This window comes from Zea mays, chromosome 2 (genome assembly GCF_902167145.1).
Source record: "Zea mays cultivar B73 chromosome 2, Zm-B73-REFERENCE-NAM-5.0, whole genome shotgun sequence".
NCBI classification, from domain to species: Eukaryota; Viridiplantae; Streptophyta; class Magnoliopsida; order Poales; family Poaceae; genus Zea; species Zea mays.
Genome location: NC_050097.1, coordinates 105,192,172 through 105,264,260, shown reverse-complemented (window position 1 = coordinate 105,264,260; position 72,089 = coordinate 105,192,172). Strand labels below are relative to the sequence as shown.

The 72,089-nt window shown below is 48.5% G+C and overlaps 1 protein-coding gene across 1 annotated transcript; it reads left to right on the top strand.

The window, feature by feature from the left end:
• Positions 1 to 32,003: 32,003 nt before the first annotated feature.
• LOC100275466 (uncharacterized) lies at positions 32,004 to 34,607 on the top strand. The gene is given in 2 exon segments (NM_001149532.1): positions 32,004 to 32,178; positions 33,375 to 34,607. Coding segments are annotated over 2 exon segments (1,119 nt in total). The 5' UTR covers positions 32,004 to 32,081; the 3' UTR covers positions 34,397 to 34,607.
• The last annotated feature ends 37,482 nt before the right edge of the window (positions 34,608 to 72,089 follow it).

Genomic DNA, 72,089 nt, shown 5'->3' with positions numbered 1-72,089 from the left:
AGTTGTAGGTTGTGAGAATGGTTGTTGGTTACCCACATATTGTGGAATGTATGGGGAGTAACAAGAAGCAGTATGTAGAACTTGCTTCGGTTGGTTCTTACGTACTCCGACCTCAGCTATCTCCTTCTGTTTTTGTATTGTAACTTGGCAGGTTCTTGTTGTATGCCCCTTGTCCTCTCCACAGAATAAGCAAAATAGTCTTCTTGGTTGAGAGTTATATCTCCCACCAAAGCTACGTCCTCCTCTACCTCTTGGGGGCGGCGGTCTAAAGGAGCTCTGTTGCGCCCCTGTTGACTAAGAACTGTGCTTGTGCCCTTGGTTATGATTGTTCCTATCCTCATGACTCGGATTGTGAATTGTCCTGAAATGCCTTGGATGAAGCCTTCCTCTGAAGCCCCTGGTCATCTAAGAATATATGTAGGCTTCCTCCCTTCTTTGTTGGAAATCATTATCAGCTCTAATATATTCATCCATCTTTTGGAGAAGCTTCTCCAGGGTTTGGGTAACATTCTAGCAAAATATAGTGTCATTGGGCCTAGGCGAAGTCCCTTGATCATGGCCTTAATGACGATCTCATTTGGCACTATTGGTGCCTGGGCTCTGAGGCGCAAGAATCTTCAAACATATGCATGCAGATATTCTTCGTGATCCTATGTGCACTAGAATAAAGATTGAGCGGTCACTGGCTTGGTCTGAAACCCTTTATATCTAGTGACCAACATATCCTTCAGTTCCTGTGATGATGTGATTGTTCCTGGCCTGATAGAAGAATACCAAGTTTGAGCAACACTTCTGACTGCTATGACGAAGGATTTATCCATGACAGCCATGTTGGCACCATATGATGATATGGTCGCTTCGTAGCTCATCAAAAACTGCTTCGGGTCTGAGTGAGCATCGTACATGGGTAGCTGAGGTGGCTTATACAATGGTGGCCATGGGATAGCCTGCAACTCTATAGCTAGAGGGGAAGCGTCATCAAAAGCAATGTTATTATGATGAAAATCATCATACCACATGTCATCATGGCTGGGGCCTTTTTGACGAATGTCTCTTTGTTGTGGCTTGTGCCCTTGCTCAGTATCCTTCGCAATATGTTGCATTTTCTTGGCTGCTTTGTCAATATTATTTTGGAGCTCGGCCAGCTGAAGCATCTTTTCCGTTCTATTTTCCACCTATTGATGAATAGCTTCCAGGTTGCTGATTTCTTAGTCTAGTTCCTCGTCTTGTGGTGTTGTGCTAGTAGCTTTCCTCTTCTGGCTTTGGGCCTCCCTTAGAAGGACCCCATCTTGATTGGTGTCCAAGGGAGCAAGGACAGCCCCTAGCGCCATTGGCTTCTTCGGCGGCATGACGAAGGTGCTTGCAGAATTCTCCTAACGAAGGTGGTCGTCGAGTTCACCGGAGGTGGGCGCCAATGTTGGTCACTTCTTTTCGATCACTATACACAATCAAAAATAAGACAACACAGTGTTAAAGAGATAGATAACCTTTGTCATGAAGGAATTAACCCTTCAGGGTAACTCCTTCACTAACAAAGGTAAGTGTCAAGTAAATGAATGAACGTACAAAGAATATAAAGGTTTTTAGATATGATAATTCAATCAAGATATCTTCCTGATATATTCTTTCTTTCATAAATTAACTTTATAATTGTACCTTCGGCAGTTGCAAAAAGAAACACAACAAAGATTCCGTAGGGAGAGAATTACACAGCAATTGCACCGACCACCAAAAAGGTACTTTATGAAGGGCACTGTTCATATATTTATAAGGAGTCGTACAGCTTCATATGATATTACATTCATGCCCTCATGGATTACACACAAAGTTTACAAATATCACAGGGACAACATTGTATTTTTCCCTTAGCAACTTGGATAACACCTTCTCCTTGTATCGTCTCCCCATGTTGTTGTGACGAAGCTAACTTCGTTGCGCTTCCACCGTTCTGCGTTGAAGCTATTCTAATTCCGAAGCTCCTGTAATATTTAGTAATATGCTGATAACAAATGGTTAGCCGTGTTTTTGAGGACCTTCAGAAGACGAAGGCCCCCAACACCTAGGAGGGATGGGTACTCGGATCGGACTCAAGTAGGGAGTCAAGATCGGTGGGTGGGGAGGAGCCAGCAAGGGGAAACACGTCTTTGTCGAAGACGACGTGACGAGAGATGATGATGCGATGGGAGGTGAGGTCAAGACAGCGATACCCCTTGTGGTCAGGAGAGTAGCCAAGGAAGAGGTAGTGAGTGGAGTGTGGAGACAACTTATGAGGAGCAATAGCAGAAGTGTTGGGATAGCAGGCACAACCGAACACACGGATGTGGTCATAGGAGGAGGTTGTGCTATACAGGGTGATGTATGGGGTGGGGTGGCTCACCACCTTCGATGGGAGGCGGTTGAGGAGGTGGGTTGCGGTGTGCAGGGCCTCTTCCTAGTAGCTGGTAGGGAGAGACACCTGGAACAGAAGGTAGCAGATCATGTTAGTGGTGGTGCGAATCATGCGTTTGGCCCGGTCGTTCTAGGTAGAGGTGTAGGGGCATAAGAGACATAACTGAACGCCACTGGCTAGGAAGAATGACTGAGAGGTGTGGTTGTCGAACTCGCGGCCATTGTCACACTATAGTGCACGAACCAGGCGACGGAATTGGGTGGAGACCTAAGCAAAGAAGTGAGTGAGGGTGGTAAAAGTGTCAGACTTCAAACGAAGAGGGAAAGTCCAAAGAAAATGGAAAAAAATCATCCAAAATTACAAAATAGTATTTATAGCCAGAAAGACTGAGTACAGGATAGGTCCAGAGATCACAATGAACCAGGTCAAAAGCCTGCTCAGCCCGAGAAGAAGAGGTAGTAAAAGGGAGACGAGTATGTCGACCAAGCTAATAAGCATGACAGAGGCCCTCAAAATGTCCCCTACTATAAGAAGAATCTAGACTGCTGGAGATCTTGGTCATAACGCTAGGTCCTGGGTGGCCGATACGACGATGCCAATACGTGGAAGTGGTGGTGGAGACCAGGACGGAAGGTGGAGATGTGCCGTTGAAGAGGGTCGGAGCGTGTAGAGGGGCTTGACGCTTTCACATCGAGCGAGTGGGGTCCAGGTGGCCAGGTCCTGCACAGAAAAACCAGAGTGGTCAAACTCAATGGAATAAGAATTGTCGGTGGTGAACCGATGGACGGAAAGAATATTGTGTGTGATATGTGGGGCTACGACAACATCTTTGAGATAGAATGGCCTAGGGAGCATCGAGGCACATACTGAGATGACTGGAAGAGTGGAACCGTTTCCAACGATGATCGAGGTAGGGTGTGTGGAAGGAGGTGGGCATGAGAAAGATAGCATGCGTGTGGTGGGAGTGGTGTGATAGGATGCGCTAGAGTCGATGACCCAGTCAGAGGATGGTGGAGCCAATGCCATGGTGTTGTATGCGGCTGCGAGGGCAGCTGGGTCCCATCCTCCAGCGAATGGGGACCATGGTGTCGTGGTAGATGTCCTTGTAGGCGGAACCGAAGGTGGGGTCATTGGGGGCATGTCGTATGGAGGCATGCCGTAGGTAGGCGACGGAGGTGCGTTGTAGTGTGGCGTAGTCAAGAGAGCCGGCGCTGGCGCCGGAAGACGAGAGGCACTGGGGCACTAACCCGACCACATGGAGAAGGTGCCGGTCCAGGGGATGTAGAACGACAGCCAGCCCTGGCCACCACCCCTGCCCAGTGGAACCTCCACGGGTGGAGCTGCGGCCCCCCACATCCGCCCTAGCGGGGGCGACGACCACCATAGACAGTGGAAGCCTGAAGAGGGGCCGCAGGAGCCACGACAGGGGGTCGAGTAGGGGACCTGGTCGACAAAGTGCGGGGGTTGTCCCGTGGAGGGAGCCTGAGCACCAAGGTACGGTCTGCCACCGGCTCATCGAGATCGCGGAGGGAGTCCGCTAGGCCCTTCATCTGGTGGTTGTACTCCCCCACGGAGATGTCCCCCTAGGAGAACTAGTGGAAGTGGCCGTCGAGGTGAAGAGCCCGAGCATCCCGGTTCCCGAGAAATTGTTCCTCGAGAGCGAGCCATGCCTGGCGGCCCGTGTGCGCCTTATCACGGATGATGTCCTAGAGCTCGACGGTGATGGTGTCGTGGAGCCACGAGAGCACCACAGTGTCCATCAAGGACCATGTTGTCACACCCAGATTTCAGGGGCAAACCTGGGCACGAATCAAATGTGTGCTAGGATCAAGTCTCACACATATGATGACTCATGGTATAGAAACGAATGTCACATCTTTAATATATAATGGAGATTTGTACAAAATAGTTAAATAATTACATCATATGAAGACAACGATCCAACAACCATAGTTGACTACGAGACGATGGCCTAGACCTCTTACGAACTCATCGCGGCATCCTTCATGCTCCTTAACTTGTGGTACTTGTTCTTGACCTGAGGGGAATGCGAGTACAGCAAGGGTGAGCTCACATACATTCATCGCTCAACAAGTTGTGGGGAATAATGTGCATGAGCTCAGTTATGGTGGGGCTCATGTGAAGTGTAAGGCTTACCAAAGAATATGGTTAAAGCTGAGCATTTCTTTTAAGGTTGGCCAAAGTTTTATTAGCAGTTACTAAGTATAAGTAGATACCAACCCAATTAAATAAGAGATCACAATTAATAATAACACCCACAATGCAATGCAAATGACAGAATAAATTTAATTCCATAAATTAATAATGCGAGAGTCTTGAGTCGCTCTTGACCGTGAGCACGACTGATATACCAGTTTTACACTCTGCAGAGGTTGCACATCCTTACCACATGACGTGTTTCTCGATTAGCCAGGATTAGCTAGACCCTTAGACACTTCCAAGGTGAATGGCTAGGGATCCACTGCGAGGCCTTTCCAAAGTTCCACTAGTTCGAGAAAACCCGCAACGGATTCAGGAAGAAGGAAGCATAGGAATCTCTTGTCCAAAAAGCTTTACAGACAATCCGACCCGACGACCTCCCTATACTCTGCAGCGATGCCTCACCGCTTGCCCCTTTCAGGTAAGGTAATCTCTCCCTAGCTTTCCTAATTACTTGGCCAAGGCGTCCCTTTCCACCCTTGTGGTAGCACTGTTATCTCAAGTTAAGCTCCATGTTCCAATTAACACAATAATCTTATCATGAACAATAATTAAATCAATAGCAAAATTGGAGCATGATCATAATTCAGATGTAACATTAATACCAAAACTAGGTAGAGCAATAGCAAGTCTACCCAATAGTTCATTTGTTTGCAAGGTGTGGGGTAAACAAAACTAGGGAAACCTATTAGGTCCCATCAAATTAATTTGAGCATGTCACAGTGATTAACCGGAACATTATTAGGTAAAGAAGGGTGATCAAGGGCACAACTTGCCTGTAACTTGAGAATGCAGGTACTTCACCAAGTTGGTCTTCAGATTTCTCGTGACCTCACTTCTATTTGTAGCAATACATACAAATAGACAAGGAGTACATAAAGATAACATTACACTAAACAGGGAAAACAACTGCATAATAATATTCTATGTGCCGCTTCGAGACCCCAGGTTAGAGAATGACTAAATTCTGAGTTATGGTTCAAGAGAGATGGTTTTCGGAAGATCTATGTGATTAACCAATTAGATCTAGGTCTTGATGTTGATTTTATAAATCATGTGATAAAGATATTAAAGAAATAACTTTAATCTACATTATACTATAGTAGATATCATATTATGGTCACATACTAACTTTGATTAGAATGATTAATCAACTAACATAAGTTAAATAAATATACAATTATAAAAGTATGTGGAATGATAAAAAAATAATGTTTTTAATGTGTATAGAATTTTATTCTGAAGCTAACGCAATTGGAAGGACTAAAACATAGTTAAAATGAGCAAGACATGGATTTTCCTAAGTTTTTGTGCATTTTTGTATTAATTTTGTGCCTAAAATAAACTCCAAGGGCTAATATGCAAAGTCTCCATTTAATTTTATTTTCGTTACACTGAAAAATGGATGGCAGGTTAATTAGCCATGAACACAAGGGCTCATATGCAATAAGTCCTCGACGAATGGGTTAGACACACTCAGGTTGTCCGATAGCGAACCAATGGTCCACATTAGAAGCTCCTTCTTCCGAACCAGTATCCAACCTCCGCCATCAGATGACATCTCAACGACAAGGATCTAATTCAGGGAAAGGGTATGCTTATATCTAATCTCAGTCGTCTGTGGGGTGATCTAATGGCTACGGGGCATCTTCCTCCACCTGACAACCAACTACGGCGGCGCCCCGCCCCACGGCAAAGCCACACCGGTGAGCCATCCAACATGGCCCTCCAGAACATAACCCAACACACTGAGAAGGGCTACACCATGAGGGAATTAAAGTGAATTTCTCAATGGAGTTCTTACTCGGGATGAAGACATAGGGACCTGTGCCCACGGCCACGTGCGGACCAACAACAGACCCCCAAGTCGGCGAGCAATTCTAGTTTCCGTAGTCGATCCATTCGCCCGGGAAGTTAAAACCCACACGCAGCGTGCCCCGGTGATGCTACCATACCTAGGGCCAGGCCGTGAGCTTGTTCGGCTTCTATAGCAACGATGACGAGCTCTTCTCTCTATCTTGATCTTGCGGGTGGTGGCGTAGCACTCGACGGCGGCTCCTACAGCACGGACCCAGGGGTGCAGTGTAACGCCCTAAATTTGGGGGTAGAATTTTTTCTTCTTTTCTCTCACCAAATTCGGGCGTTACTCTCTTTTCTCTTCTAGATTCGCTCTTTCTTCCCAATTTCAAACCAGTATAGTGACAAGTGTCCGTGTCGTGTATGAACCAAAACCTAAGTGCCATGGGTGTTGCATCATGCCAACGCACATTTATTTGTCTGATATTGCGTGTTCGTCTCGTTCTATCTCGGTTTTCGGTTCGCGATTGGAGCCTGTGTCGTGCGTCTCGGATTGGGTCGTGCGTGTCGTGGGTTTCGATTCGCGAAGTGGCCCGGCCCAACCCAGCCTGGCCCGGCCCGGTACGGCCCGCCCCGGCCCCTGGCGCCCCCACCCTCCCATGCGCCCCTCCTCCTCTCCCTCTCTCATTTGGATCTCCCGCGCAACAACCTCCCTCTCCCTCTTCCACCTCTCTCTCCCCGTGGTGCCCTAGGGATTGGAGACGGCGATCACCGGAATTTGGACCCCGAGGTGAGCTCCCCTCCCCTTCCCTCCTCCTCTCTCTCCCTCTCCCTCCCCTTCCCTTCCCTGCGCGCCCCCTCTCTCTCCCCTTCGCGCGGCGCTCGCCCGCCCCCCGCCCTGGCCCCTCGCGGCGGCGGCGCTCGCCCGCCCCCTGCCCTCCCGGCGCGGCTCGGCGCCCGGCGCGGCGCGGCCCCCGGCACGGCCCCTGCCCCCGGCGCGCAGCTCCCTGCGCGCGGCCTCGGCCCCCTACGCGCGGCGTCCCGGCCCTCGGCGTGGCCCGCGTGGCCTCGCGCTTCCCCGTTTACCCCTAGCGTGTTCCCACGTGCGCAACCCCACGCGCGCGGTGATTATTCTTGTTTTTTTGTTAGTTTCAAACTCCGTTAGTTAGCGTGCTGCGTCGCGCGCTTCATCGCGCGACGATTCCTTTAGTTTATATTTCTTAAAGTGTTGTGTCGCGCGCTTCGTCGCGCGACGATCTATTTTAATTTCAGGTTGTTTAAGGTGTGATGTCGCGCGACCAGACGCGCGACGTTCCACTTAAATCCCAGCTCTGTTGGAGTATGTCGACGTGCGCTTCGTCGCACGATGCTTACCGTCTATTTATAATTAGTGCAAGCGTCTCGTTGGGCGCTTTGTCGCGCAGCGAGTCGTTTACTTGTTAATGCAATCTAAATGCCGTGTTGTACGTCTCGACGTGCGACCCCTCCCTTTCATTCATCTTCAATTGTTTATAATGATTAAATGTGGAACTTGACTTTACTTTATGCCAAACGTAACATCCAAATTAATTCCTTTCCATTAAGCGAGTAGTTTGATTTACAATCTTGTAACGTGATCGTTTCTCGACTGTCTTTTTCTCTTTCTCTCTTAGCCTTAATTGCGAACCCACGTGGAACGTCTGTTTACTTACTACATTCTATTGCATGGTGTACTGCTCTTTTGTATTAAATATGTGGATGTATGTATGTTTGCGCTCGCATAGAGAACGATTCGGTCGAGGAGCCCGAAGAACTCGTAGGAGAAGCCCCTGAGCAGCAGTCGGTTGGTGGAGGCAAGTGTCCCTTGACCTATCTCTGTCCTATACATTCTTTAATTCACCTCCCGCATTACACATTTATGCCTAACGATTGACTAGCTTTGATGTCCATGTCCTTGTTTACCTATTTGGGTTGGATTATTATTGTTTAGCTTTATGCTATTGCTCAACTCTAATCAATGAACATGATGAGATTATCTATGATACGCTGTTTCCCCCCTGCTTATTATGATATTATACTTGTGGCCTTTAAGGGGGCTCGAGCGGTTTCTCGAGTGCCTCTCCGTAAGGACCTGTTCTTTGGATGACCGCCTGGGAAAACAGTGCAACCATGAGGGTGGAATGGGGTGCCCTTAGCTGAATAATTAGAGGATCCGGGGTGTAGTTCGCTTAGCCGTTGTGCCGTCAATGGGGCTCGGTGTATGCGGCTCGCTCTGTCAAGTTTGGGTTCGCCCCTTGGGGAGGAGTGCGGTGCATTTAGGAAACCTAACGGGCGGCTACAGTCCTGGGGAATCTTTGTAAAGGCTACATAGTGATGCCCTGCTGGGTCACCTTGGTAGTGATCAATGGAGAGTCATGATCTCTGGGCAGAAAGGGAATCACGGCTTGTGGGTAAAGTGCACAACCTCTGCAGAGTGTTTGAAAACTGATATATCAGCCGTGCTCGCGGTTATGAGCGGCCAAGGGAGCTCTAGTGATTAGTGGTACTTGATCAGAGACCTTTTGGTTTACAGGTGGCAATGAGATTGATGGTTCTGGTTATGACTATGGTGCTGGTAAGTGGTATTCTTTCCGTTTGGAAAGGGTACATCGGGCTAATAACTTGGGTTAATGTTAAAACCTTGCTTTCTACTAGTAAATAATAATCTGACCAACTAAAAGCAGCTGCTTGACTTACCCCCACATAAAGCTAGTCCACTACAGCCAAACAGGATAATTGCTGAGTATGTTGATGTGTACTCACCCTTGCTCTACACACCAAACCCCCCCATCCCCAGGTTGTCAACATTGCAACCACTGCTCAGGAGAAGATGAAGCCGTGGAAGGAGACTTCCAGGAGTTCCAAGACTATGACGAGTTCTAGGTGTGGGTTAGCGGCAACCCCCAGTCGGCTCCCTGTGAAGGCCGCGTTTATCTACGTTTCGTTTTCAAACTTTGATTTATTGTAAAGACTATGTGGATGTCTCAGACATATGATGTAATCAACTATTATTTCCCCTTTTAATACTATTGGAGCACTATGTGATGATGTCCATGTTATGTAACTGCTGTGTACGTGAATTGCTGATCCTGGCACGTACATGGTTCGCATTCGGTTTGCCTTCTAAAACCGGGTGTGACATGCAGCAATGGATGGAAGGAAGGGGTGGTGTGCTCGAATACATATAGCCTGGTTAGTTAGGATCTCAACTGAATCGTGAGTTCCCACCCTACCGGATTTCACGGTGGCCGGCAAGCACGGACTCAAGAGGGAGAAGGGAAAATCTTGTGAATGGGCCCCATACGTCATAGAGTCAGGCTGACATCACTAATGTCGTCATGGTGACATTAGCACATTAAAATATATTTTTCTCCACGGCGCTAGCGCACGTGAGGCCGATGATGGCCCCCACCAGTTAGCGCCTAGGAGACACGCAATCTAGGGACGAGGTTGGCGTGCGGTGAGATAAGCCGGCTAACAACCGGGTCCCACCCGTCGGCGCCAAGATGAGCAGTTGGGCCAGCACGGGATGAAGAGTGGATCAGTGGATGTGCTGGCAATCTGGCCTAGTTAGTCGGTTCTCCTATTTTCTTTTTTTTTGTTTTGAATTCCTTTTTTTGTTTGAATTTTGAAAGGGAAATAGGCTCACACCTTTTCTTAAATGATTTTGGTGGTTGAATTGCCCAACACAAATAATTGGACTAAATAGTTTGCTCTAGATCATAAGTTCTACAGGTGCCAAAGGTTCACAATAAACCAATACAAAGTTCAAAGAAAGGGTTCAAAAAGAAAGGAGCAAAGAAACCGAAGGCTGCCCTGGTCTGGCGCACCGGACTGTCCAGTGTGCCACCGGATAGTGTCCGGTGCACCAGGGAGAATCACTCTGAACTGCTCAGCTTCGGGAATTCGGGGAGCCCCTCCGCTATAATTCATCGGACTGTCTGGTATGGCATCGGACTGTCCGGTGTGCCAAGCGGAGTAACGGCTAACAGTGCTAACGGTCGTCTGCAAAAGGTGAACAGTGCGCGACTGCGCGCGCAGAAGTCAGAGCAGGTGCAGAAGGCGCACCGGACAGTGAATAGTGACTATCCGGTGCACCACCGGACTGTCCGGGGGCCCCACATGTCAGAGCTCCAACGGTCGGAACCCAACGGCTGGGTGACGTGGCTGGCACACCGGACAGTGTCCGGTGGCGCACCGGACTGTCCGGTGTGCCATACGACAGAAGTCCTCACCAACGGGCATTTTGGTGGTTGGGGCTATAAATACCCCCCAACCACCACACTTCATTGCATCCAAGTTTTCAGCCATCAAACCTCATACAAGAGCTCTAGACTTCATTCCAAGACACAAACAAAGAGATCAAATCCTCTCCCAAGTCCGGAATCACTCCAAACAAATTAGTGACTAGAGAGAGAGACTTTTGTGTTCTTTTGAGCTCTTGCGCTTGGATCGCTTTTCTTCTTCCTCTATTCTTGTATCCAACTCACTTGTAATCAAAGCAAGAGACACCAAGTTGTGGTGGTACTTGTAGTGGACTAAGTGTCCCATTTGATTGAAGAGAAAGGCTCACTCGGTCTAAGTGACCGTTTGAGAGAGGGAAAGGGTTGAAAGAGACCCGGTCTTTGTGACCACCTCAACGGGGAGTAGGTTCGCAAGAATCGAACCTCGGTAAAACAAATCACCGTGTTCATATGCTTTATTTCTTTGTTGATTTGTTTTCCCTCTCTTTCGGACTCGACTTTAATTCTAACACTAACCCCGGCTTGTAGTTGTGCTTAAGTTTGTAAATTTCAGATTTGCCTATTCACCCCCCCTCTAGGCGACTTTCAGATGGTATCAGAGCCGGTTACTTCTTTAGAGCCTAACCGCTCAAAGTGATGTCGGGAGCTCACGCCAAGAAGGAGATGGGGACCGGCGAGAAGCCCGCCACAAGCCACGAGAAGGTTCCATCAGGGGAGTCCGCCAACAAGAAGAGAGAGGAATCACCTCCTCGCGTCAAGTCACACCGGAGTGGCGACAAGAAGAAGAAAATGAAGAAAGTGGTCTACTACGAGACCGATTCTTCATCGCCCTCCACCTCTGGCTCCGACGCGCCGTCCGTCACTTCTAAGCGCCATGAGCGCAAGAAGTTTAGTAAGATTCCCCTACGATATCCTCACATTTCTAAACGCACACCTTTACTTTCCGTCCCACTAGGCAGACCACTGGTTTTTTACGGTGAAGATTATTGTATGTGGAATGATAAAATGAGGCACCATCTAACCTCACTCCACGCTAGTATTTGGGACACTGTTGAGTTTGGTGCGTAGGAACCATCCATGGGGGATGAAGGCTATGACTCGGATGAGGTAGCCCAAATCCGGCACTTCAACTCCCAAGCCACTACTATACTCCTCGCCTCTCTAAGTCAAGAGGAGTATAATAAGGTGCAAGGGTTGAAGAGTGCCAAAGAGATTTGGGACATACTCAAGACCGCGCACGAAGGAGATGAGGTGACCAAGATCACCAAGCGGGAAACGATCGAGGGGGAGCTCGGTCGATTCATGCTTCACCAAGGGGAGGAGCCACAAGTGATGTACAACCAGCTCAAGACCTTGGTGAACCAAGTGCGCAACCTCGGGAGCACAAAATGGGATGACCATGAAATGGTCAAGGTTATCCTAAGATCACTCGTTTTTCTTAATCCTACTCAAGTTCAATTAATTCGTGGTGATCCAAGATATAAACTAATGTCTCCCGAGGAAGTGATAGGAAAGTTTGTGAGCTTTGAACTCATGATCAAAGGCTCTAAACAAATAATCGAGCGAGGTGCAACCCGTCGCATTCAAAGCGACGGAGGAGAAGAAATAAGAGTCTACATCAAGTAGGCTCCCCATCGACACCTCCAAGCTCAACAATTAGGAGATGACTTTAATCATCAAAATCTTTCGCCAAGTCCTCAAGCAAAGGAGGGGAAGGACTACAAGCCCCCTCCAAGAAAGTATGCTACAAGTGTGGTAAGCCCGGTCATTTTATTGCAAAATGTCCATTATCAAGTGATAGTGATAGGGGCGACGACAAGAAGGGAAGAAGGAAGGAGAAGAAGAAGTATTACAAGAAGAAGGGCGGCGATGCCCATGTTTGCCGGGAGTGGGACTCCGATGAGAGCTCCACCGACTCTTCCTCCGACGAGAACGCCGCAAACATCGCCGCCAACAAGGGTCTCCTCTTCCCCAACGTCGGCCACAAGTGTCTCATGGCAAGGGACGGCAAAAAGAAGGTAAAATCTAGAGCCTCCACTAAATATGCAACATCTAGTGATGAGAACTCTAGTGATGATGAGGATAATTTACTTGCCCTTTTTGCCAACCTAAACATGCAACAAAAGGAAAAATTAAATGAATTGGTAGGTGCTATTCATGAGAAGGATGAACTCTTGGATAGCCAAGAGGACTTCCTAATTAAGGAAAATAAGAAGCATGTTAAGGTTAAGAATGCTTATGTTCAGGAGATAGAAAAATGTGAAAAATTGACTAATGAGCTTAGCACTTGCCATGATATCATATCCAACCTTAGAAATGATAAATGCCAAATTAATTGCTAAGGTTGAGAAGTTAAATGTTTGTGATGATTCTTTTTCCAATCTTAAAAATGATAATGCTAGTTTACTTGCTAAGATTGACAAACTAAATGAATCAATTTCTAGACTTAAAACTGAGAATGACAAATTAATTGCTAAGGCTAAGAATTTAAATGTTTGCAATGATATTGTTTCCAATCTTAGAAATGAAAATGTCATGTTACATGCTAAGATTGATGAGTTAAATGTTTGCAAACCCTCTACATCTACCATTGAGCATGTATCTATTTGCACTAGATGTAGAGATGTTAATGTCGATGCTATCCATGATCACATTGCTATGATTAAACAACAAAATGATCATATAGCGAAATTAGATGCTAAAATTGCTGAGCATGAATTAGAGAATGAAAATTTTAAATTTGCCCGTAGTATGCTTTATAGTGGGAGATGCCCTGGCATTAAGGATGGCATTGGCTTCCAACAGGGAGGCAATATCAAGCTCAATGCCCCTAAGAAATTGTCTAATTTTGTTAAGGGCAAAGCTCCCATGGCTCAGGATAACGAGGGTTACATTTTATACCCTGCCGGTTACCCGAGCACAAGATTAGGAGAATTCATTCTAGGAAGTCTCACTCTGGCCCTCATCATGCTTTTATGTATAAGAGTGAGGCATCTCACTCTAGGCAATCAACCCATGTTAAATTGCCTAAAAAGAAATCTCCTATTGCATCAAATGATCATAACATTTCATTTAAGACTTTTGATGCTTCTTATGTGCTCACTAACAAATCAGGCAAAGTAGTTGCCAAATATGTTGGGGGCAAACACAAGGGGTCAAAGACTTATGTTTGGGTACCCAAGGTGCTTGTTTCTAATGTCAAAGGACCCAAGACCGTTTGGGTACCTAAGAACAAGGCCTAAACTTGTTTTATAGGTTTATGCATCCGGGGGCTCAAGTTGGATCATTGATAGCGGATGCACAAACCACATGACTGGGAAGAAAAGGATGTTCTCCTCCTATGAGAAAAACTATGATCCCCAAAGAGCTATCACATTTGGGGATGGAAATCAAGGTTTGGTCAAAGGACTTGGTAAAATTGTTATATCACCTGACCATTCCATTTCCAATGTTTTTCTTGTAGATTCTTTAGATTATAACTTGCTTTTAGTTTCTCAATTATGTAAAATGGGCTACAATTGTCTTTTTACGGATATAGGTGTTACTGTCTTTAGAAGAAGTGATGATTCAGTAGCATTTAAGGGAGTGTTAGAGGGTCAGCTATACTTAGTTGATTTTAATAGAGCTGAACTTGACACTTGCTTAATTGCTAAGACTAACATGGGTTGGCTCTGGCATCGCCGACTAGCCCACGTTGGGATGAAGAATCTTCATAAGCTTCTAAAGGGAGAACACATTTTGGTACTAACAAATGTTCATTTTGAGAAAGACAGAATTTGTAGCGCATGTCAAGCAGGGAAGCAAGTTGGTGTTCATCATCCACACAATAACATCATGACGACTGACAGGCCGCTTGAGCTACTCCACATGGACCTATTCGGCCCGATAGCTTACATAAGCATCGGCAGGAGTAAGTACTGTCTAGTTATTATGGATGATTATTCTCGCTTCACTTGGGTGTTCTTTTTGCAGGATAAATCTCAAACCCAAGAGATCTTAAAGGGATTCTTGAGACGGGCTCAAAATGAGTTCGGCTTAAGGATAAAAAAGATCAGAAGCGACAATGGGACGGAGTTCAAGAATTCTCAAATTGAAGGCTTTCTTGAGGAAGAGGGCATCAAGCATGAGTTCTCTTCTCCCTACACACCTCAACAAAATGGTGTAGTGGAGAGGAAGAATAGAACTCTACTTGACATGGCGAGGACCATGCTTGATGAATACAAGATTTTGGACCGGTTTTGGGCAGAAGCAATCAACACCACTTGCTACGCCATCAACCGTCTCTACCTTCACCAAATCCTCAAGAAGACATCGTATGAACTCCTCACCAGTAAAAAGCCCAATGTTTCATATTTTAGAGTCTTTGGTAGCAAATGCTTTATTCTTGTTAAAAGAGGTAGAAAATCTAAATTTGCTCCTAAGGCTGTAGAAGGCTTTTTACTTGGTTATGATTCAAACACAAGGGCATATAGAGTCTTTAACAAGTCCACTGGACTAGTTGAAGTTTCTTGTGACATTGTGTTTGATGAGACTAACGGCTATCAAGTAGAGCAAGTTGATCTTGATGAGCTAGATGATGAAGAGGCTCTAGGCGTCGCGCTAAGCAACATGTCCATTGGGGATGTGTGTCCTAAGGAATCCGAAGAGCCCCCACAAGCACAAAATCAACCATCATCTTCCATGCAAGCATCTCCACCAACTCAAGATGAGGATCAAGATCAAGATGATGAAAATGAATATCAAGAGGAGCCACCTCAAGAGGAGGACAATGATCAAGGGGGAGATGCTAATGATCAAGACAAGGAAGATGATGAGGGTGCAAGACCGCCACACCCAAGAGTCCACCAAGCAATACAACGAGATCACCCCTTGAACTCCATCCTCAGCGATATTCATAAGGGGGTAACTACTCGATCTCGTGTTGCTCATTTTTGTGAACATTACTCCTTTGTGTCTTCTATTGAGCCATACAGGGTAGAAGATGCATTAAGGGATTTGGATTGGGTGTTGGCAATGCAAGAGGAACTCAACAACTTCACGAGGAATGAGGTATGGCATATTGTTCCACGTCCTAACCAAAATGTTGTAGGAACCAAATGGGTCTTCCATAACAAGCAAGATGAGCATGGTGTGGTGACAAGAAACAAAGCCCGACTTGTAGCCAAGGGATATTCACAAGTCGAAGGTTAGGATTTCGGTGAAACCTATGCACCCGTAGCTAGGCTTGAGTCAATTCGTATATTACTTGCCTATACTACTTACCATGGCTTTAAGCTTTACCAAATGGACGTGAAAAGTGCCTTCCTCAATGGACCAATCAAGGAGGAGGTCTATGTTGAGCAACCTCCCAGCTTTGAAGATAGTGAGTACCCTAACCATGTTTATAAACTCTCTAAGGCGCTTTATGGGCTCAAGCAAGCCCCAAGAGCATGGTATGAATGCCTAAGAGATTTTCTTATCGCTAATGGCTTCACAGTCGGAAAAGCCGATCCTACACTCTTTACCAAAACTATTGCAAATGATTTTTTTGTATGCCAAATTTATGTTGATGATATCATATTTGGGTCTACTAACAAATCTACTTGTGAAGAGTTTAGTAGGATAATGGTTCAAAAATTCGAGATGTCTATGATGGGGGAGTTGAAGTATTTCTTAGGATTTCAAGTGAAGCAACTCCAAGAGGGCACCTTCATCAGTCAAACGAAGTACATTCAAGACATACTCACTAAGTTTGGGATGAATGATGCCAAGCCCATCAAGACACCCATGGGAACTAATGGGCATCTTGACCTCGACACGGGAGGTAAATCCATAGATCAAAAGCTATACCGGTCGATGATAGGATCTTTACTCTATTTATGTGCTTCTCGACCGGACATTATGCTTTCCGTATGCATGTGTGCAAGATTCCAAGCCGATCCTAAGGAAGTTCACCTTAGGGCTGTGAAACGAATCTTGAGATATTTGGTTCATACACCTAAGTTTGGCCTTTGGTACCCAGGGGATCCACCTTTGATTTAATTGGATATTTAGATACTGATTGGGCAGGGTGTAAAATTGATAGAAAGAGCACATCAGGGACTTGTCAGTTCCTGGGAAGATCCCTGGTGTCTTGGGCTTCAAAGAAACAAAACTCAGTAGCTCTTTCAACCGCCAAAGCCGAGTACATTGCTGCAGGCCATTGTTGCGCGCAATTGCTTTGGATGAGGCAAACCCTTAGGGACTATGGTGACAAATTAACCAATGTTCCACTCCTATGTGATAATGAGAGTGCTATCCGCATGGCGGATAATCCAGTTGAGCACAGCCGCACTAAACACATAGCCATTCGGTATCACTTTTTGAGGGATCACCAACAAAGGGGGATATCGAGATTGCTTATGTTAGCACCAAGGAACAATTAGCCGATATCTTTACCCAACCACTAGATGAGAAAACTTTTACCAAACTTAGGCATGAGCTAAATATTCTTGATTCTAGGAATTTTGATTGATATTTTGCACACATAGCTCATTTATATACCTTTGATCATCTCTCTTTCATGTGCCATGACGAATGCGGCTTTCAAGTGTATTTCATGCTAAGTCATAGATTGAAAGGGAAATGGAGTCTTCGGCGAAGACAAGGCTTCCACTCCACTCCATCGAATTATTCATCCTTCGCCGTCACTCCGCACCGCTCTCCAATTTGATATAATCTTCACTCATATATTATTTACCAAAGGGGGAGAGAAAGTAAAAGGGTTTATACTTCACTCACAAGTATCCGTTTTTGGCGATTCATGCCAAAGGGGGAGAAAGTATTAGCCCAAAGCAAAAGGACCGCACCACCACCAATTTCAAAAATGTAGTCTTTCAATTTGAATTTAAAGAAGTTTTTTCAATTGGTATGACCCCTTTCAAAATTAATATCTAAAACCCTCTTGAACACTAAGAGGAGAATTTCATTGAGGGGGAGTTTTGTTTAGTCAAAGGAAAAGCATTTGAAACAGGGGGAGAAAATTTCAAATCTTGAAAATGCTTCTCAAAATCTTATTCATTCATCCTTGACTATTTGCAAAAAGACTTTGAAAAGAATTTCCAAAAGACATTTGCAAAAACAAAACATGTGGTGCAAGCATGGTCCAAAATGTTAAAAATGAAGAAAGCATCCATGCATATCTTATGAAATGTATATTGGTTAATTCCAAGTAACCTTTGTACTTACCTTTTGCAAACTTGTTCAAATTCTGCACTTATATATTTGCTTTGGTTTGTGTTGTCATCAATCACCAAAAAGGGGGAGATTGAAAGGGAAATAGGCCCACACCTTTTCCTAAATGATTTTGGTGGTTGAATTGCCCAACACAAATAATTGAACTAACTAGTTTGCTCTAGATCATAAGTTGTACAGGTGCCAAAGGTTCACAATAAACCAATACAAAGTTCAAAGAAAGGGTTCAAAAAGAAAGGAGCAAAGCAACCGAAGGCTGCCCTGGTCTAGCGCACCGGACTGTCCGGTGCACCAACGGTCAGTGTCCGGTGCACCAGTGAGAATCACTCTGAACTGCTCAGCTTCGGAAATTTGGGGAGCCCCTCCGCTATAATTCACCGGACTGTCCGGTGTGCTAAGCGGAGTAACGGCTAACAGCGCCAACGGTCGTCTGCAAAAGGTGAACAGTGATCAACAGTGCGTGACTGCGCGCGCAGAAGTCAGAGCAGGCGCAGAAGGCACACCGGACAGTGAATAGTGACTGTCCGGTGGCCCCACATGTCAGAGCTCCAACGGTCGGAACCCAACGGCTGGGTGACGTGGCTGGTGCACCGGACTGTCCGGTGCGCCATACAACAAAAGCCCTCACCAACGACCATTTTGGTGGTTGGGGCTATAAATACCCCCAACCACCACACTTCATTGCATCCATGTTTTCAGCCATCAAACCTCATACAAGAGCTCTAGACTTCATTCCAAGACACAAACAAAGAGATCAAATCCTCTCCCAAGTCCGGAATCACTCCAAACAAATTAGTGACTAGAGAGAGACTTTTGTGTTCTTTTGAGCTCTTACGCTTGGATCACTTTTCTTCTTCCTCTATTCTTGTTTCCAACTCACTTGTAATCAAAGCAAGAGACACTAAGTTGTGGTGGTCCTTGTAGTGGACTAAGTGTCCCATTTGATTAAAGAGAAAGGCTCACTCGGTCTTAGTGACCGTTTGAGAGAGAGAAAGGGTTGAAAGAGACCCGGTCTTTGTGACCACCTCAACGTGGAGTAGGTTCGCAACAACTGAACCTCGGTAAAACAAATCATCGTGTTTATCTTCTTTATTTCTTTGTTTATTTGTTTTCCCTCTCTTTCGGACTCGACTTTAATTCTAACGCTAACCCCGGCTTGTAGTTGTGCTTAAGTTTGTAAATTTCAGATTTGCCTATTCACCCCCCCTCTAGGCTACTTTCAAATTTCAAACCAACATCAGAGCTAATCTTTCAAATCCAATTTAAATGCGCAATAAAAACCCTAGCATGAGTGTAAGGTGAAAGTCGCCTAGAGGGGGGGGGGGGTGAATAGGGCGAAACTGAAATTCTCAAAAATAATCACAACTACAAGCCGGGTTAGCGTTAGAAATATAATCGAGTCCGCGAGAGAGGGTGCAAAACAAATCGCAAGTGAATAAGGAGTGAGACACGTGGATTTGTTTTACCGAGGTTCGGTTCTTGCAAACCTACTCCCCGTTGAGGTGGTCACAAAGACCGGGTCTCTTTCAACCCTTTCCCTCTCTCAAACGGTCCCTCGGACCGAGTGAGCTTTTCTTCTCAATCACTTGGAACACAAAGTTCCCACAAGGACCACCACAAGATTGGTGTCTCTTGCCTCAATTACAAGTGAGTTTGATCGCAATGAAGAATCAAAGAAAGAAGAAAGCAATCCAAGCGCAAGAGCTCGAAAGAACACAAACAAATCTCTCTCACTAATCACTAAGGCGTTGTGTGTGGAATTTGGAGAGGATTTGATCACTTGGGTGTGTCTAGAATTGAATGCTAGAGCTCTTGTAAGTGGTTGAAGTAGGAAAACTTGGATACAATGAATGGTGGGTGGTTGGGGTATTTATAGCCCCAACCACCAAACTAGCCGTTTGGTGGGGCTGACTGTCGTATGGTGCACCGGACAGTCCGGTGCACACCGGACATGTCTGGTGCGCCAGCCACGTCACCAAAGTCGTTGGGTTCCGACCGTTGGAGCTCTGTCTGCTGGGCTCGCCTGGATGTCTGGTGGCGCACCGGACATGTACTGTAGAGTGTCCGGTGCGCCAGTATGGGCGTGCCTGACTTCTGCGCGCGCTGGCGCGCATTTAATGCGCTGCAGGTAGCCGTTGGCGCCGAAATATCCATAGCTTCGATGTCACACCGGACAGTCCGGTGTACACCGGACATGTCCGGTGAATTATAGTGGACTAGCCGTTGCAAATTCCCGAAGCTGGCGAGTTCCTAAGGTGCCGTTCCTTGGAGCACCGGACACTGTCTGGTGTACACCGGATAGTCCGGTGAATTATAGTGGAGCGCCTCTGGATTTTCCCGAAGGTGAGGAGTTCAGCGTGAAGTCCCCTGGTGCACCGGACAGTCCGGTGCGCCAGACCAGAGGTGCCTTCGGTTATCCCTTGCTCTCTTTGTTGAACCCAATTCTTGGTCTTTTTATTGGCTAAGTGTGAACCTTTGGCACCTGTATAACTTATACACTAGAGCAAACTAGTTAGTCCAATTATTTGTGTTGGGCAATTCAACCACCAAAATCAATTAGGAACAAGGTGTAAGCCTAATTCCCTTTCAATCTCCCCCTTTTTGGTGATTGATGCCAACACAAACCAAAGCAAGTATAGAAATGCATAATTGAACTAGTTTGCATAATGTAAGTGCAAAGGTTGCTTGAAATTGAGCCAATATAAATACTTATAAGATATGCATGGATTGTTTCTTTATTTTTAACATTTTGGACCACGCTTGCACCACTTGTTTTGTTTTTGCAAATTCTTTTGTAAATCCTTTTCAAAGTTCTTTTGCAACTAGTCAAGGGTAAATGAATAAGATTTTGCGAAGCATTTTCAAGATTTGAAATTTTCTCCCCCTGTTTCAAAATGCTTTTCCTTGACTAAAACAAAACTCCCCCTAAATGAAATTCTCCTCTTGGTGTTCAAGAGGATCTTAGGATATTGATTTTGAAAATACTATTGTTCTCCCCCTTTTGAACATAATAAGATTCCAATTTGAAATTTATCAATTGAGAATCATACCAATTGAAAAAACTCTTTTAAAAATTAGGGGTGGTGGTGCGGTCCTTTTGCTTTGGGCTAATACTCTCTCCCCCTTTGGCATGAATCGCCAAAAACGGAATCATTAGAGCCCTTCGAATTACTCTCTCCTCCTTTGGTCATAAATAAGTGAGTGAAGATTATACCAAAGTTGGAGTCCTCTTGCTTTGGACTTTCCCCCAAAAGATGGAGAGATGCGTGGAGCGACGGCGAAGGATGAGTTGCGGAGTGGAAGCCTTTTGTCCTCGCCGAAGACTCCAATTCCCTTTCAATATACCTATGACTTGGTTTGAAATTCACTTGAAAACACATTAGTCATACCACATGAAAGAGACATGATCAAAGATATATAAATTAGCTATGTGTGCAGATTAACAAAAGAAGTTCCTAGAATCAAGAATATTTAGCTCATGCCTAAGTTTGTTAAAAGTTTGTTCATCAAGAGGCTTGGTAAAGATATCGGCTAATTGATCTTTAGTATTAATGTAAGAAATCTCGATATCTCCCTTTTGTTGGTGATCCCTTAAAAAGTGATACCGAATGGCTATGTGTTTAGTGCGGCTATGCTCAACGGGATTATCCGCCATGCGGATTGCACTCTCATTATCACAAAGAAGAGGAATTTTGGTTAATTTGTAACCATAGTCCCTAAGTGTTTGCCTCATCCAAAGTAGTTGCGCGCAACAATGTCCTGCGGCAATATACTCGGCTTCGGCGGTAGAAAGAGCAACCGAATTTTGCTTCTTTGAAGCCCAAGACACCAAGGATCTTCCCAAGAACTGGCAAGTCCCCGATGTGCTCTTTCTATTAATTTTACAACCCGCCCAATCGGCATCTGAATAACCAATTAAATCAAAAGTGGATCCCCTAGGATACCAGAGCCCAAACTTAGGAGTATAAACTAAATATCTCAAGATTCGTTTTATGACCGTAAGGTGAGCTTCCTTAGGGCGGCTTGGAATCTTGCACACATGCATACGGAAAGCATAATATCCGGTCGAGACGCACATAAATATAGCAAAGAGCCTATCATCGACCGGTATACCTTTTGATCGACGGATTTACCTCCCTCGTCGAGGTCGAGATGCCCATTGGTTCCCATGGGTGTCTTGATGGGTTTGGCATCCTTCATTCCAAACTTGCTTAGAATATCTTGAGAGTACTTCGTTTGGCTTAGGAAGGTGCCTTCTTGGAGTTGCTTTACTTGAAATCCTAAGAAATACTTCAACTCCCCCATCATAGACATCTCGAATTTTTGTGTCATGATCCTACTAAATTCTTCACATGTAGACTCGTTAGTAGACCCAAATATAATATCATCAACATAAATTTGGCATACAAACAAGTCATTTTCAAGAGTTTTGGTGAATAGAGTAGGATCGGCCTTTCCGACTTTGAATCCATTAGTGATAAGGAAATCCCTAAGGCATTCATACCATGCTCTTGGGGCTTGCTTGAGCCCATAAAGCGCCTTAGAGAGTTTATAGACATGGTTAGGATACTCACTACCTTCAAAGCCGGGAGGTTGCTCAACATAGACCTCTTCCTTGATTGGTCCATTGAGGAAGGCACTTTTCACGTCCATTTGGTAAAGCTTAAAGCCATGGTAAGTAGCATAGGCCAATAATATGCGAATTGACTCAAGCCTAGCTACGAGTGCATAGGTTTCACCGAAATCCAAACCTTCGACTTGGGAGTATCCTTTGGCTACAAGTCGAGCTTTGTTCCTTGTCACCACACCATGCTCGTCTTGCTTGTTGCGGAAGACCCATTTGGTTCCTACAACATTTTGATTAGGACGTGGAACTAAATGTCGTACCTCATTCCTTGTGAAATTGTTGAGCTCCTCTTGCATCGCCACCACCCAATCCGAATATTGCAGTGCTTCCTCTACCCTGTGTGGCTCAATAGAGGAAACAAAAGAGTAATGCTCACAAAAATGTGCAACACGAGATCTAGTGGTTACCCCCTTATGGATGTCGCCGAGGATGGTGATGACGGGGTGATCTCGTTGGATTGCTTGGTGGACTCTTGGGTGTGGCAGCCTTTGTTCCTCATCCTCCTTATCTTGATCATTTGTATCTCCCCCTTGATCATTGCCGTCATCTTGAGGTGGCTCATCTTCTTGATCTTGTCCTTCGTCAACTTGAGCCTCATCCTCATTTTGAGTTGGTGGAGTTACTTGCGTGGAGGAGGATGGTTGATCTTGTGCATTTGGAGGCTCTTCGGATTCCTTAGGACACACATCCCCAATGGGCATGTTCCTTAGCACGATGCATGGAGCCTCTTCAATACCTATCTCATCAATATCAACTTGCTCTACTTGAGAGCCGTTAGTCTCATCAAACACAACGTCACAAGAAACTTCAACAAGCCCTGAGGACTTGTTAAAGACTCTATATGCCCTTGTGTTTGAGTCATATCCTAATAAAAAGCCTTCTACAGTTTTAGGAGCAAATTTAGATTTTCTACTTCTTTTAACAAGAATAAAGCATTTGCTACCAAAAACTCTAAAATATGAAATATTGGGCTTTTTACCGGTTAGGAGTTCATAGGATGTCTTCTTGAGGATTCGGTGTAGATATAACCGGTTGATGGCGTAGCAGGCGGTGTTGACTGCCTCGGCCCAAAACCGATCTGGTGTCTTGTATTCATCAAGCATGGTTCTTGCCATGTCCAATAGAGTTCGATTCTTCCTCACCACTACACCATTTTGTTGTGGCGTGTAGGGAGAAGAGAACTCATGCTTGATGCCCTCCTCCTCAAGGAAGCCTTCAATTTGAGAGTTCTTGAACTCCGTCCCGTTGTCGCTTCTAATTTTCTTAATCCTTAAGCCGAACTCATTTTGAGCTCGTCTCAAGAATCCCTTTAAGGTCTCTTGGGTGTGAGATTTTTCCTGTAAAAAGAATACCCAAGTGAAGCGAGAATAATCATCCACAATAACTAGACAGTACTTACTCCCGCCGATGCTTATGTAAGCAATCGGGCCGAATAGATCCATGTGTAGGAGCTCCAGTGGCCTATCAGTCGTCATGATGTTCTTGTGTGGATGATGGGCACCAACTTGCTTCCCCGCTTGGCATGCGCTACAAATCCTGGTTTTCTCAAAATGAACATTTGTTAATCCTAAAATGTGCTCTCCCTTTAGAAGCTTATGAAGATCCTTCATTCCAACATGGGCTAGTCGGCGGTGCCATAGCCAACCCATGTTAGTCTTAGCAATTAAGCAAGTGTCGAGTTCAGCTCTATCAAAATCTACCAAGTATAGCTGACCCTCTAACACTCCCTTAAATGCTATTGAATCATCACTTCTTCTAAAGACAGTGACACATACATCAGTGAATAGACAGTTGTAGCTCATTTGACATAATTGAGATACATAAAGCAAATTGTAATCTAAAGAATCTACAAGAAAAACATTGGAAATAGAATGGTCAGGAGATATAGCAATTTTACCCAATCCTTTGACCAAACCTTGATTTCCATCCCCGAATGTGATAGCTCGTTGGGGATCTTGGTTTTTCTCGTAGGAGGAGAACATCTTCTTCTCCCCTGTCATGTGGTTTGTGCACCCGCTGTCGATGATCCAGCTTGAGCCCCCGGATGCATAAACCTGCAAAACAAGTTTAGTTCTTGACTTTAGGTACCCAAACGGTTTTGGGTCCTTTGGCATTAGATACAAGAACTTTGGGTACCCAAACACAAGTCTTGGAGCCCTTGTGTTTGCCCCCAACCAACTTGGCAACTACCTTGCCGGATTTGTTAGTTAAAACATATGATGCATCAAAAGTTTTGAATGAAATGTCATGATCATTTGATGCACTAGGAGTTTTCCTTTTAGGCAACTTAGCATGGGTTGGTTGCCTAGAGCTAGATGTCTCACCCTTATACATGAAAGCATGGTTAGGGCCAGAGTGAGACTTCCTAGAGTGAATCCTCCTAATTTTGCTCTCGGGATAACCGGCAGGGTACAAAATGTAACCCTCGTTATCCTGAGGCATGGGAGCCTTGCCCTTTACAAAATTAGACAATCTTTTAGGAGGGGCATTAAGTTTGACATTATCTCCCCTTTGGAAGCCAATGCCATCCTTGATGCCACGGCGTCTCCCATTATAAAGCATACTACGAGCAAATTTAAATTTTTCATTCTCTAAGTTATGCTCGGCAATTTTAGCATCTAATTTTGCTATATGATCATTTTTTTGTTTAATCAAAGACATGTGATCATGAATAGCATTAATATCAACATCTCTACATCTAGTACAAATAGATACATGCTCAACGATAGATGTAGAGGGTTTGCAAGATTTTAATTCTACAACCTTAGCATGCAATATATCGTTTTCACTTCTAAGGTTAGAAATAGTAACATTGCAAACATCAAAATCTTTAGCCTTAGCAAGCAATTTCTCATTTTCAACTTTAAGGCTAGCAAGGGAAATGTTCAATTCTTCAATCCTAGCAAGTAAATCATCATCATTATTTCTAGGATTGGTAATTGAAACATTACAAATATGAGAATCAACCTTAGCTAATAAATTAGCATTTTCATTTCTAAGGTTGTCAATAGTTTCATGGCAAGAGCTTAGCTCACTAGAAAGTTTTTCACATTTTTCTACTTCTAGAGCGTAAGCATTTTTGACCTTAACATGCTTCTTATTTTCTTTAATAAGGAAGTCCTCTTGGGTGTCCAAGAGATCATCCTTCTCATGAATAGCACTAACCAATTCATTAAGTTTCTCTTTTTGTTGCATGTCGAGGTTGGCAAAAAGAGTGCGTAAGTTATCTTCCTCATCACTAGCATTTTCATCACTAGAAGACTCATATCTAGTGGAGGATTTAGATTTAACCTTCTTCTTTTTGTCGTCCTTTGCCATGAGGCACTTGTGGCCGGCGTTGGGGAAGAGAAGGCCTTTGGTGACGGCGATGTTGGCGGCGTCCTTGTCATCGGAGGAGTCGCTAGAGCTTTCGTCGGAGTCCCACTCCCGACAAACATGGGCATCACCGCCCTTCTTCTTGTAGTACCTCTTCTTCTCCTTTCTTCTCCCCTTCTTGTCGTCGCCCCTGTCACTATCACTAGATAATGGACATTTAGCAATGAAATGACCGGGCTTACCACATTTGTAGCACACTTTCTTGGAGCGGGGCTTGTAGTCTTTCCCTCTCCTTTGCTTGAGGATTTGACGGAAGCTCTCGATGATGAGTGCCATCTCCTCGTTGTCGAGCTTGGAGGCGTCGATGGGTGTTCGACTTGGAGTAGCCTCCTCCTTCTTTTCTTCCATTGCCTTGAATGCGACGGGTTGTGCCTCGGGCGTGGAGGAGGTGCCTTGCTCGATGATTTTCTTTGAGCCTTTAATCATTAGCTCAAAGCTCACAAATTTTCCTATAACCTCCTCGGGAGACATTAGTTTATATCTAAGATCACCTCGAATTAATTGAACTTGTGTAGGGTTAAGAAATACGAGGGATCTAAGAATAACCTTGACCATCTCATGGTCATCCCATTTTTCGCTCCCGAGGTTGCGCACTTGGTTCACCAAGGTCTTCAAGCGGTTGTACATAGCTTGTGGATCCTCCCCTTGGTGAAGCATGAATCGACCGAGCTCCCCCTCGATCGTCTCCCTCTTGGTGATCTTTGTTACCTCGTCTCCCTCGTGCGCGGTCTTGAGTACGTCCCAAATTTCCTTCGCACTTTTTAACCCTTGCACCTTATTATACTCCTCCCGACTTAGAGAGGCGAGGAGTATAGTGGTGGCTTGGGAGTTAAAGTGGTGAATTTGGGCCACCTCGTCCGAGTCGTAGTCTTCATCCCCTACGGATGATACTTGTACACCAAACTCAACAACATTCCATATGCTTGTGTGGAGTGAGGTTAGATGATGCCTCATTTTGTCACTCCACATATTATAATCTTCACCGTCAAAAACCGGTGGTTTGCCTAATGGAACGGAGAGTAGAGGAGTACGCTTTGAAATGTGGGGATAGCGTAGGGGGATCTTACTATACTTTTTGCGCTCTTGGCGCTTAGAAGTTATGGAGGGCGCGTCGGAGCCGGAGGTGGAAGGTGATGAAGTGTCGGTCTCGTAGTAGACCACCTTCCTCATTTTCTTTTTCTTGTCGCCACTCCGATGCGACTTGTGGGAGGAGGCTTTCTTCTCCTTCCCTTTCTTTTTGTTGCGGGACTCTTCCGATGAAGCTTTCCCGTGGCTTGTAGCGGGCTTGTCGCCGGTCTCCATCTCCTTCTTGGCGTGTTCTCCCGACATCACTTCGAGCGGTTAGGCTCTAATGAAGCACCGGGCTCTGATACCAATTGAAAGTCGCCTAGAGGGGGGGTGAATAGGGCGAAACTGAAATTCTCAAAAATAATCACAACTACAAGCCGGGTTAGCGTTAGAAATATAATCGAGTCCGCGAGAGAGGGTGCAAAACAAATCGCAAGCGAATAAGGAGTGAGACACGTGGATTTGTTTTACCGAGGTTCGGTTCTTGCAAACCTACTCCCCGTTGAGGTGGTCACAAAGACCGGGTCTCTTTCAACCCTTTCCCTCTCTCAAACGATCCCTCGGACCGAGTGAGCTTTTCTTCTCAATCACTTGGAACACAAAGTTCCCACAAGGACCACCACAAGATTGGTGTCTCTTGCCTCAATTACAAGTGAGTTTGATCGCAATGAAGAATCAAAGAAAGAAGAAAGCAATCCAAGCGCAAGAGCTCGAAAGAACACAAACAAATCTCTCTCACTAATCACTAAGGCGTTGTGTGTGGAATTTGGAGAGGATTTGATCACTTGGGTGTGTCTAGAATTGAATGCTAGAGCTCTTGTAAGTGGTTGAAGTAGGAAAACTTGGATACAATGAATGGTGGGTGGTTGGGGTATTTATAGCCCCAACCAACAAACTAGTCGTTTGGTGGGGCTGACTGTCGTATGGTGCACCGAACAGTCCGGTGCACACCGGACATGTCCGGTGCGCCAGCCACGTCACCAAAGCCGTTGGGTTCCGACCGTCGGAGCTCTGTCTTCTGGGCCCGCCTGGATGTCCGGTGGCGCACCGGACATGTACTGTAGAGTGTCCGGTGCGCCAGTATGGGCGTGCCTGACTTCTGCGCGCGCTGGCGTGCATTTAATGTGCTGCAGGTAGCCGTTGGCGCCGAAATATCCGTTGCTTCGATGTCACACCAGACAGTCCGATGTACACCGGACATGTCCGGTGAATTATAGCGGACTAGCCGTTGCGAATTCCCGAAGCTGGCGAGTTCCTGAGGAGCCGTTCCTTAGAGCACCGGACACTGTCCGGTGTACGCCGGACAGTCCGGTGAATTATAGTGGAGCGCCTCTGGATTTTCCCGAAGGTGAGGAGTTCAGCGTGAAGTCCCCTGGCACACCGGACACTGTCCGGTGGCACATCGGACACTGTCCGGTGGCACACCGGACAGTCCGGTGCGCCAGACCAGAGGTGCCTTCGGTTATCCCTTGCTATCTTTGTTGAACCCAATTCTTGGTCTTTTTATTGGCTAAGTGTGAACCTTTGGCACCTGTATAACTTATACACTAGAGCAAACTAGTTAGTCCAATTATTTGTGTTGGGCAATTCAACCACCAAAATCAATTAGGAACAAGGTGTAAGCCTAATTCTCTTTCATAAGGTATATACATTATTCTATTCCTTTATTTATTTTCTATTTAAGCAAATGCTTATAAATAACCAATTCACACATAAATAGTTATTTTTAGAAAAATAATTTCTTAGGTATTGTCTCTTTTAGGGTATGATTTAAATTAAAACCTTTGAAGGGTACTTATAAATGTATCAGTCAACAAAGGGGTAACTTAATTCACTTAGTGATCTTTTCATTTGATCTTTTATGAGAAAAGATATTCATTCTAGAAGTAATTTCGAAGGTAAGAATATATATATTAATCAGAACCTTTGAAGAATTTCTCCAAAATCCTAAGTTAGAATTTTAGGATGTTACATAGTCAGGCTTGGGGGGGCGACGATGTCGTCGAGGATGTGGTCAACGAGAGCATAGCGCCGCAGGGTGAGTAGCACCTGCCCCCGCCAGTGAGGTTAGTGGGAAGACGTCGGGTCTAGAACGATGGAGACGAGGGACCGGATGTTATGGAGAACAACGGCTGGGAATGGAGAGCGGCGAAGTGGTCTGTGTCGAGTCCAGAGGCGTGGGGAGCCTCTGCGTGGGCGGAGGTGCGTTAAGGGCCACCAGGGAATGCCCGTGGATGAGGCGCTGCGTGGTGGCCATCTGGGCAGTCAGGGCGGCACCCATGGTCCGCTCGTGCTCCAGGGCCAGGGACGCGATGTGTTGGCATTCCTAGGAGGCGGCAACAACTTCCTGGATGGTGGCAGCGAAGAGCGTGGAAGACGCAGGTGCATAAGTCGGCGGTGATGTGACAGCATCGGTCCACACAGGGTTATGTGTGGAGAAACCCAGTGGGGAACGAGAAGAGCACCGGTGAGCAGCCAGGAGGATGGTGGGCAGGGTCCGAGGCCAGTAATGAATCGGACCTCGTCGACGGGGGAGGGTGAAGGCCTCGATGCTCCAAGGGGACGGTGCAACGACGAGGGGGCCCGGGAGTTCCGCGACGTCGCTGGTGGGGAACAGTGCCCCGCACGGGCGGTGGTCGCGTCCTTGCCTCTTTGGGGCATGGAGCGGGGGGGGGGAGACGAGGGCCACACCCACGGCGGCCGTGGAGGCGGAGGTCGGTTGGGGGGCCACGCCCACGGCCACAACGGTGGGATGGGAGGCGGAGCTGGTGCGTGGGTCTGCCATCCGGGCATGGGCAGGAGAGAAGAGACGGAGACGGCTAGGCCTGGGATGCCAGCGGCAGCGACCGGAGGGAGAGAGGAAGGGGAGGGGCGACGACGGCCGGTGGCTGGAGGGCGAGACGAGGGGAGCAGCGGCGGCGGCCGGCGGCAATGGCCGGAGAGGGGGAGGAAAGGGGAGCAGCTGCGGCGGCCAGGTGCTGGCAGCGGCGGCTGGGAGGGTGGGAGGAAAGAAATTAGACCTAGCTCTATACCATGTGAGAACCCTGACCCTTGAGGGCTGATTTGGTGACAAGGGGATCCCGAGAGGATTGGAGGGGATTAAGAGGGAAATAAACTAATTTCCCCCTCAATCCCCTTCGATCCTCCCAGGATCCCGGGTCACCAAATCAGCCCTGAGTGGGGTTAGGCGTAGTATTAATAGACTCGATAGTTGGGCTAGGCCCATTACAGTAGGGCGCGAGAGGGTAAATGCACCAAAACCCTAACGAGTACTCTAACACTCTCTATTGAATTCCGCTTCCAGGAGGTCATCATCCTCCATCCACTCTTCTTAGCACTGCTTCCAGCTACTCCCCCTTGGTCCCCTTCTCCAAGCCATCTCTCCTCCTTAACCACCTGGGTAAATGAGCGCTCCAATGGCGGCAGAGGCTCTATTCTTCTGATACGACGAGCACAGGACCCTAGCTAGTGCACCTCTTCCAGTCTTGCCAGGTAGCTTATACTAGAGAGAAGGCTGGGTCTAGGAATCTATAAGCACTTCGGGTCACTGGGCCTCCAAGAGTGGTTAAACACCTAAGCTAGGGAAAGGCCCATACGAGCAGAAGGCTTCTTCCCCTCCCCATCCTCCAGAAGTGCATCCTCTGCAACTTTGTCTTCCACCTTGGAATTTATCCACGCGTCCCCAATATCCATCATGCCTCCATGGATATCCCACGTGACATTTTTTGTTTGGTTGAGTTGGTACTGCCCACCTGCCATGTCTTCCTGGTCAGTAAGGACATCCATGGGGATCGCGTATTGATGCACCTCCATGGGCATCCAAGGACGATGATGGTTGTTAGAAGCGTCGAGATTATCCCACTCCTTAGATGTGGAGTCAAGCGATATTATTTGAGAAATTGCCCTCTGATGCCGACTATCCCACTGGGATGAATTCAAATCTTCACACCATTCTCTCTTGAATGGCTTGTTTGCAAACGAGTGATCCTTACAAACTTCCAAGTTATCCACCCTTATCGGCCTTGTGATTGATAGATAAAACCATCATCCCTCCCAAAAGCTTCCTGCCCGAACTCCTCTCCACCCATCTTCAATCCTTTATGATGATCGCCGAAATCATGGTAACATGGGTGCAATGTAACGCGGAGCTCACCTGTTGGATGGGCGAAGACAATGATGCACCTACAAACTGATTCCCGCTCTTCCTTCCTGTGAACGGAGATGGCAACTCAAAGCATTGTCTCGCTCGAATCACCGGGTCGATGAAACCTCGGCAGAGTGTCCCGAAGTACACGACTCTAACTATGATAGAGTCCTCGTACGTTTGTGAAAATCCTTGAAACATCTACATTGGTTTTTTGTAACCAACATAACGTAAATATGATTATTTAAGTTAGCCTTTAGCAGACCAACGTAAATAATCACTTCATTTATATGGGTTTTTAGCTGAAGTAAATGATTTAATCTAAATACATAAATGAATTCAGTAGAGCTAATAGTTAGCTGACTAAAAATAATAGTGATATTAGATAGCTAATAAATAACTAGCTAACTATATATTAGCTAATTTGCTAAGAATAGCTAATAGTTGAATTATTATCTAGGCTATTTAAACGTCTTGTTTATAAAATGTATACTAGTAGAGTTTCTATTAAACGTACACGTGGAAACAGAAAATTGAAGCAACTAAGCAGAACATTAGAATATGGTGAATGAGCTAATATTATTCGATCGATCCAACCACCCACAAATGACGAACTATTGAAAAACTAAGGCAGCAAATAGTGATAATTATTAGTAATAAGCCTCCGTAAACAACATAAAAAATCAAACACGCCAGGCGCGCTCCTCACAGGAAATCGAAATAGCACCAACCAAAATTGCTGGTGGTATTATCTGATGCATGAATTAGACCACGAGGTTGCATTGGATCGGGCGAATTTCTGGCCACACACATCGACCAATGGGCAAGGCGCTAGTTAGCCTAGCCTAGCCAGATAGCGCCCCACTCCCCTAGTATAAATTGAGCACGAGTGGGGTGTTGAGGTGAAGCAGAGCATAGAGCTAGCAATACATCGCTAGCTCACTTGATATACATATTGCATCTATCGGCATAAAAACTGAATTTACCATGGCCCACTTGATCTCTTCTGCAATCGCAGGCGCGGGCAACTTGGTCGCTGATGGAATCAGTGGTGTCACTGGCGTAGCGTCGCAGGTTGTAGAAGGTGAGTCGTTTCGTTCCTATAATTAATAGCCATCTCTCATCGACGTACGCCTTCTTTTGCTAATATACAAAACGATCAGTAAAATAATTACACAGACGAGTATAAATGGACGCATGACACTACATTTGGATAAAATAATAATGCATAAAATTTCGGTTCTGAACGTGTTCATAACATCTTAATGCTACTAAAATTAATTGCTTCTTTCATTTGTTGGACGGATGTGGAATGATTCTAGTTTTTTTGATAGTGAAAGTCCAGTTCCTCTCTAACCACTACCTTCTTTACACGCTATAGTCTATCTTTTCTACTTTGAAAGTACGTTGGGCCATATGTCCTCTCTTGCTTCCCCGCTCTATCTATTTTGTTTTATATTTTAGAGACATACTCTCCCCTTCCCAAAATGTAATTCGTTTTAGACTTTAAATGCATTCATTAATTAACTACGAATATAGTTTGTATGTATGTCTAGATTTATTATCATTCGTTCGAATATGGATGAAAAAAAGAGTCAGAAAGAACTATATTTTCTGACAGAGGGAGTAGTTATGAAGACATCAGATTAAAATACGCCACAGATAATTAATATGGGTTTTGACTTTTGATCTATTGATGGTATATAAATGTGGAGAAAAGAGATACAGATAAAGACATCTTTTGGGATGCGTAGATATGCTTGCAGACAAACTTAGGACACTAGTGTAAGTACTGCTGTCCCGTATGGGTATAGACAAGGATAATTAGCGTGCCCGAAAATGATACCCGGCAACAAGCAGTTGCTGTGTGTATTCTGCATTGTTCGCATGCATGTTAAGCTCCGATATATAGCCAGGAATCATGGAGAGAGCTGATTCACAGAAAGATGGTAAAAATTAATGTAAATGTAGAAGGATGCAAACTGCATTAACAGTACTTGAATATCATTTTTGCAATAAGGCTGATTAACAAATTAAGGGTCTCTCAAATATAATTGCACATCAGTCAGATAATAAGAAGACACTACTAGGTATTCACACCTGACATTCCTTTTTGTACTTCTGGTTGTAGACACATATATAGAATACATTTAATTATTGTGTGAATATGGTAAAACAAATTTTAATTTATGACGGATGGAGTATTATTTATAATCAATGCCATCATCATTAATTTATTTGATATACCAATCTATATATGGCATGCTATATACATTCCAGGCGTAGAGGACACTTTAGGCAGTATCGTAGAAGCAATCGACCAAGGAGTCAAGGATGAGGACCAACTGGATTTGCCCAAGTACGTGTGTTTCAAGGGAGATAACGGTCTGTACCTGAGTGCTCGAACGGTTGAAGGCCATCCCTACCTGCAGTTTGCATCGGAAGACATTGGTGACCCAAGTGTGAGGTTCATCACCTACAACCACAAGGTGAACGGCAAACGGGTGGTGCGCTTCAAGTCGAACCATCTCGGCAAGTTCTGGAGGCGGAGCCCCAACTGGATCTGGGCCGACACCGACGACACCAGCACCAAGAACTCCGACACCCTGTTCGAGGTCATCAAGATCGACGAGGACGGTGTGTACGCGCTCCGGAACCTCGGCAACAACCACTTCTGCCACAGGCTGACCTACGACGGCAAGGAGAGCTGCCTGAATGCCACAATTCCGACCATCAGGAAGGAGGCGCACATCAAGATCGAAGAAGCCGTCCTCTCCCGGAAGATCTCCAACATCGAGTACCACCTCAAGGGCGCCAAGATCTTCGACAAGAAGGCCAAGACCCTCATCACTCGAGAGGCGGTGAACGGCACCAGCACGGACAGCAAGACCACCATCACCCTCAAGTATAGCGTCATCAAGGGAAAGCTATGGGATTCGAGCAAGTCCATGAAACTGGGGGTCACCACCACAATTGAAGCTGGGGTTCCTGTGGTCTTACCCGCAACCATTGAGGTCCAGAGCGAGTTCAACTCCACCTACAGCTGGGGCGAGTCCATCATCGAGAAAGAAGAGTACTCCAACGCCTACGAGGTCGTTGTGCCTGCATACTCCGTCGTCACGGTCAGCGTACTCGCCACACAGGGCATCTGCCAAGTCCCCTTCTCTTATACTCAGGAGGACGTTTTGACTACTGGAGAGAGGAAGGTTTTCAAGTTTGATGACGGCATCTTCCGTGGTGTCAATAGCTTTGGTTTCAAGTCCGAGGTCACGGAAAGGAAGCTCTCCAAGGACGACGACTGAGCGATATATCATCCATAGTCTCTCGATAAACTTCGATCTGTGTGATTTATAAATAAGCCATATTAATGTAATAATGCTTTAATAAGCAGTTCAGTATATGTGTGTCGTCAAAATCACGTTTTTATACTACTACTATGTGTGCATGCACACTTTATGTGTAATGCTTTACTTGTAATTTATTGAGAATAAACAGAGAGAGTCCTTCACCACTTGTTATCAATTACAATAATGTACTCTTCATGCGTCAATTTTGTACTACTTGGACTTATCCCTTGATCAAATTTTGTATGATTTTTTTTACCAAAAACGAGTCTGGCGGGATCTCTCTCACTACAGGCTAGTTTCAAAGCAACGGGGGAGGGAGTGAAAATTTCTCATAAATAGTTTTCGACTATTTTGTAAACTCAAATTTCACTCGGAATCACTTCCGGAATTCGGTTCTTTGACGAGTGCCAAATATTTTTTTGAAAGAAGAGTGCCAAATATTTTGCCGAGTGTTTTGCCGAGTGTTTTTTTGGCACTCGGCAAAAAAAGTATTTGCCGAGTGTCACATAAAAAACCCTCGGTAAAAGAAAACACTCGACAAAGAAGCTCTTTGCCGAGTGTTTTATTTTGGACACTCGGCAAAGAGTTTCTTTGCCGAGTGTCATATTTTTGATACTCAGCAAAAAGCTCTTTGACGAGTGTTTTTTTTCACACTCGGCAAAGAGCTTCTTTGCCGAGTGTTTTTTTTCACACTCGGCAAAGAGCTTTTTTGTAGTTGACAAAGTTTTGTTTTGAAATCATCTTGTCATGCAAAACTATGTTTGAATTTTGAAATTTGAATTTTTCAAACTACCTTGGAAGGAAAAACCACCAAAATAAAAGTTGTAGGTCTTGAAATGTAATGAAACTTTGTAATTGACAACTTTTTTATTTGAAATAATCTTATCATTGAAAAATTTGTGTGAAGTTTTCAAATTTGAAATTCAAATTTTGTAAATGGCCTCGGATGTAAAAACTATCAAAATAGAACTTGAAGATCTAGAAAAATTATGCAACTTTACAGTTGGTCACATTTTCAAATGAATTCATTTAGTGCCTTAAATAATCAAATTACTCTCGGTTTGTTATAGTACATGATGAAGGAAAACGTAATATAGACATAATTGATGTTGTAGTTGTCGGGTACCGTAATTAGGGGTACCCCCAACACTGCTAAACACGGCTGGTAACCACCCTCAGCACAAACCGCAAAGACTGATGGGCACGGTTCAGGTCAGGGTTTCGTCTACCCAAGGGACGAGATCTCGCCTCGCCCGAGCCCAGCCTCGGGCGGGAACCGTAGTCCCAAACGAAGTTACGTCTCGCCCGAGGGCCTCCTCAGGCAGTGGGCGCACCCTCGGCACGCCCGAGGCCCAGCTCGGGCAGGCTTCATCGAGAAGCAACCTTGGCCAAATCGCCTCTCCAACCGACTGTATCGCAGACGCATTCAATGCGAGGATCGCCTGACACCTTATCCTGACACGCGCGCCTCAGTCGGCAAGGTCGAAGTGACCGCAGTCACTTCGCCCTTTCACTGACCGATCTGACAGGAAAACAGCGCCGCTCACCCCGCTCCGACTGCTGTGCCAGCCACCCGGGCAAGGCTGACAACAGCAAGTTCAGCCTCGGGCGCAACAGGAAGCTCCGCCTCGCCCGACCTTAGGCCTCGACCTCGGGAGGAAGTCTTCGCCTCGCCCGACCCCAAGACTCGGCCTCAGCCTTGGCCTCGGGAGGAATCGCGTCCTCGCCCGACCCCGGCCTTGGCCTCAGGAGAAGTCTCCGCCTCGCCCGACCTTGGGCTCGGACCGACCGCGCCACAAGGGATACATCATTACCCTCCCCTAGCTAGCTCAGGCTACGAGGGAACAAGACCGGCAGCCCATGTAGCTCGTCTCGGTAACAGGTAATGATGGCTCCCCGCGTGCGTCCATGACGACGGTGGCTCTCAGCCCCCTACGGAAGCAAGGTGACATCAGCAGGATCCCAGCAGCACCGACAGCTGTGCTTCTACAGGGCTCAGGCACTTCTCCGATGGCCACGTTATCGCCTACGCAGGGCTCAAGCACTTCTCCAACAACCACGTTGGCATGTACACAGGGCTCAGGCACTTCCCTGACAGACACGTTAGCACCTAGCTACACCCTCATTGTACATCTGGACCCTCTCCTTGCATCTATAAAAGGGAGGTCCAGGGCCTTCATGCGGGAGGGTCGCGCGGGGGAACGAGCTAACGAACAGGCTCATTCTCTCTCTCTCGCGAACGCTTGTAACCCCTACTACGAGCACACCCCCCTGGTGCGAGATAACACGAGCCGCGTTTCCCCCTTGTGTTCCATCTTGCGCCAACCCATCTGGGCTGGGGCACGCAACGACAAATTTACTCGTCGGTCCAGGGACCCCCCGTGGTCGAAACGCCGACAGTTGGCGCGCCAGGTAGAGGCCTGCAGCGTGTTAACGAACAACTTCCCGTTGAGTTCCAGATGGGTAGTCTACAACAACCTCTTTAGCCCGGGACGGTGCTCCGCTTCGGGAGTCTCGAGTTCATGTCCCTTGACGGCAGCTACGACATGGTACTCCTCCCCCGCAGCGCGACAGCAACCACGACGGTCGTCAGCTCGCCCGGCGGCGGCGAACTCGACGACGTCTCCCCCCATGGCGGAAGAGCAGCATCCGGGTTTGTCCCGCCACCCTCCTCGCCGCAGGAGGAGGAGGCGGGGCAGCCGTGGCCAGGCAGGAGGCGGCACCTCGTCGGCTATCGAACGAGTCGACGACGGCGGCACCCCAGCGGGGGACACGTCGGGCGTTGTCCTCGCACTTGAGACAAAGACTGATGTCGTTTCCCCGCAACGTGCCAACCCCAAGCGGACAGATGACGCCAGCACACTCGCGAAGGGCTTGCTGGGCGTTAGCCTCGTACCTGAGATAACGGTGCAGTTCGTCCCCGACACGACTTCGTCACCGTCCATCGATCAAGAGGTACCATCCGTTTTCCACCCTGTGCCTTTTAGATTCAGCTTCGATCCACCAAGCAACCCTGCTTCGGTGAGCGCTTTCATAAAGGCATATCCTAACCTTCCGGGGTACCATATGTGGTCGTCTTGGGACCGACTGACGACCGTCTCAACCTACGGGCCCCCGGGTTCCGAGGAAGAAGACGAGCCCGACTCTGGTTGGGATTTCTCCGGGCTCCGTGATCCCAGTGCCGTGCGAGACTTCATGACCGCATGTGACTACTGCCTCTCCGGTTGCTCTAATGATGGCCACAACCTTGACGACGAGGGTTGTGGCCCAAGTCGCGAATGTTTCCACGTCGATCTGGGGGGTCGCGACGAAGGCAACCACCTCGGTATGCCGGAGGATGACGATCCCCCTGCGCCTGCTTCTCGCGTTGACATCCCGCGCGAGCTAGTTGTGGTCCCAGTCCCTGCGGGGGGTCAGGACATACAGCTCGAGCAAATATGCGAGATGCAGGCCAAGATCGACGAGGAAGCAGGGCAACTTGTGCAGCTCCGGCAAAACATCGAGCAGGAGTGGGCAGGCCGAGCACTCGCCGGAGAAGCGTGTCATCAGGCCCGGGATGTCCAGCGCCATATCATTGACGATGCCAGGGCAAGGCTGCCCCCGGCCTCCAGTGGGGTCGGCCAGAATCTGGCTGCAGCGGCAATACTACTTCGAGCAATGCCGGAGCCATCCACCACCGAGGGGCGGCGTATCCAGGGAGAACTCAAGAATCTCCTGGAGGATGCCGCGGTCCGACGGGCCGAAAGCTCTGCCTCCCGAAGGCAAGGGTGCCCCCCGGAGCATCGCGCAACGACTTCCCGACTCATGCGGGAGGCCTCGGTCCACACCGGGCGCACGCGGGACGCGACGCCTGCAGCCCCGGATTGCCTCGCCAACGAGCACCACCGCCGCGACCGTCGAGCCTGCCTTGACGAGAAGGTGCGCCGAGGCTACCACCCCAGGCGTGGGGGACGCCATGACAGTGAGGAGGATCGGAGCCCCTCGCCCGAACCACCAGGTCCGCAAGCCTTCAGCCGGGCCATACGACGGGCGCCGTTCCCAGCTCGGTTCCGGGCCCAGACTACCATCACCAAGTACTCAGGGGAAACAAGGCCGAAGTTGTGGCTTGCGGACTACCGGCTGGCCTGCCAGCTAGGAGGAACGGACGACGACAACCTCATCATCCACAACCTCCCCATGTTCCTCTCCGACACCGCCCGGGCCTGGCTGGAGCATCTGCCTCCTGCGCAGATCTCCAACTGGGACGACCTGGTCAAGGCCTTCACTGGAAACTTCTAGGGCACGTACGTGCGCCCTGGGAACTCCTGGGACCTCCGAAGCTGCCGCCAGCAGCCAGGGGAATCCCTGCGAGAGTACATCCGACGGTTTTCGAAGCAGCGCACCGAGCTGCCCAATATCACCAACTCGGATGTCATCGGGGCGTTCCTCGCCGGCACCACTTGCCACGACCTGGTGAGCAAACTAGGCCGCAAGACTCCCACCAAGGCGAGCGAGCTGATGGACATCACCGCCAAGTTCGCCTCTGGTCAGGAGGCAGTCGAAGCCATCTTCCAAAAGGACAAGCAGCCTCAGGGACGGCAGCAGGATGACGTTCCTGAGACGTCCGCCCAGCAGGGCACGAAGAAGAAGGCCAAGAAGAAGGCGCAAGCAAAGCGCGACGCCACTGATGTGGATCTCGTCGCTGCTGTCGAGCACAATAACCCATGGAAGCCTCCCAGAGGGGCCAACCTATTCGACAAGATGCTCAAGGAGTCGTGCCCCTATCACTAGGGTCCCGTCAAGCACACCCTTGAGGAATGCGTCATGCTTCGGCACTACTTCCATCAGGCCGGGCCCCCGGCAGAAGATGGCAAAGGCCAAGACAACAAGAAGAAAGAGGGCGACAAGGAAGAGGAGTTCCCCGAGGTCCACGACTGCTTCATGATCTACGGTGGGCAAGTGGCGAACGCCTCGGCTCGGCACAGCAAGCAGGAACGCCGGGAGGTCTGCTCGGTAAAGGTGGCGGCGCCAGTCTACCTAGACTGGTCCGACAAGCCCGTCACCTTCGACTAAGGCGACCACCCCGACTGCGTGCCGAGCCCAGGAAGGTACCCGCTCGTTGTCGATCCTGTCATCGGCAACGCCAGAATCACCAAGGTCCTCATGGATGTAGGCAGCAGCCTCAACATCATCTACGCCGAGACCCTCGGGCTCTAGGGGATCGATCTATCCACAATCCGGGCCGGTGCGGCGCCCTTTCACGAGGTCGTCCCTGGAAAGCGCGTCCTGCCCCTTGGGCAACTCGATTTGCCCGTCTGTTTCGGGACTCCCTCCAACTTCCGCAGGGAAACCCTCACGTTCGAGGTGGTCGGGTTCCGAGGGACCAACCACGCGGTGCTGGGAAGACCGTGCTACGCCAAGTTCATGGTCGTCCCCAACTACACGTACCTCAAGCTCAAGATGCCAGGCCCCAACGGGGTCATCACCGTCGGATCCACGTACCGACATGCGTACGAATGCGACATGGAGTGCGTGGAGTACGCTGAGGCCCTCGCCGAGTCCGAGGCCCTCATCACCGATCTAGAGTGCCTCTCCAAGGAGGTGCCTAATGCGAAGCGCCATGCCGGCAACTTCGAGCCGGCTGAGGCGGTTAAGTCTGTTGCCCTTGACCCCAGCAACGACGCCTGCAAGCAAGTCCGGATCGGCTCCGAGCTCGACCCCAAATAGGAAGCAGTGCTCGTTGACTTTCTCCACGCGAACGCCGAAGTTTTTGCGTGGAGTCCCTCGGACATGCCCGGCATACCGAGGGATGTCGCCGAGCACTCACTGGATATCCGAGCCGGTGCCCGACCCGTGAAGGAGCCTCTGCGTCGTTTCGACGAAGAAAAGCGCAGAGCCATTGGCGAGGAGGTCCACAAGCTGATGGCTACAGGGTTCATCAAAGAGGTATTCCATCCCGAATGGTTAGCTAACCCTATGCTTGTGAAAAAGAAAGGTGGGAAGTGGAGGATGTGCGTAGACTACACTGGTCTAAACAAGGCATGTCCGAAGGTTCCCTACCCTCTGCCTCGCATCGATCAAATTGTGGACTCCACTGCTGGGTGCGAAACCCTGTCATCTCTCGACGCCTATTCAGGTTATCACCAAATCAAGATGAAAGTGTACGACCAGCTCGCGACTTCTTTCATCACACCTTTTGGCATGTACTGTTATACTACTATGCCATTTGGCTTGAGGAATGCAGGTGCAACATACCAAAGGTGCATGAACCACGTTTTCGGAGAGCACATCGGCCGAACGGTCGAGGCTTACGTCGATGACATCATTGTCAAGACGAGGAAAGCCTCCGACCTCCTCTCTGACCTTGAAACGACATTCAAGTGTCTGAGAGCGAAGGGCGTGAAGCTCAATCCTGAGAAGTGTGTCTTCGGAGTCCACGAGGCATGCTCCTGGGGTTCATCGTCTCCGAGCAGGGCATCGAGGCCAACCCCTCAGAAAATCGCAGCGATCACCAACATGGGGCCTATCAAAGATTTGAAAGGAGTACAAAGGGTCATGGGATGCCTTGCGACTTTGAGTCGTTTCATCTCGCGCCTCGGCGAAAAAGGCCTACCCTTGTACCGCCTCTTAAGGAAGGCCGAGCGCTTCACTTGGACCCCCGAGGCCGAGGAAGCCCTCGGAAACTTAAAGGCACTCCTTACAAATGCGCCCATCTTGGTGCCCCCCGCTGCGGGAGAAGCCCTCTTGATCTACGTAGCCGCAACCACTCAGGTGGTCAGCGCCGTGATCATAGTCGAGAGACGAGAAGAAGGGCATGCACTGCTCGTCCAGAGGCCGGTCTACTTCATCAGTGAGGTGCTATCCGAGACCAAGATCCGCTACCCACAAATCCAGAAGCTACTATACGTAGTAATTCTGACGCGGCGAAAATTGCGACACTACTTCGAGTCTCATCCGATGACTGTTGTGTCATCCTTCCCCCTGGGGGAGATCATCCAGTGTCGAGAGGCCTCGGGTAGGATAGCAAAGTGGGCAGTGGAGCTCATGGGCGAAACACTCTCATTCGTCCCTCGGAAGGCCATAAAGTCCCAAGTCTTGGCGGATTTTCTGGCGGAATGGGTCGACATCCAATTGCCAACAGCTCTGATCCAACCGGAACTTTGGACCATGTACTTCGATGGGTTGCTGATGAAAACGGGAGCAGGTGCTGGCCTGCACTTCATCTCACCCCTCGGGAAACATCTCCGCTACGTGCTGCGCCTCCATTTCCCGGCGTCAAACAACGTGGTCGAGTACGAGGCTCTAGTTAATGGGTTGCGCATCACTGTTGAGCTAGGGGTTCGGCGCCTCAATGCTCGTGGCGACTCGCAGCTTGTCATTGACCAAGTCATGAAGAACTCCCACTGCCGCAACCGGAAGATGGAGGCCTACTGCGATGAAGTTCGACGCCTAGAAGACAAGTTCTACGGGTAGGAGCTCAACCACATCGCTCGACGGTACAACGAGACTGTGGATGAGCTGGCTAAAATAGCCACGGGGTGGACAACGGTTCCCCCTGACATCTTCTCCAGAGACATACATCAACCCTCCGTCAAGATCGACGACACGCCCGAGCCCGAGGAGGCCTCGGCCCAGCCCAAGGTATCCTCGGCCGCCGAGGGTGAGACCCTGCGCGTCGAGGGAGAGCGGAATGGGGTCACGCCTAACCCGAACTGGTAGGCCCGTACCTGGAATATCTCCTCCGAGGAGAGCTACCCCTCGACAAGGCCGAAGATCGGCGACTAGCGCGGCGCGCCAAGTCGTTCGTCTTACTGGGTGATGAAAAGGAGCTCTACCACCGCAGCCCCTCAGGCATTCTCCAAAGATGCATATCCGTCGCCGAAGGACATGAGCTATTACAAGAAATACACTCGGGGGCTTGCGGTCACCATGCAGCACCTCGAGCCCTCGTGGGGAACGCCTTCCGACAAGGTTTCTACTGGCCGACCGTGGTGGCCGACGCCACTAGGATTGTATGCTCTTGCCAAGGGTGTCAATCCTACACGAGACAGACGCACCTGCCCGCTCAGGCCCTACAGACAATACCCATCACCTGGCCGTTTGCAGTGTGGGGTCTAGACCTCGTCGGTCCCTTGCAGAAGGCACCCGGGGGCTTCTCGCACCTGCTGGTCGCCATCGACAAATTCTCCAAGTGGATCGAGGTCCGACCCTTAACCAGCTTTAGGTCCGAGCAGGCAGTGGCGTTCTTCACCAACATCATCCATCGCTTTGGGGTCCCGAACTCCATCATCACCGACAATGGCACGCAGTTCACTGGGAAGAAGTTCCTGGACTTCTGCGAGGACCACCACATTCGTGTGGACTGGGCCGCCGTAGCTCACCCCATGATGAATGGGCAGGTGGAGCGTGCCAACGGTATGATTCTACAGGGACTTAAACCGAGGATCTACTACGACCTCAACAAATTTGGCAAGCGGTGGATGAAAGAGCTACCCTCGGTGGTCTGGAGTCTGAGGACGCCGCCGAGCCGAGCCACGGGTTTCTCGCTGTTCTTTCTAGTCTATGGGGCCGAGGCTATCTTACCCACAGACTTAGAATACGGTTCCCCAAGGACAAAGGCGTACGACGACCGAGACAACTAGGCCAGCCGAGAAGATTCACTGGACCAGCTAGAAGAGGCTCGGGACGTGGCCTTACTACACTCGATGTAGTATCAGCAGTCTCTGTGACGCTACCACGCCCGAGGGGTTCGGCCCCGAGGCTTCCAGTTGGAGACTTGGTACTTCGGCTGCGGCAAGACGCCCGAGGACGCCACAAGCTTACTCCTCCCTAGGAAGGGCCATTTATCATCTCTAAGATTTTGAAGCCCGGAACATACAAGCTGGCCAACGATCAAGGCGAGGTCTACAGCAACGCTTGGAACATCCAACAGCTACGTCGCTTCTACCCTTAAGATGTTTCAAATCGTTCATATACCTCGTTTCTCTTTACACACACAAATAAAGTCTAACCGTCAAGGAAGGGTCAGCCTTGCCTCGGCAAAGCCTGACCCTCCCTTGGGGGCTAGAAGGGAGGAACCCCCTCTGCGTCAAAATTTTCCTCGGAAAAGTCTTTTGCCAGAACGTCTTTCGCGCTTTTCGACTGCTTCGATAGCGGGGTCCTAAAAATGATGAGAGTACACGTAAGCGGCAAGGCCGACCGAGCCGAGGGACTCCTACGCCTCCAGGATACGGATACCTCACTCATCACCTTCCGTGAAAAGTAACTCATGCTCGAACGAGGGATTCTGCTGCCGAACAAGTCCTAACGCTTGAAAACTTTTCTGCCAGAACGGCTTTCGTGCCGTTTCGACTGCTTTGATAGCAGAACCCTAAAAACGATGAGAGTACACGTAAGCGGCAAGGCCGACTGAGCCAAGGGATTCCTACGCCTCCGGGATACGGATACCTCACTCATCACCTTCCGCGAAAAGTAACTTACGCTCGAACGAGGGACTCTGCTATGAAACAAGTCCAAACACATGAAACAAGAGGAAAGAAAACACAGCTTTATAATCCGGCGTTAAAATGTTTAGGCCCCAGCGGCCGCAAAAACATATGCATACTTCAGACAAACTGTTCCTGCAGGTTCGGACATCGGCAGGGGGAGCAGCAGCACCCTCGGCGACGTTTCCACCCTCGGCAGATCCTGGCCCAGCCTCGGACGGCGACTCGAGCGGAAGGATCTCCACCTCGGAGGAGGACGCCAGCACCGTGCTTGGGCCCTCACGACCAGGTTCTCCGCAAGGGTTCCGGCCCGAGCAGACACCCCGGCTAGCCGCTCCGTAGCCTCAGCCGGCTGTCCCTCGAGGACCTCAGCCCGGCTCCCGGCCTCGGCGGCGTGACTCCGGGATTGGTCCCGCTCACGGACGACCTAGCCAAGCTCCAGCCGCCGCCGCTGCACCTCCTCGGCCTAGGAAGCCACATGCTCCCGGGCCGACGAAGCCACTTTTCAAGCCGACTCCGCCTCTGTCCACGCCGACACCGCTGCCTTCGGCACCAGCTCATCGCAGAGCGGTCGAAGGTTCTAAAACTAAGCAAGAGAGGCCTTAAACGGCAAGGCCGACCGAGTCGAGGGACTCCTATGCCTCCGGGATACGGATACCTCACTCGTCACCTTCCGCGCAAGGTAACTCACGCTCGGTTAAGCGGTTCAGTTAGCCGACATGCGAGTCCTAGTGCTCAAAATGAGGGAGAAACACGGTATTACACTCAAATACCCAGATGTTCAGGCCTCAACAGCCACAATGAACAAACACCCATACTCAGGGTACCATTACAAACGGGACTCCGGTTCCACTCCCGCGGGTATGAACAACCTCCACACCAGAGGGCCTGCGGGACAACAAACTCCAGGTGGCTCGCCGACGACCACTGCACCAGTAGCGACAACGACCTCCGCTTCGGGCGGCTAAACAGCAGCAGCGATGACCTCAGGGCAAACGCTGCTGTGGAAAGGCCCTCGCCCACGCCCCCACACGAGGGGCGAGGACAAGCCATCAAAGCCAAAGAGCCGGGGGTCCGACCGCAGGTGGCGCCGACGGTCTCGTCGGCGGAGAAACCTTCTCTGGCTGCCACCACCTCGGCACCGACGACAGCGGCCACCTGTGCGCCAGCGCCACGCCGATGAATGGCGGCCGCCCCAGCCTGCACCGGCACATCCCCACTCAAGTACTCGTGGACAGGCCGGCACCGGCCTCCGCGTGGAGGCGTCGTGCTGGAGTGAGGACAAGACAAATTCAAGAACACGAACGCCGCCCTAGCGGCGTGCGACGTCTTGGATGATCCCCCGGTGCAGTCGGCGACACGGGGAGGGCCGCAGACATGCCTGACTTGCGCGCGGCACGACAGTCGCCCGTGCGGTGGACGGACAGCCACGCTCGGACCAAGCAGCAGGAGGCAACATCGAAGGCGGCGCTAGAGCCAGCTGAGCCAGCGTGCTAGGCACGCTGCAGCTGACAACGCTCGCGGCCGACCAGGCCCGCGTCGTCGAAGTTTGCCCCCTCCGCGAGGCCGGTGACAGCAGCCACCCGCGTACGGCACGACCGCCGCCCGAGGTGGAGGACAGACAGCTGCACCCTGTCTGAATAGCAGCAGTTCGCGTTCCCTCGCATGGCTGGAGGACGCCTCCTCCACACAGCTGGAGGATGCCCCTCTGCCTCGAACGCTGGAGGAAGAACTGGGTCGCCGGCCCATGCGGGAGGTAGAACCCCGGCTCAGCTCGCCCTCCGCCATAGCGAGGATGATGAAGATCCTTGAAGCTGAGGGTGGGGCAGAGGCCGCAGCCCAGCTTGCTTCTCCCAACCACCAAACTGGTGGTCATCATCCTGGATGACCATTGGTGAGGGAATGCAGCCGGGCTGCATGATGAAAATCCTTGAAGCCAAGCGATGGCTGAAGGGCGCCAACCCCCGCGAGGTCGCGCTCCTCCAACAACAGCAAGACGAAGGCAACGCGGGTGCTCCCCATCCAGGGGCTCGGAAGGTGGAAGGGTGAGATGCATGAGGGGAGTGCGAAGGCATGGCTACCGCCCGGGAGATTGATCCCTTTTTAAAGGCGGCTCTCCCCACTCGCATCCTCAAGTGTCACGGGCAAAGTCTTCACCGACGTGCTCCAGGGTCCTCCCCCTACGACACGGGGGCTGGGTCCCACACGTCATGCAAGCTGACCCGAAACAGAAGAAGCCAAACCACCGCACGCGGAGCATGCAACCGCCCGGTGGTTACAAGCACTCCTCCATCCTCGTCGAAACCCACGGTCGAAAGGGCGAACTGCCATGCAGGTGGCATACAACTGCACCGCGGTGGCGCACCCCTTTGGCTTCGTCGCATCCGGCATGGTGGCCCAGGCCCACGCGTCATGTAACCGGCGCGCCGGTTACTACGTGCAAGAAATCGCACCGCCACCTGCGCCAATGTCGCGCCTTCTCGACTACGGAACTGGTGCCGCGACTCAAGGCAGCCCTGCGCATGACCCAACAGCGCCAATCGAGCACAATGATCAAGGGTCAGTCAGCCGCGGGAGGAGGCGCGACGGTCAATATGGCCAAAAGTGGACCGGCAATAATGGCGGCAGCAGACGAGCGGAAGCAGCGGTCAAATCGCCTGTAGGCTCGCGTCCCCTCCTGAAGCGGCAGGGGAGCCCTCTCCCACGGCGTGAAGACGAATCGCCCGTCCCGTCGCATTAACTCCTCGGTAGGGCAAGCGACACCTTTGGCAGGCGAAGCGGGCGTCGTTTCACCTCCGCCATGATGACCGCGTCAAAAAGGTGCGCCACGCCATTTAAATTCAAATCCTTTTCCTCTTCCCCTTTCTCTCTCTTGCCAACAGGGACCGGGAAAGGGGATACTTCGAAAGGGATCCTTCTCTGCGAAGGAAGCGGGCCCCGAGCCCTCCTACTGATAAGGGGTTCGAAGGCTGGCCCCTCGGAAGGGTTCGACAGCCGCCCGAGAGCACTCGGGCTCCGCGCCCACTACTAATCAGGGGTTCGAAGGCTGGCCCCTCGGAAGGGTTCGACAGCCGCCCCAGAGCACGCAGAGTGAGGGATGACTCTGGGTACGTCCGTTACATGGCCGAGGCTCGGGCTACGCTCCCGAGGTACCCTAGGACATTTCCGAGACCAGCAGGAGCGATTTTGTAACGGAATCCCACCAGAGGGAGGCATCGAGCCCTCGGACCCTAACGAACGGGACCGGGTCTGGCAAATCACCTGCAGGTACTTTTGGAGCGCGCCTCTGGGCCACTAGCTGACCCTTATCGAACGGGGCACGGGCGTCCACTCGGATCACCCATTAGCAACTCACTGGAGACACCATGTTCGGCGCCCTCCGAGGGCAATATGGCGCTTTCCCCCCCTTCCTCCTTGCAAAAAGGCGACAAAGGGGCGTATAATAAAAGTCAAGACAGTCCTTGATCGTCTTCTCGCTCCGTGTAGAGGCTCGGGGGCTGCTCTCGCAACCCGGCTACGGCCAAACCGTTGACAACGTCAACAAACCATCCTAAAAACTCGGAACCTGACCATGCACCCGGGCTACAATCAGGTCGCATGAGGGAATGACCAGGCCGACCAAGGCATCACGAAAGGCATTAAGACCTCAGAGGAGACAAACCACTCCTCCGAGGCCTCGGGGGCTACACCCGGTGGGTGCGCTCGCGCGCACCCACCAGAACGAAGTATAACCGAGAAAGGCCGGTCCCCTCGCAAAAAAGTGCGGCAAAGCCTCCAAGCGAGTACCAACACTCCCTTCGAGGCTCGGGGGCTACTGTCGGGTACCGTAATTAGGGGTACCCCCAACACTCCTAAACACGGCTGGTAACCACCCTCAGCACAAACCGCAAAGACTGATGGGCATGGTTCAGGTCAGGGCTTCGTCTACCAAAGGCACGCGACCTCGCCTTGCCCGAGCCCAGCTTCGGGCGGGAACCGTAGTCCCGGACGAAGTTACGTCTCGCTTGAGGGCCTCCTCAGGCAGTGGGCGCACCCTCGGCACGCCCGAGGCCCAGCTCGGGCAGGCTTCGTCGAGAAGCAACCTTGGCCAAATCGCCTCTCCAACCGAACGTATCGCAGGCGCATTCAATGCGAGGATCGCCTGACACCTTATCCTGACACGCGCGCCTCAGTCGGCAAGGTCGAAGTGACCGCAGTCACTTCACCCTTTCACTGACCGATCTGACAGGAAAATAGCGCCGCTCACCTTGCTCCGACTGCTGTTCTAGTCACCCGGGCATGGCTGACAACAGCAAGTTCAGCCTCGGGTGCAATAGGAAGCTCCGCCTCGCCCGACCTTAGGCCTCGACCTCGGGAGGAGGTCTCCGCCTCGCCCGACCCCAAGACTCGGCCTCGGGAGGAATCGCGTCCTCGCCCGACCCCGGCCTCGGCCTCAGGAGAAGTCTCCGCCTCGCCCGACCTTGGGCTCGGACCGACCGCGCCACAAGGGATACATCATTACCCTCCCCTAGCTAGATCAGGCTACGAGGGAACAAGACCGACGTCCCATCTGGCTCGTCCCGGTAACAGCTAATGATGGCTCCCCGCGTGCGTCCATGACGACGGTGGCTCTCAGCCCTCTACGGAAGCAAGGAGACGTCAGCAGGATCCCAGCAGCACCGACAGCTGTGCTTCTACAGGGCTCAGGCACTTCTCCGACGACCACATTATCGCCTACGTAGGGCTCAAGCACTTCTCCGACAACCACGTTGGCATGTACACAGGGCTCAGGCACTTCCCTGCCAGACACGTTAGCACCTAGCTACACCCCCCATTGTACATCTGGACCCTCTCGCATCTATAAAAGGGAGGTCCAGGGCCTTCATGCGGGAGGGTCGCGCGGGGGAACGAGCTAACGAACATGCTCACTCTCTCTCTCTCTCGCGAACGCTTGTAACCCCTACTACGAGCACACCCCCCTGATGCGAGATAACACAAGCCACGTTTCCCCCCTTGTGTTCCATCTTGCGCCAACCCATCTGGGCAGGGGCACGCAGCGACAAATTTACTCGTCGGTCCAGGGATCCCCCGGGGTCGAAACGCTGACAGTAGTGTAGTGATATAGGAGGGTATGTGTGAGAGAGGTTGCGAGTTCAAATCTTACCATTCACAAAACATGTAAATTTGATTCAAAATAATAGTGAAAAATGATAGGACGATGGGTATGGTAATAGGCAGGGTTGGAGAATTGTTCCTATAATTTAAAAAAATGTTTTGTTATTTTTTTGGATTTTTTTTGGATTCTTATTTTGTCGAGTGCTTTTCTTTGCCGAATGTTTTTCGACACTAGGCAAAAACTTTGCCGAGAGTGTCCAAAAAAAAGTACTCGACAAAGAACCCTTTGCCGATAAAATATTTGCCGAGTATAGCCTTTGCCGAGTGTCTTAGACACTCGGCAAAGAACGCGATTCCGGTAGTGAATTGGAGGCAGTCCCCTCTAATTGCAAAGGGATTTGAGTTTTCATACTAGTTCTAAATTTCTTGTTCAAATAACACTTCTTACAACTTTACAACATCAACATGAACCATTTTCGACGACCAGGGCTAATTTCGGCGACCAGACCCATAAGTACTTATTTTTGGTAGTTACCTCTAGGTGTCTGTTGGAGGCCTTACACTTCCGAAGGTCCTCAAAAACATAATTAACCAGTTGGTTTCAGCATAAGCTATTACAGGGAGCTTCGTCTTCAGAATGTCTTTTCCTTATGATGAAGGCATACAAGATGAAGATATGATCTAAGGATGACAAGGATAAATGCCGAAGCTATCGCCAGATCGACAATTTCGGCTCATAATGGAGATGAAGTATGATGATGATGCTGACCAAAGGAGAAAAATACTATTTAGTCCTTGATGATTTGTATTACGATCATAAGTGAATATTGGGGACATAAATGTACATTTACATCCCAAGCCTATAAATAGATGAACAATAGCACCATACTGTTCATGCTGAATTGTAATCGCTCTTACATCTACACCTTCGAACAAGCCGAAGGTATCCGTGTAATATAAATTTTGTTAATGTTCATGTGCGTATTATGAAATACATATGTGTAAGAGCCAATAGATTACATTTATTGTCTTTATGCATTCTTATTCTGATGAATCGTGAAGGCATGTCCTTCATGACCTTCGTCTGAAGATTATTATATCTGAGAGGAGATAATACTTCGGAGGACGAAGGTCCTTAATCTTTAACAATTGGGTTACCTTGTTCTTGATTCACAGCATCTGAGAACAAGTGACCAACATTGGCACCCACCTCCAGTGAACTCACTTCCACAAGCTTTGTCAATCGATCGCCTTCGTCATGCCACTGAAGAAGACAACAGCATCAGGGGCTGCTCTGCAGCCACTGGACAGCAATCAGGAAATGCTCTCACTGAGAGAAGCAAGGAGCCAGAAGAGAAAGGCTACCAGCCCAACACCTCAGGAGGAGGAGTTGGACCAGAAAATCAGAGACCTAGAAGCGATACATCAGCAAGTACAGAGGAAAAGGGAGAAGATGCTTTGTGAAAGGGAAATAGGGTTTAACCTTTTCCAATAAATAATTTTGGTGGTTGAATGTCCAACACAAATAATTGGACTAACTAGTTTGCTTTAGATTATATATTATACAGGTGCATAATGGTTCAACACAAACCAATAAAAAGATCAAGTTAGGGTTCAAAAAGAAAGGAGCAAAAGAAACCGAAGGGTGCCCTGGTGTAACGCCCCGAATTTTGGAGTTGAATTTTTTTTTCTTTTCTTTACTCGCCAAAATTCGGGCGTTACCTTTTCTTTTTCTTTTTCCCTCGCTAAACCTTGACCTTTTCCAAAGTTCTAGCGGGATTCGGTTTGGATTTCCCGTGTAAGAAAAACCCTAAATACTTTATGTTGTTTGATGCACCATGCCGAACCTTGCATTTCTTTTGATTGCTTTGAAAGTGCAAATGCATTCATGTAGAAAGATCGGATTTCGAAAATGAGGAGAAGATCTTTTCTTTCTTTTTCTCTCTCTTTCTCTCTCCTCTTTTCTCTCTCTCCCGCGCCGTGGGCCGACCCTGGCCGGCCCAGCCGCCCCTGGCGCCCCCTCTTGGGCCTTGGCAGGCCCAACCGCCCCCCCACCTCCCCTTTTTCCCCAAACCCTCTCCCTCTCCCTCTCATTTTTTTCCCTCTCTCATTCTCTCCCTAGCCGCCGCCCCTACCCGCCCCCTGCCCTAGCGCCGCCCCCTACCCTAGCGCCGCCCCCTGCCCTAGCGCCGGCCGCCGCCCTCGCCGTCGGCCGCCCCTCGCCGGTGAGCCCCCCCCCCCTCCTCCCTCTCTCCCTCCTCCCTCCCTCCTCCCTCCCCCTCCTCTCTCCTCGGCCACCGCCTTGGCCGCGCCCCCAGCCGGCCCTTGGCCGCGCCCCCCGCCGCCCCGGCCGTGCCCCCAGCCGGCCGCTGGCCGCCCCCAGCCGGCCGCTGGCCGCCCCCGGCGCGCCCCCCTGGCCGCCCAGCCGGCCGCCCGCCCGGCCGCGCCCAGCCGCCCGCCCGGCCGCGCCCAGCCGCGCGCCCCTGGCCGCGCCCCCTGCGCAGGGCCGGTTCAACCGCCCCCCTCTGTTTTTTTTATTTTTTTATTTTATTTTATTTACTTTCTGTGATCATAGCTATTTTATTTTAGGTAGGCTAATCATTGTTAATGTTATTGAAATATGAAGCTTAATTTAAAATTCCGTTATGCTAATTGATTCATGTAGTTAATTGTTTATCTCGTGCGATGTTGATCAACTTAAAATGATTAGGTTCCCACTAGTGCATATAACAGAATTCTTTTGTTAGGAACCTATTGAAACTAGAGTGCATAATTTAACTAATCATTGGTGCATAAGATTTAACCCCCTGCGAGACCCTTTCCCGTTTCTTTCTAGCCATAACAAATGCAATGTCAAATGTTATACTTGATGCATATTCGCTTTATTTGTTCCCTTGTATGGTGTACTGTTCTTTTGTATTAAATATGTGGATGTATGTATGTTTGCGCTCGCATAGAGAACGATCCGGTCGAAGAGCCCGAGGAATTCGCAGGAGAAGCCCCTGAGCAGCAGTCGGTTGGTGGAGGCAAGTGTCCCTTGACCTATCTCTGTCCTATTCATTATTTAATTCACCTCCCGCTTTACACCTTTATGCCTAAGGATTGACTAGCTTTTGTGATCCATGTCCTTGTTCACCTATTTGGGTTGGATTATTACTGTTTAGCTTTATGCTATTGCTTAACTCTAATCAATGAACATGATGAGATTATCTATGATACGCTGTTTTCCCTTCTCTTATTATGATGTGGTACTTGTGGTCTTCAAGGGGGCTCGAGCGGTTTCTCGAGTGCCTCTCCGTAAGGACCTGTTCTATGGATGACCGCCCGGGAAAACAGTGCAACCATGAGGGTGGAATGGGGTGCCCTTAGCTGAATAATTAGAGGATCCGGGGTGTAGTTCACTTAGCCGTCGTGCCGTCAATGGGGCTCGGTGTATACGGCTCGCTCTGCCAAGTTTGGGTTCGCCCCTTGGGGAGGAGTGCGGTGCATTTAGGAAACCTAACGGGTGGCTACAGCCCCGGGGAATCTTTGTAAAGGCTTCGTAGTGAATCCCTGGCCATTCACCTCGGGAGTGAATAAGGGTCTTGCAAGCCCGGGCCAGAGAGGGAATCACGGCTTGTGGGTAAAGTGCACAACCTCTGCAGAGTGTTTGAAAAACTGATATATCAGCCGTGCTCACGGTTATGAGCGGCCAAGGGAGCTCCAGTGATTAGTGATACTTGATCAGAGATACTTCGGTACAGGTGGATATGAGATTGATGGTTTTGATTATGATTATGGTGCTGGTAAGTGGTACTCTTTCCGTTTGGAAAGGAGTACGTTTGGGTTAATAACTTGGGTTAATGCTAAAACTTGGCTTTCTACTAGTAAGTAATAATCTGACCAACTAAAAGCAACTGCTTGACTTATCCCCACATAAAGCTAGTCCACTACAGCCAAACGGGATGCTTGCTGAGTATGTTGATGTGTACTCACCCTTGCTCTACATACCAAACCCCCCCCCAGGTTGTCAGCATTGCAACCACTGCTCAGGCGAAGATGAAGCCGTGGAAGGAGACTTCCAGGAGTTCCAAGATTACGACGAGTTCTAGGTGTGGGTTAGCGGCAACCCCCAGTCGGCTGCCTGTGAAGGCCGCGGTTATCTACGTTTCTTCTCCGCACTTTGATTTATTGTAAGACCTATATGGACGTCTCAGACGTATGATGTAATCGACTATTTCCCTTATTAATACCATTTTGAGCACTGTGTGATGATGTCCATATTATGTAACTGCTGTGTACGTGAATAACTGATCCTGGCACGTACATGGTTCGCATTCGGTTTGCCTTCTAAAACCGGGTGTGACATAAGTGGTATCAAAGCCGTGCTGACTGTAGGACCGCTAACCTAGAGTAGAATGGTCGTTCTAAGGACTATAGACCTCTGTCTCTGCCTTGACTTTGATATCCCTTCAAAAGTTGGTCATACCGACCAAACCTATGTTCTACTATATATAATACCTTGCTGAAAATCATGTTTTATTCTAATCCTTCATTTACTTATTACTTGCCGGTCATATTAATTCTGTTCTCACCCTTTTGCTTGCGATGTCTTTTGTAGATGGCTCGACTTAGACACACTGCACGAAAGTCTGTCATCCCCTTCTTACCCTCCCGCCTTGCTGAGCGTCCGCTTCGCCGTCCCGTGGCCGGACAGTCCAGCCACTTGGAGAGACTACACCACCGCCTGCGTGAGGAGCAGGAACGTCGACGACAGGAGCAGCAGGGCTCTTCTTTCTCGCTCCACCAGGAGATAGAGTCTGTGAGGAGCTGCTCTCCTGTGCTTCCTCTGGAGGCGCCCCCTGCACCACCACTGGGCGCCCCAGCTTCTGGAGTAGCTGCTGGAGGAGACCCAGACGACGGAGATGGCGACGACAGCTCGAGCCACGACACCGACTTCTCTGCTAACCCTGAGCCGGAAGGATGGGTTGCTCGACCCATCACTCGTGACGCTGCTCGCGGGTGCCACTTCCACGATGCGCTCGACACCCTGCTACGTCGGGCATTTGACCGGCATACTTGGTCCGTCGAGTATCGCTGTGTGGTCTACCAGCATAGTCGCGGGGTCTACCCGGACCGCTGGGAGGCGACATGCTTGGTGCGCTGCCCGGAGGACAGTCTCCAGGGTGCAGAGGCCTGCTCAGAGCACTATTCTATCTCTGAACGGGACTCAGCTGAGGCAGCCATGCAAGATGCTGCACGGCGTGCGCTTTCGCACTACTGCTCGGTTTTCGGTGGGGCAGCTGACGGTCTTGACCTGAAGTATTACCCCCGCCGTCCATCTGGCAGCACAGGAGGCGTGATTGTCTCACCCGTCGGTGAGGGCAATCCTAGGTTGAGCAGCACAGTCAACCTAGCCGCCGTGCTAAACACGGAGCTGGACCATGCATTAGACGAGCTGAGTAGGGCTCGTGCTGAGATCGCCCTGCTGCGGGCTGAGCGCGCGGAACGTCGTCATCTGGATGGTGGTTCCCCCGCTCCCGTCGGGACTCAGCACCCGTACCGCTCACCTCAGCGTGGACACCAGTCTTATGGCAATCCCGACTGCAAGACCAAGATAACTCTAGAACCATAGATCGTTAGAGTTGGATCTTGTAATTAATACGAAATATATATACATAGAAGCTTCAGTCTTAGCGTTAGTCTCAGTCTTAGTTAGTCTTAGTTAGACAGGGTAGTTTGCTATATCCTGTGCATCTATGTTTGTCATGATGAACTATGTTTGGTTTGGATCTTTGTAATGATTGTCACCAGAGTGTGGGTATCCCCTGCATTTTGGTTTACCTATTATGTTAATGGAGTTAGTCATATAGTTGGGAAACCCCTTTTATTCCACTTTCCTTTCTATCTGAGAAGCTGTGTGGTCTGTGTTGGAGATCAGTGAAGATGCTCATCTGTTCAGTGCTGTTGAAGAATTCTATTCTCTTTTCTTATGCTGCAAGATCTGCCAGATCAGTTCTGATGTGTGGTTGCATTCTGCAGATGTCAGAGAACAGGCGCAGAGGAGGAAGGCGTGCTCAGCAGGAGCGAGCCGGTCAACAGGAGGAGGTGCCCCAGCAGCAGCACCTGCCGCCCCCGCCCCCGATGTCCATCGAGCAGATGTTTCTGATGCAGACTCAGGCAGTTCAAGCCATCGGTCAGACTTTGGCCGCCATTCAGCAGCAGCAGCAGCAGGCCCCACCTCAGCCTCAGATGCCTCAGATGCCCAGAGACAAGCGTGCTGAATTCATGAGAGGTCATCCCCCAACGTTCGCTCACTCTTCTGACCCCATGGATGCTGAAGATTGGCTGCGCACTGTGGAGCGGGAGTTGCATACCGCTCAGTGCGATGACAGGGAGAAAGTTCTGTATGGTCCCCGTCTGTTGAGAGGAGCAGCCCAGTCATGGTGGGAGTCTTACCTCGCCACCCATGCCCATCCTGACGCCATCACCTGGGAAGAGTTCAGAGGTAGCTTTCGTCAGTACCATGTTCCTGCAGGTCTGATGACAGTGAAGAAGGAGGAATTCCTGGCCTTCAAGCAAGGGCCATTGTCTGTCAGTGAGTACCAGGACAAGTTTCTGCAATTGTCTCGCTATGCTCCTGAAGATGTCAACACCGACGCCAAGCGACAGTACCGTTTTCTGAGAGGCTTGGTTGACCCTCTGCAGTACCAACTGATGAATCATACCTTCCCGACATTCCAGCACCTGATTGACAGAGCAATCATGACGGAGAGAAAGCGTAAGGAGATGGAAGATCGTAAACGCAAGATCAGTGGACCCCAGCCTGGAAGCAGCAGTCGTCCTCGTTTCTCAGGCAATCAGCCTCAGCAGTTCAGGCAGAACCAGCGTCCACCTCAGCAGCGTCAGCAGCATCAGCAGTTCCAAAGGCAGTATCCTCAGCATCAGTACCAGAACCGTCAGAGCAATCAGTCAGGAGGTCAGTTTCAAAGGCAGAATCAGCAGGCCCCTCGTCTTCCTGCCCCAGCGAATCAGCAGAACAATCAGGCAGCACCAGCTCAGGTTGGAAACAGAGCATGTTTCCACTGTGGAGAGCAAGGCCACTGGGTGATGCAATGTCCGAAGAAGGCAGCCCAGCAGCAGTCAGGCCCCAATGCCCCAGCGAAGCAGAATGTGCCTCAGCCTGGAGTAGGCAACCGCCCTCAACAGCGCTATAATCATGGGAGGCTAAACCATTTGGAAGCTGAAGCAGTTCAGGAGACCCCCGGCATGATAGTAGGTATGTTCCCAGTCGACTCCCATATTGCAGAAGTGTTATTTGATACTGGAGCAACGCATTCCTTCATTACTGCATCATGGGTAGAAGCACATAATCTTCCAATTACTACCATGTCAACCCCCATTCAAATTGACTCAGCCGGTGGTAGAATTCGAGCCGATAGCATTTGTTTGAATATAAGTGTGAAAATAAGGGGGATAGCATTTCCCGCCAACCTTATAGTAATGGGTACTCAGGGAATAGATGTCATCCTAGGGATGAATTGGCTAGATAAGTATCAGGCAGTTATCAGTTGTGATAAAAGGACAATCAAGTTGGTGTCCCCACTAGGAGAGGAAGTGGTGACCGAGTTAGTCCCGCCTGAGCCAAAGAAAGGAAGTTGTTATCAGCTAGCTGTTGACAGCAGTGAAGCAGACCCAATTGAGAGTATCAAGGTTGTGTCTGAGTTCCCGGATGTGTTTCCAAAGGACTTACCGGGTATGCCACCAGAACGGAAAGTTGAGTTTGCTATAGAGCTTCTTCCTAGAACCGCCCCTATCTTTAAGAGAGCTTACATAATATCTGGACCAGAGTTGGATGAACTTAAGAAGCAAATTGATGAGCTGTCAGAGAAAGGTTACATCCGGCCAAGCACCTCGCCTTGGGCCGCCCCTGTCCTATTTGTGGAGAAGAAAGATGGCACCAAGAGGATGTGTATTGATTATCGAGCTTTGAATGAGGTCACGATCAAGAACAAGTATCCTTTGCCCAGGATTGAAGATCTGTTCGACCAGTTGAGAGGAGCCAGTGTGTTCTCCAAGATTGATCTGAGGTCAGGTTATCATCAGCTCAGAATCCGACCTTCGGACATTCCGAAGACGGCATTCATTTCCAAGTATGGGTTGTACGAGTTCACAGTGATGTCTTTTGGTTTGACCAATGCGCCAGCATTCTTCATGAACTTGATGAACAGTGTATTCATGGATTACCTTGATAAGTTTGTGGTGGTATTCATTGATGATATTCTGGTTTATTCTCAAAGCGAAGAAGAGCATGCAGATCATTTGATGATGGTGTTGCAGAGATTGCGAGAGCACCAGTTGTATGCAAAGTTGAGCAAATGTGAGTTCTGGATCAGTGAAGTCCTGTTCTTGGGTCACATAATCAACAAAGAAGGATTGGCTGTGGATCCGAAGAAAGTGGCAGACATTTTGAACTGGAAAGCGCCAACAGATGCCCGAGGAATCAAGAGCTTCATTGGAATGGCCGGATATTATCGGCGATTCATTGAAGGGTTTTCGAAGATCGCGAAACCCATGACAGCGTTGCTAGGCAACAAAGTTGAGTTCAAGTGGACCCAGAAATGTCAAGAGGCCTTTGAAGCGCTGAAAGAGAAGTTGACTACAGCGCCTGTCCTAGTCCTGCCCGATGTGCACAAGCCCTTCTCGGTGTATTGCGATGCTTGTTACACAGGTTTGGGATGTGTGTTGATGCAAGAGGGAAGAGTTGTGGCTTACTCGTCCCGACAGCTGAAGGTTCATGAGAAGAATTACCCAATCCATGATCTAGAGTTGGCAGCAGTGGTTCACGCACTGAAGACATGGAGGCACTACCTGTATGGACAGAAATGCGATGTTTACACAGACCACAAGAGTCTGAAGTACATATTCACTCAGTCAGAGTTGAACATGAGGCAACGAAGATGGTTAGAGTTGATCAAAGACTACGAGTTGGAGATTCATTACCATCCAGGCAAAGCAAATGTAGTGGCAGATGCTTTGAGCAGAAAGAGTCAAGTCAATCTGATGGTCGCTCGTCCGATGCCTTATGAGTTGGCCAAAGAGTTTGACAGGTTGAGTCTCGGATTTCTGAACAATTCGCGAGGAGTCACAGTTGAGTTGGAACCTACCTTGGAGCGCGAAATCAAAGAAGCGCAGAAGAATGATGAAAAGATCAGTGAGATTCGGCGATTGATTCTAGATGGCAAAGGCAAAGATTTTCGAGAAGATGCAGAAGGCGTGATATGGTTCAAAGACCGCTTATGTGTTCCCAATGTCCAGTCCATTCGGGAGTTGATTCTCAAGGAAGCTCATGAGACAGCTTATTCGATTCACCCTGGTAGTGAGAAGATGTATCAGGATCTGAAGAAGAAATTCTGGTGGTATGGAATGAAGAGGGAAATCGCAGAGCATGTGGCTATGTGCGATAGTTGCCGAAGAATTAAGGCAGAGCACCAGAGACCTGCTGGATTGTTGCAACCGTTGCAGATCCCTCAGTGGAAATGGGATGAAATTGGTATGGATTTCATAGTCGGATTGCCTCGCACTCGAGCCGGCTACGATTCTATTTGGGTAGTGGTGGACCGTTTGACCAAGTCAGCCCACTTCATACCTGTCAAGACCAGCTACAACAGTGCAGTATTGGCAGAGTTGTACATGTCTCGGATCGTTTGTCTTCATGGTGTGCCAAAGAAGATAGTGTCAGACAGAGGAACGCAGTTCACCTCTCATTTCTGGCAGCAGTTGCATGAAGCTTTGGGCACGCATCTGAATTTCAGTTCAGCTTATCACCCGCAGACAGATGGCCAGACCGAAAGGACCAATCAAATTCTTGAAGATATGTTGAGAGCCTGTGCGTTGCAAGATCAGTCCGGATGGGACAAGCGTTTGCCTTATGCAGAGTTTTCCTATAACAACAGTTACCAGGCCAGTTTGAAGATGTCACCGTTTCAGGCGCTTTATGGAAGGAGTTGCAGAACTCCGTTGCAATGGGATCAGCCTGGAGAGAAGCAAGTGTTTGGGCCAGACGTTTTGCTTGAAGCCGAAGAGAACATCAAGATGGTCCGAGAGAATCTGAAGATAGCGCAATCGAGGCAGCGAAGCTATGCAGACACAAGAAGAAGAGAGCTGAGTTTCGAAGTCGGAGATTTTGTCTATCTGAAAGTGTCACCGATCAGAGGAGTCAGAAGATTCGGAGTGAAAGGCAAGTTAGCACCCCGCTACATTGGTCCGTATCAGATTCTTGCAAGACGTGGAGAAGTGGCCTATCAGCTCAGTTTGCCCGAGAATTTGTCTGCTGTGCATGATGTCTTTCATGTGTCTCAGTTGAAGAAGTGTTTGCGTGTGCCAGAAGAGCAGTTGCCAGTGGAAGGTCTGGAAGTCCAGGAGGACTTGACCTATGTTGAGAAGCCAGCTCAGATCCTTGAGATTGCAGATAGAGTCACCCGAAGGAAGACCATCAGAATGTGCAAAGTCAGATGGAATCACCACTCTGAGGAAGAAGCAACCTGGGAGCGTGAAGATGATCTGATGGCCAAGTACCCAGAGCTCTTTGCTAGCCAGCCCTGAATCTCGAGGGCGAGATTCTTTTAAGGGGGATAGGTTTGTAACGCCCCGAATTTTGGAGTTGAATTTTTTTTCTTTTCTTTACTCGCCAAAATTCGGGCGTTACCTTTTCTTTTTCTTTTTCCCTCGCTAAACCTTGACCTTTTCCAAAGTTCTAGCGGGATTCGGTTTGGATTTCCCGTGTAAGAAAAACCCTAAATACTTTATGTTGTTTGATGCACCATGCCGAACCTTGCATTTCTTTTGATTGCTTTGAAAGTGCAAATGCATTCATGTAGAAAGATCGGATTTCGAAAATGAGGAGAAGATCTTTTCTTTCTTTTTCTCTCTCTTTCTCTCTCCTCTTTTTCTCTCTCTCCCACGCCGTGGGCCGACCCTGGCCGGCCCAGCCGCCCCTGGCGCCCCCTCTTGGGCCTTGGCAGGCCCAACCGCCCCCCCACCTCCCCTTTTTCCCCAAACCCTCTCCCTCTCCCTCTCATTTTTTCCCTCTCTCATTCTCTCCCTAGCCGCCGCCCCTACCCGCCCCCTGCCCTAGCGCCGCCCCCTGCCCTAGCGCCGCCCCCTGCCCTAGCGCCGGCCGCCGCCCTCGCCGTCGGCCGCCCCTCACCGGTGAGCCCCCCCTCCTCCCTCTCTCCCTCCTCCCTCCCTCCTCCCTCCCCCTCCTCTCTCCTCGGCCACCGCCTTGGCCGCGCCCCCAGCCGGCCCTTGGCCGCGCCCCCCGCCGCCCCGGCCGTGCCCCCCAGCCGGCCGCTGGCCGCCCCCAGCCGGCCGCTGGCCGCCCCCGGCGCGCCCCCCTGGCCGCCCAGCCGGCCGCCCGCCCGGCCGCGCCCAGCCGCGCGCCCCTGGCCGCGCCCCCTGCGCAGGGCCGGTTCAACCGCCCCTAGGGCCGGTTCAACCGCCCCCCCCTCTGTTTTTTTTTATTTTTTTATTTTATTTTATTTACTTTCTGTGATCATAGCTATTTTATTTTAGGTAGGCTAATCATTGTTAATGTTATTGAAATATGAAGCTTAATTTAAAATTCCGTTATGCTAATTGATTCATGTAGTTAATTGTTTATCTCGTGCGATGTTGATCAACTTAAAATGATTAGGTTCCCACTAGTGCATATAACAGAATTCTTTTGTTAGGAACCTATTGAAACTAGAGTGCATAATTTAACTAATCATTGGTGCATAAGATTTAACCCCCTGCGAGACCCTTTCCCGTTTCTTTCTAGCCATAACAAATGCAATGTCAAATGTTATACTTGATGCATATTCGCTTTATTTGTTCCCTTGTATGGTGTACTGTTCTTTTGTATTAAATATGTGGATGTATGTATGTTTGCGCTCGCATAGAGAACGATCCGGTCGAAGAGCCCGAGGAATTCGCAGGAGAAGCCCCTGAGCAGCAGTCGGTTGGTGGAGGCAAGTGTCCCTTGACCTATCTCTGTCCTATTCATTATTTAATTCACCTCCCGCTTTACACCTTTATGCCTAAGGATTGACTAGCTTTTGTGATCCATGTCCTTGTTCACCTATTTGGGTTGGATTATTACTGTTTAGCTTTATGCTATTGCTTAACTCTAATCAATGAACATGATGAGATTATCTATGATACGCTGTTTTCCCTTCTCTTATTATGATGTGGTACTTGTGGTCTTCAAGGGGGCTCGAGCGGTTTCTCGAGTGCCTCTCCGTAAGGACCTGTTCTATGGATGACCGCCCGGGAAAACAGTGCAACCATGAGGGTGGAATGGGGTGCCCTTAGCTGAATAATTAGAGGATCCGGGGTGTAGTTCACTTAGCCGTCGTGCCGTCAATGGGGCTCGGTGTATGCGGCTCGCTCTGCCAAGTTTGGGTTCGCCCCTTGGGGAGGAGTGCGGTGCATTTAGGAAACCTAACGGGTGGCTACAGCCCCGGGGAATCTTTGTAAAGGCTTCGTAGTGAATCCCTGGCCATTCACCTCGGGAGTGAATAAGGGTCTTGCAAGCCCGGGCCAGAGAGGGAATCACGGCTTGTGGGTAAAGTGCACAACCTCTGCAGAGTGTTTGAAAAACTGATATATCAGCCGTGCTCACGGTTATGAGCGGCCAAGGGAGCTCCAGTGATTAGTGATACTTGATCAGAGATACTTCGGTACAGGTGGATATGAGATTGATGGTTTTGATTATGATTATGGTGCTGGTAAGTGGTACTCTTTCCGTTTGGAAAGGAGTACGTTTGGGTTAATAACTTGGGTTAATGCTAAAACTTGGCTTTCTACTAGTAAGTAATAATCTGACCAACTAAAAGCAACTGCTTGACTTATCCCCACATAAAGCTAGTCCACTACAGCCAAACGGGATGCTTGCTGAGTATGTTGATGTGTACTCACCCTTGCTCTACACACCAAACCCCCCCCCAGGTTGTCAGCATTGCAACCACTGCTCAGGCGAAGATGAAGCCGTGGAAGGAGACTTCCAGGAGTTCCAAGATTACGACGAGTTCTAGGTGTGGGTTAGCGGCAACCCCCAGTCGGCTGCCTGTGAAGGCCGCGGTTATCTACGTTTCTTTTCCGCACTTTGATTTATTGTAAGACCTATATGGACGTCTCAGACGTATGATGTAATCGACTATTTCCCTTATTAATACCATTTTGAGCACTGTGTGATGATGTCCATATTATGTAACTGCTGTGTACGTGAATAACTGATCCTGGCACGTACATGGTTCGCATTCGGTTTGCCTTCTAAAACCGGGTGTGACACCTGGTCTGGCGCACCGGACAGTGTCTGGTACACCAGGACCGTACACCTCCGAACTCTTCACCTTCGGGTTTATCCAGCGCCACTCCGCTATAATTCACCGGACTGTCCAGTGTGCCACCGGACTATCCGGTGCACCAGCGGATCAACGGCTACCAGCGCAACGGTCGACTGCAACGGACACTTGCAAACGCTACAGTGCGCGGACAGTTCACGCAGAAGTCAGAGCATCCACAAGAGGCGCACCAGACAGTGAACAGTACCTGTCCGATGCGGCATCGGACTGTCTGGTGCCACTAGAAGACAAAGCTCTAATGGTCGTCCGCGCCCGAACCCTAACGGTTGGGTGACGTGGCTGGCGCACCGGACTGTCCGGTGCGCCCATCGACAGCAGCCACCCCAAGGTTGTTTGGTGGTTGAGGGCTATAAATACCCCTCAACCACCTCCACTCCAACCATCCAAGCATTCAACACATTGCATTCAATACAAGAGCAATAGACTCCACTCAAAAGACACAATTCAAGTGATCGATCCGCTCAAAGTCCCCAATTCAACTCTAGCGCATTAGGACTTGTGAGAGGATTATTTGTGTTTCTTTGTTGCTCTTGTTTGCTTGGTTGGCTTTATTTTCTTTCTCACTTATTACTCTCAAGCTTTGTAAGCGAGGCAAGAGACACCAATTGTGTGGTGGTCCTTGCAGGGTCTAAGTGACCCGTGAGATTAAGGAAAAAGCCTCACTCGGTCTAAGTGACTGTTTGAGAGAGAGAAAGGGTTGAAAAAGACCTGGTCTTTGTGACCACCTCAACGGGGACTAGGTTCTTTAGAACCGAACCTCGGTAAAACAAATCATCGTGTTTGTTGGGGGCCTTCGTCTTCCGAAGGTCCTCAAAAACATGACTAACATGCTTTCCAAGTATAATATACTGCCACAGGGACCTTCGGGTTTGAAATGAAGGTGTGCACAACATGAAGGGCGCAATCTGGGAGAAGGATAAATCAATTCCGAAGCTACGAATGAAGAAGCTTCGACTTAGCGCAAGGGCGGCGATGGAGAATGGAACCGACCTAAAGGGGAATATACTACCAAGTCCTCGACTTGTTACTCTTTAGCCAGTATTAAGTGTCAAAGACATGGATATAATTTTACCCAGGCTGCGTCCTGTGCCTATAAATAGATGAACAGTAACACTGTACTGTTCACGCTGACTTGTATTCACTCGCACGTCACTCTTGGGTTTATATCTTCTGGCAAGTAGAAGGTACAAATGTAATTTACTGTTATTAATGTTTATCCACGATTAGATAATGAGAATATAAATAATCTGACGATTTAATGTGATTGTTCATGTTATTTTCTATGTTTCATATGTTTCTACTTTCATTATTACATACTGAGATGATGAAGGTATGTCCTGCATAACCTTCGTCTGAAGATCATTATATCCTAGGGGAGATAATGCTTTGAAGGACGAATGTCTTTGACCATTAACATTTTGTGTTGCCTTGTTCTTAATTCATAGCATTTGAGAACAAGTCGCCAACATTGGCGCCCACCAAGAGAAGGTATGAACCCAAGAGTGACGTGCGAGTGAATACAAGTTAGCGTGAACAGTACGGTGTTACTGTTCATCTATTTATAGGCCCAAGGCACAGCCTAGGTAAAATCACATTCGTGTCCTTGACCCTTAATACCGACTAAAGAGTAACCAGTCGAGGGCTTGTTAGTAAATCCCCCTTTAGGTCGGTACCATTCTCCTTCATCGCCCTTGCGCCAAGCCGAAGCTTCTTCATTCGTAGCTTCGGAATTGATTCATCCTTCTCCCATATCGCGCCCTTCATGTTGTGCACACCTACATTTCAAAGCCGAAGGTCCCTGTGATAGTATATTATACTTGGAAAGCATGTTGTCATGTTTTTGAGGACCTTCGGAAGACGAAGGCCCCCAACAGTAGCCCCTCGCAGTATTAATTTGTTCTTGCAACAACGAATTAAGACTACATGCAACATCAGAGAAGTAAAATACCTAGAATGGCTAGCCAACACTGTTATGGTGAAGAAGGCCAATGGTAAATGGAGAATGTGCATTGACTTCACAGATCTCAACAAGGCTTGTCAAAAGGACGAGTTCCCATTGCCAAGAATAGACTCTCTAGTAGATGCAACAGCTTCTTTAGAGCTCATGAGTCTATTGGATTGTTACTCAGGCTACCAAAAAATTTGGATGAAAAAGGAAAATGAGCCAAAGACTAGCTTCATAACCCCCAGTGGCACCTATTGCTACCTTTGGATGCCTGAGGGGCTCAAGAATGCTGGAGGAAGCTTCAGTAGAATGACATCCAATGTCCTTCATTCTCAAATAGGCAGGAATGTACTGACCTATGTTGATGATATCATAGTGAAAAGTACGAAGCAAGAAAATCACATTGGTGATTTGCAAGAGACATTTGCCAATTTCAGGCAAGCTGGCCTGAAGTTAAATCCAGAAAAGTGTGTTTTTGGGGTGAAGAAGGGCAAGTTCCTTGGCTGTTTGGTATCAACAAAGGGAATTGAAGCCAACCCGAGCAAGATTGAAGCTATCCTTCAGATGGAGCCGCCGAGCACAAAGAAGGGGGCCCAACGGCTGGCAGGAAGACTAGCATCATTGAACAGATTCATATCCAGATCAGCAGAAAGAAATCTGCCATTCTTTGAAATACCGAAGTCAGCTGAAGTTCTTCAGTGGGATTCGACTCAGCAAAAAGCTTTCGAAGAATTGAAGCAATATTTGATCGATCTAACAACACTAACTCCACTTTCTCCAGGGGCTCCATTACTCTTATATATTTTTGCACTCTGCAGTTAGTGCGGCTCTTGTACAGGAGAAGCTAGATGGCCAAATCAAAAAGCAGGCTCCAGTATACTTTGTCTCTGAAGTTTTAAGTTCATCAAAGAAAAATTATATAGAATTGGAGAAGGTGTTGTATGCTGTGTTAATGGCCTCCAGAAAGCTTCAACATTATTTTCAAGCATATCACATAATTGTTCCTTCGTCACAGCCTCTGAAGGAAATAATGAGGAATAGAGAAGCTACTGGAAGGATTGGAAAATGGGTTGCGGAGCTTAATGAGTTTAGCATTGATTATGTCCATAGATCCTCAATTCAGTCCCAGGCGTTAGCATACTTCATTGCTGATTGGATGCCACGGGCTCAGGAAGAAGAAACAAATAAAGACGCCGAAGCTTGGACAATGTTCTGTGATGGTTCCTGGGGAACCTTCGGCGCAGGAGCGGCTGCTGTCCTAGTAGCACCTTCTAAAGTCATAACATGTTATGCAGCAAGGCTTGATTTTAGTTGTACAAATAATATTACTGAGTACGAAGCACTTCTGTTGGGGCTTCAAAAGTTAAGGTCAATGAGAATAAGAAGGGCCATCCTGAAAACTGATTCTCAAGTCATTTATGGCCATATAGACAAAAGTAGCAAGGCAAGAGACCCGAAGCATGAAAAATATCTGGATACAGTTCGAAGGTTGGAGGCTTCTTTCGAAGGTTTTTCTGTCAAGAATATTCCAAGAGGAGAAAACGAGCATGCAGATCTGTTAGCCAAATCAGCGGCACAGGGGCTCCCTCTACCTTCGGAAGTATTTTTTGAAACAATAAAAGCACCTTCGGTTGAACTTATGGAGAGAGCAGTGCTTGCAATTTCCCTAGTACACAGTGAAGATTGGAGGACTGAAATTATATCTTTCCTCCAAGGTAATTGTCTTTTGGATGATGAAGCTTATAATAAGAGAATGGAAGCAAGGACAAGACCGTATGTGGTAATAGAAGGGGAATTATATTAACATGGAGTCTGTTCTCCACTCCTCAAGTGTTTATCCAGAGCCGAAGATTGAATTAATGAAGGAGATACATGCAGGTCTGTGTGGATCAAAAGTGTTTAGACAAGGATTTTACTGGCCGAAGGCAGCTTCGGATGCAGCAGAGCTAGTTCAAAAATGTGAAAATTGTCAAAAATGTGCAAGAGACCAGAAGCAACCTTCATCTCTCACCCAGCTAATACAGCCTACTTGGCCATTGCAAAGATGGGGCCTGGATTTGTTAGGCCCACTTCCACCAGCGCAAGGTAATCTGAAATATGTTGTGGTGGCTGTAGAATATTTTTCTAAGTGGATTGAAGCAAAGCCTTTGGCTACAATAACTTTGGTTACAGTCCAAAATTTTTTCTAGCAAAATATTGTTTGTCGCTTCGGCGTACCGAAGGCTATAACTGTGGACAATGGAACACAGTTCGATGCTGAAACATTCAAGGATTGCTGTGACCAAATTGGCACGAAGATTCATTTTGCATCAGTTAGGCATCCGAAGTCAAACAAGCTGGTAGAAAGAGCAAATGACATTACAATGACGGGAATAACGAAGCTAATCTTCAATTAGCCCAGAGGAAAGTGGCCAGATGAGTTGATTAATGTAGTGTGGAGCCACAATACAACCACATCAAGGTCAAAAGGTTTTACACCTTTCAAACTATTATTTGGTGAAGCTATAACATTAGAAGAAGCTAAAGCAGGGTCAATAAGAAAAGCAGCATCGGCAGAAGACGGAGCTGACTATCACATAGCAAAAGATACTTTAGAGGGGACCAGACTTCAGGCTGTGGAGAACATCAACAAATACCAAGCCGAAACAATATAATGGCGTGACCGAAAAGTTCGATTGAAAAATATCAAGCCAGGGCATTTGGTGCTTCGGAGGGTGGCCAATCCGGACACAGTAGGCAAGTTGCAGCTGAAGTGGGAAGGACCTTTTATGGTGGTATCTTCACCGAGGCCCGGTTCTTACAGATTGAAGGATATGGACGGCAATGACATACCTAGATCTTGGAATGCGGATGAGCTTCGGCGATATTATGTGTAATCTTTTTTCATTTTTTTCTATGGCACCCTTTTCCTTTCCAAAGGGGGAGAAAGGTTTTTAATGGGGCCATAGCTTGTAATTTTTCCTTTCTTATTTAGCTCCACGAGAGCCAAATCCCCCAAAAGAATGTAAAATGTAAAATTTGAGCATGCACCATCGAGTGCAGAGAGAGAAAAAAGAGGAAAAGCATGGAGAAGCTCAAAAGTCGTCCCCAAGGGGATGCAGAGCTTTACGAAGCTACAAAAAGTCGTTCCTAAGGGAGCGCATCGTAAATTTTTTGCTCAAAAGTCGTTCCTAAGGGAATGCAAAGCCAAATACCGCTGAAATATAAGGCGAAGAAGTTCAAAAGTCATTGCTAAGGGGATGCAGAACTTATACCTCCGAAATAGAAGGTGAAGAAGCTCAAAAGACGTTCCTAAGGGATGCAGAGTCTAGGTGTGGCTTCGTATGCGTGTGTTTGGACATTCATTTGCACATTACATCACATCATTCATTGCATTCATAAACATTCATTTAGACATTCGTAGGTCATCATCATCATAACATAGAGTACAAACAGATGCTTTGGCTTTGATGACAACGCTTCGATGAGTACAAAGAAGCAAAGATATGCTTTGTCGTGTACAAAAAGAAGGGAAGGTGTTTTTCGCCTTCGGCTCAAAAGATACAAGTTTCGTCCACATCAAAGCAATTCACACATGGATGAAAAGGTAAAAATATTTACAAGGTATGGATAAATTTACAGAGTAATGTTTTGATTCCTAAATTACAATATCTTTTACAAAGATAATTCAAATGTCTCTAAAAGCTTTGTGCAGCAACTTCATCAGTCTCCATCAAGCTTCGGATTTTCGACCTTCGGCATCGTCATCCTGTACACAACAAAGCAGTATAAGGTAAAACGTAATCTCAGGAGAGGGTAAGCAACAGGTACAAGTTTAATACCGGCTTGAGATGACTTCGAGCTTCATCACCAGCTAAGTCTCGCCCACCCTTCGTCCAAATTTGTGTTATAAATCTATTTCCAATGCTTCGGGCCAGGCTGGGGATGTCAGTCAAGTCCGCTGGTGATAGGCTGAAGTTCGGCATGTTTACAATTTTTTCGTGCGTGCAACCAGCCTTCATAAAAGCTACAGATGTGCCGCGAGAAGCCAGCAGGGCACAGAAGTCGCCATGCCCAGCTATAACTTTGTCAAGCACCTCAACTTTGCCCTCAATATGTTCGAAGGTGCGTGGCAGGTCTTCAACCAAAGGTTCAAATTTTTCAGAGCTAGCACCCACCGAGTTGAAGACCTGTTTCAGCCGTTGCACGCACCGGTTGCCGAAGTTTAAGCATTTGTCCTGAAGCTCTTTCAAGGATTTTTGCAAATTCGAACTTTTTTCAACTTCGGCTTCAAGCTTCACATCAAAGTTCTTCTTTTCTTGCTTGAAGCTTTCTGACTTTAGGAGGAGTTCACTGTTTAATCTGGCAATTTCGGCTTGGGCTTCTACCAATGAACCCTCCATTGTTTGAAGAAGAAAATCTTTCTTTTCAAGAGCAGCTTCATGATCTTTGATTTTACTTTCCAAGCCTTCAATTATAACCTCATTCTTCTTATCTTCGATGTCCTATTGCATTCTCAAGGCTTTGTTTAGCAGCATACTCTGTGCAAAATAACCTTCATCAGAAATATTTGCTTCAGCGTAAAGCAATAAAAAGTTGAGGAAAAAACTTTACCTTAAAATTAGAATAGAATAAGCTGCCGACGATATGCTGTCGTCGGTAGCTGTTGATGTCAGCTTCAAGCCTCGGAAAACTAACACTCTTCGATAGAGTGCTGTTGATCTTCGCTCCAGTTCGATCTCGAATACATCCTAAGGCTTCTTCGTTAATTCCGCCGAAGAGCATCGCTTCTGGCTGGTAGCCACAAGATATAGCATACTCCTGCAGCTCCTATTTCTCAGCCTTGGATAATTCTTGACCAATTATATTTTGAAAGTTGAAGCCTTTCTCTTCCGAAATATCTTTGGCAATTTCCTTCCGTTTTTTAGGCACTGTGGCCAGGACTTCTTCTGAAGCAGCAGCAGTTTCCTCTGCAGCCAAATCCAAGAGCACTTTTATCGATAGCAGATAATGTACTCTCCATGTTTGTAGCTTCGGAAGTCGTAGCTTCGGTAGAAGCAGCAACTTCGGCAGCTGGTGTTATTTTTGATGCTGAGGCCGGCGGTGGCGTTTCCTCAATAGCTTGCATAACAGTAACAATCTTTCGCTTTTTTGGCCCAACCACCTTTTTCGCTGCCGAAGGCTCGTCCTTCTTCTGTAAAATCTTCGTCAGTTGCGGACCCAGTGGACTTAGCAGCTTGATAGGTAAGGATTCGGTCATTACCTTTAAAATTTCTTCTACTTCAGCAGCACAAGGTGTTGAAGGAGTTTCTTCTTCTATCTCAGCTGCTTTTGGCTCCGGAGTTGCAGCCCTTCTCTTCTTCGAAATAACCATCTTCGGCTCAAGATTGGATTTTCTCTTTTTCAGAGCTTCTTCATCCTGTTTCACCATCCTAGCAGCCTGTCTGCTCAGAACACTGACAACTCTTTTTCTCTTTGGCCCTTCGGCACCCTTGCTTAGTCGTTCATAGTCAGGGTATTCAAAGTTTAAAGCGTCCATTCCCGATTCAACCTTCGTTTTGGTCGGGTGCCAAAGGCTGCAGTCATCAGTTGATCTTCTTTCTTGTTATAATTACCCAAAATTTTGTTGCACATAGTTTCAATCATTTCTAGCCACTATTGGCAAGGCTCTTTGAATTATTTCTCAAATTTGAAGCGATAGGGCAATCGAACGAGTTCATTCTTCTTCTTTGTTCCCTTCAGCTTCGGCATACTCCATTCACTCAACGTTGGAGACACCCTGTTGGCCAGGTATTCTTGCACTAGATCTCTAGTGCTGATCTGTTCAGCCACCACCCTGAATTCTGCAATAGCTTGTTGACATGGTGACCCCGACGTCATGCGGCACAGGGGCCTAGTCGGTCCGAAGCTTAAACTCAGTGGGCTCATGACCATCGTCTTCAACTTATCCATTTTCTTCTCATCGGCCTTGATATAGAACCACTCACTTTTCCAACCGGTTGGCCACTTGGTACGATAGCTGAGCACCGAAGCCTTCGTATCCTTGCGATACGCGAAGTTATAACAACCAAAATTTTCATGTAACCCGTCTTCTCTGGCCTTCGTTTGGTAATGCAATTCGTGCACTCGGCAGAAAGCTTCAGCATTTGGGTCCATTCCTTGGCTTCGAAGGGCCCAGATGAAGACGCTGAGCCTAATGATAGCGTTAGGAGTCAGTTGATGAAGATAGATTTCATAATTATCCAAAACTTGTCCAATCATCTCGTGAAGCGGAAACCGCAATCCTGCTTTGAAAAAGCTTTTGAAAACTACTACTTCGTCATTTTTCGGCTTTAGAGTGGTTTCTTCTCTGGCAAAATGAATAAGTTTCTTCTTAGCTTCTCCGAAGTAACCCAGCTTCATCATCATGGGCACATCAGCCTCAGACACAGTAGATTTTTCAAAATCCAAGTGGCTGGGTTTTGATGGGATCAGGTGTTATAGTCTTCCTCTTCTTCATCAACATTTTCTTCTTCGATGTTAGCCTGTTCAGCTTCGGCAGTAGGTGCACCTTCGTCAATAGCTTCCTCCATCACAACCAATCCTGATTGTCTCATGACTTCGAAGATCGGGGCTGTCTCGGTGGCTTCGGCCTCCTCTCCTTCACGGGTCACCCTTGCGGTCGAGCGTACTCGAGCCATCTAATGATGATTTTCTTGTAGTTTTTACAAAGCTGATGTCTTTACAGTTTTTTGACGAAGCTAATTCAAGATGATGGTTCGCTCGAGAATTTAGTGAAAAAGCTTCGGCTATGGTTAAATTTTTCAACAGCACAACTGTGCAATGGCAATGAATGTTGTGGTAACTTCACACCTACCCGTCTGTTTATATAGTGTTGTAGGTGGGAAGGTGAATCGTCAAGTTGCCCGCACCCGCTGAACAGTTACCCGCACCCGCTGAAAGGTGGACCACTCGGTGCTTGGGAGGTGAATCACCAGACCGTGCGTACCCGCCGCATGGTGGGCCACCTCGCGCTCGGAATAACTTAATTGTTTCTCGACAACGAGCTCAGGGAAGGTGTTTTTCGGACCTTCGGCGTTCCGAAGCCTTGGAGATTTTTCACAGATCAAGCTCGTTACGAAAAACGATCTAGCACCACAAAGGTGCTACTGTTGGGGGACTGCTTTGTTGCCAAAGGTCCTTTAAGAAGAAACACCTTCGGAAGATCAGCACATAAGCAAGTACAAGCGCGAAGGTACATGCTGAATCTACCATCCAGGGAGCTTCGACATAGCGACGTGCCTTGAGACGAAGGGCTGCACCGACTTAAAGAGGAAAAGACCAATCGGTCCATGTTTATTTGTGTCATGATTGTAACTAGTTGTCGAGGACTTAAATGTAATTTTGACCAGGCTGCATCCCGTGCCTATAAATAGGTGAACAATACCCCCGTACTGTTCACACTGGCCTGTACTCGCTTGTGCGTCACACTTGAACTTTTTGCCTTCTGTCGAGCCGAAGGTACAAATGTAATTCAATATTATTCTTATTCATCCATGATGATATAATAAAGATCTATTAATAATGTCATATGATTATTCATGTTATTTCTCATGTTTCATATGCTTCGTCTTTCATTAACGACTGCGATGATGAAGGTAAGACCTTCATGACCTTCGTCCGAAGATCGTTATATCCTAAGGGAAATAATGCTTCGAAGGACGAAGGGAATTAACCATTAATCTCTTTTTGTGTTGCCTTGTTCTTAATTCATAGCATTTGAGAACAAGTCCCCAACACTA